The 72,089-nt window shown below is 35.9% G+C and overlaps 1 protein-coding gene across 1 annotated transcript; it reads right to left on the minus strand.

Moving 5' to 3' along the window:
* Positions 1-11,252: 11,252 nt before the first annotated feature.
* Positions 11,253-20,949, minus strand: LOC147393124 (uncharacterized). Its single transcript, XM_086455976.1, has 6 exons — positions 20,612-20,949; positions 16,932-17,076; positions 16,009-16,269; positions 15,061-15,142; positions 14,471-14,667; positions 11,253-11,848 (listed from the first exon to the last, which is right to left on the minus strand). Exons 1-6 carry the CDS (start codon positions 20,827-20,829, stop codon positions 11,555-11,557), a joined length of 1,197 nt encoding a protein of 398 aa, XP_086312102.1. The 5' UTR covers positions 20,830-20,949; the 3' UTR covers positions 11,253-11,554.
* Positions 20,950-72,089: the final 51,140 nt, after the last annotated feature.

Genomic DNA, 72,089 nt, shown 5'->3' on the forward strand with positions numbered 1-72,089 from the left:
AAGTTTGTGCAGAAACTAGAAAATGCAGAACCATTCAAGCCACAATATTCGTTTTTCAGCTAAGAGCTCACATCCGACGAAGACAATGTTGAAGTAAAAAAAAAAATCAGAAGTCATCTTGAACATTGTAAGATCTTCAAAAGTATGTTTACTTGTTCAAGTGTTCGCTAATGGAAGATGTAGAATCATCAATCACTTTGAAGAGAAAGATCTTCTATTCTAATATTTATCCAGATTTTTTTTTTTTTTTTAAAGTTCAGCTTAAACATTTTTCAAAAGAAAATGATCAAATTCCTTATTGCACATATGATAATCTTAAGAGTCTTAAATTTAAGGGAATGTCAGTTCTTCTATCTGTCATATATCAGAGTCCATCCATTCCATCAGTCTTTTAGTCAAGTTCCAGTTAAAGCCAACCTTGAAACTAGGGGCATTTTTGAAAATCATTTAATTCCAATGTTTTGTCCCTAATCACATGATAACAAGGAAAATCTTACTTAAAAGTCCGATGAAGTCCAATGATAATTATGAATCCAGATGCATGATAAGCCAATAAAGGCCCGATCTTTCAAACTTTAAGCTCAATTTTAAATCATAGAATGAATTAATAGGATTGTTTAAGTTCCTATAAACCTAAGTTCGAGTCCGAGAAACGAGACTCCAACTTTTTGAATCATAGAATGAATAGGCTTTTTGAAGTGCCTACAAACCTAAGTTCGAGTCTGAGAAACGAGACTCCAACTTTTTGAATCATAGAATGAATAGGCTTTTTGAAGTGCCTACAAACCTAAGTGCGAGTCCGAGAAACGAGATTTCAACTTTTTGAATTATAGAATGAATAGGCTTTTTGAAGTGCCTATAAACCTAAGTTCGAGTCCGAGAAACGAGACTCCAACTTTTTGAATCATAGAATGAATAGGTTTTTTGAAGTGCCTACAAACTTAAGTTCGAGTCCGAGAAACGAGACTCCAACTTTTTGAATCATAGAATGAATAGGCTTTTTAAAGTGCCTACAAACCTAAGTGTGTGTCTGAGAAGCGAGATTCCAACTTTTTGAATAATAGAATGAGTAGGTTTTTTGAAATGCCTACAAACCTAGGGTCGAGTCCGAGAAGCGAGACTCTAACTTTTTGAATCATAAATGAATAGGTTTTTTTTTAAGTGCCTATAAACCTTAGTTCGAGTCTAATAATCGAGACTCCAACTTTTTTTTTATATCATAGAATGAATTAAAATGATTGTTTAAGTTCCTTAGCCCGAGAAGCATAGCTACAATAGGCTCGAGTACAATAAACAAGACTCGAACTTTTTCGAACTCTAAAAAAGAATTTCAAATATGATTTAACGAAGTTCCTACAATGTTATGACTCCAATTACCACATTGTTAAACTTTGCCATGATTGTTTTCGTTGCATAAGTGCATCTCAATTTTGAATCATTATTGTCAGTGAGAGAAGATCTCTAGGACCTGACACATTTTTACTCAGTAAGCATCACACCATTGCACACACGTGCACTTTTGCATTAGTCAAGGAGAATTTTCTAAAATTCGAGGATTTGACATTGTCAGTGAGAGCTCACGCTCGAGGACCTGACAACATTTTTTCTGGGAGAGTTTTACCCTCAATGATCAGAACACCTCGACGAATTGCTAAATCAGGCTGCAAAATGGACTGTCACTAGCTTTGGCATTCGGATATCGCACTATCTACCAAAATAGATTTGCTATCTAGTTTGCTTCAACCCTCTGCCAAAGAGGGTCATCTGTAGACACTCCATTTTTGCATCCGCCTGATTAATCAACTCAACCCGATCGCAACGATTCCCAATGATGGATGTTATTTCCATTGCTTTATTTTGTTACCAGAAATGTTTCAGAAATCCGGATGAGGTATCTCGAACTACAAAACATTAGAAATCACGCTACGCTAGGAAAATACGATCCCAGAAACATAGAAATCATCATCTTGCAAACAAAAAAAAATTTCACGATAAAAATCACTAAAAATTGACGAAATTACCAAAATACCCCTAACATCAAAACAACCCTAGAGCCTACATTACGTTTAAGAAAACTTTTTCGAACACATAAAATAACAAATTGGAACCAAATAAATTATTTCACCAATTTTCACAAAATTAGATAAAATAACGAAAATGCCCCTCATAAAGTTCACAACCATTTCACACACAAAATTTTATAAATGACACAAACTAATATTTCCATTGAATTCCTTACAAAAAATCGATTCTAAAACATCCTAGAACATTAAAAATCGATTTAAAACGTGAAAAGTCCTCTTCGGGTAAAATGGTAATTTCACAATTTTCATAACTAAAAATTTCGAAATTAATAAATAAAACATTAAATAATTAAATTAAAATATTAATGAAATTAATTTAAAAGTTTGAACTAAAAAAATCGATCAATCGGGCTCTCATGAAAAATTGTTGAGGGTTCGTGAGATATTTCTTTAAGGACCCCTCCATTTGGGGGTCCAAAAAATTAAAGATATAATAGAGGAGAGTTCTCCAAAAAATTAAAGTCAATCAAGCAAGACTAAGGTCAAGGTATTAAAGTCAATCAAATAGGACTAAAGTCAAAATTAAAGTCAATTAAGCAAGACTAAAGTCAAGATATTAAAGTCAATCAATTAAGACTAAAGTCAAAATCTTAAAGTCAATAAAATAAAACCAAAAGTCAAAATCCTAATAGAGTTCCAATTAAATAATAACTCTATTTAATAGATTTCTAACTAAAATATAACTCCACCTAAAAAAATTCTAATTAAAATACAACTCTACCTAAAACAATTCTAACTAAAATACAACTCTAACTAAAAGAATAATAATCAAACACTAATTCTATCTAAATCAGTCCTTTACAAAATCTATAAATAGAGGTCCTCACACCCTATTTTCGTATCAAATCATAAACCCTAAGAGAAATAGGTCAAAAAGTCCCCCTAGCCTCCTATAAACCCTAGTTTTGAAGCCCCTACTCCTTACCTAACACCCATACTTCGATTTTAGCCTAAAAAACATCTAGAAGCCCTTTAAAAATATCCCAAAATCCATAAACAAATCCAAAGAATCCAGATCTAAGGAAGGGATACCTCGCCTCGGAGATCCGGAGTCAGACCGAAGCAAGGAATTCTGTACAAGGAGTTACTTTGTCAGATCTGAGGGAATGAGAACATTGTCTTCGGAAAGGTATAATTTCTTAATTTTTTTATTTATTATCTAGGTTTTTTTAGCAATATAATTTATTTGGAAAATTAGTAGAGACCGGCTTTGGTCGGGCAAGGTTGGCGCCTACACCTTCCAACCCCGTAACGTGATCCCTGGACCTTTTTTTCTTACGTAGATTAGTAATGTTTACCTTTTTTTAGAGTCAGTTTGGTTCCTAGACCATAATAAATAGGTGGCGACTCCCAAACCTCAAAGGTCAAAAGCGGATCCGCGCACCCCGCGGATCGAGGGCGCTTTCACAACCTTAGAGCCTACATTACGCTTAGGAAAACATTTTTGAACATATAAAACAACGAATCCAAAACCAAATAAATCATTTCGCCAATTTTCACAAAATTCGACAAAATTAAGAAAATGCCCCTCATAAAGTTCACGACCATTCCACATAAAAAATTTCATAAATGACAAAAATCAGCATTCCCATTGAATTCCCTACGAAAAATTGATTCTAAAACATCCTAGAACATAAAAAACTGACTTAAAACGCGAAAAGTCCTCTCTGAGGGTAAAATGGTAATTTCACAATTTTCATAATTAAATATTTTGAAATTTATAAATAAAATATTAAATAATTAAAGTGAAACATTAGTAAAATTAATTTAAAATTTTAAAGTAAAAAAATCGATCAATCAGGCTCTCAGGCAAAATTGTTGAGGGTTGCCAAGATATTTATTCAAGGACCCCTCCATTTGGGGGTCTAAAGAATTAAAGATATAATAGAGGGGGGTTCTCCAAAAAATTAAAGTCAATCAAGTAAGACTAAAGTCAAAATTAAAGTCAATTAAGTAAGACTAAAGTCAAGATATTAAAGTCAATCAATTAAGACTAAAGTCAAAATCTTAAAGTCAATCAAATAAGACCAAAAGTCAAAACCCTAATAGAGTTCTAATTAAATAATAACTCTATTTAATAGAATTATAACTAAAATATTACTTTACCTAAAATAATTCTAATTAAAATACAACTCTACCTAAAATAATTCAAACTAAAATATAACTCTAACTAAAAGAATTCTAATTAAACATTAATTCTATCTAAATCAACCCTTAAAAAAATATATAAATAGGGGTCTTCACACCCTATTTTCGTATCAAATAAAAAATCATAAGAGAAGTAGGCCAAAAAGCCTCCTTAGCTTCCCACAAACCCTAATTTTAAAGTCCCAACTCCTTACCTAACACCCATACTTCGATTTTAGCTTGAAAAACACCTAGAAGCCCTTCAAAAACACCATGAAATCCATAAAAAAAAATTCGAAGAATCCAGATCTAAGAAAGAGATACTTTGCCTCGGGGATCAGAAATCAGATCTGGAGACAGAACGAAGCAAGGAGTATGGTACAAAAAGTAGTTTTATCAGATTTGAGGGAATAGAATCGTTGCATTTGAAGGTAAAAGTTCTTTTATTTAATTTTTTTTTTCTAACTAGGTTTTTTGTTAGCAATGTAGTCTTTTTTGGGATAAGTAGAAATCGGTATTGTCCGGGCGGGGTTGATGCCTAATACCTTCCAACCCCGTAATGTGATCCTCGGATTCAGTTTTTCTTTCGTAGATTAGTTTATTTACCTTTTAGAGTTAAAGTTCGGTTCATAGACCGTAATAACTAGGTGGCGACTCCCAAACCTCAAGGGTCAAAAGCGGATCCGCACACCCCGCGGATTGAGGGCGCTTTCAGTGGCGACTCCACTAGGGACTATTGAGGATCAAACTTGAAAAGTCCCAAGTATGAGAGCATTGCCAGTAGGACCTAGTTGTTTATTTTATTTTATTTTTAGTTATTTATTTATTTATTATTTATTATTTTTATTATTCTTTTGGTTCTATTGTTGATCATTGATTGGGATGTTGAATATTTTTGTTTGACACATCTTTGTTATGGTTCAATTTGGGGTCATTCAGAATGACCCTAAATAATACAAGATATTAAAGGTTAATGACATGGGGAATGACCCATTTTTTTTATTTGAATTATTTTTGGGTCTGTATTATCCTTTCTTAAAATCTTAGGTGATATTTCACTACACACTTGCTTTCGAAAAGGTCCTACCTAAGTAAGAAAAACGTAAAGTAGAACCTGGGAAGAAGAAATAGTGATATAGTGCAAGCAATGCAAAAAGTAGATCAGTAGATCAGAAGTTTGTTGAAATGCTTAAGTAAAGTAAAGTGTACAACGCAAACAGTGCAAAAAGTTTTTTGCTTGCTGAAGTACTAAAGCAAAGTGTACAACGCAAGCAGTGCAAAAAGTATATCAAATTTTTGTTTACTTAACAGTGCAAACAATGTAGAAAGTGGATTAAAGTTTTGTTGAAGTGCTTAGGTAAAGCAAAGTATACAGTACGAAAATGTATAGTATTTGTTATTTAGCTAAGTTAAGAGTAGAGTAGAAGATGGTGTAAAAATAGAGTTTTTTCATTAATACTGAGCGGCATATAAGGGAAATCCAAAAATGGGAGAGTAAAGGAAAAAAGCAGTAAAAGCAGAGTACATTAAAACCAAGAGATAGATCTTCATTTAGCAACAGACGACTAGTTGGCAGGAGATGAGACCTCAATAGGGTTGGGAAGATTGAATGTTTCGTCCTGATCGATGTCAATGATAGGGGCATGAGGTAGATCACTGCTAGGAGTAAACGAGTCGGTCTGTCTAGCTTGATTCAAATCTATGATCCATCCAACCTCCATAAGCTCACTAGGGACACGATACAGAATAGCAACTAGGTTCCCCTCCTCATCCAGTTGGAAGGGAAGGACTCGCCTGTAGTCACCAGACCAACTGAGAATCTCCCTAAGGGGGGGACCAGCAGTACCATCATAGTCCTTATTGTCTTCCTCGTCCTCATCTTCCTCATACTAAAGTCGAGTAGCCTCAAAGCCTTCGTGATAGGTCTTAGTAGAAATTTCCCCAGTTAGTTGAGAGTATTGGGCATGCAGTTAACCCAGCAGTTTCTTGGTCTCTACCTCATCCTCCTTGTCCTGCCCTGCCTTGACTAACTTAAGACCAGCCCTAAAGGAGCCTAGCTCAAGCTCTTACTGCTATACTTTTCTTGGAGATCCGCTAGTTCTACGTCTTTCATTTGCTCTCTCTCCTTGTAGTTGGCCAGTTTCAGTTGAAGAACACCCTAAGAATCTGTCAATTTTTTATTGTTGGCCTCCAAAACTAAGTTTGCCTTGGAATATTGAGCCAAGTTTGCCTCCATCTCCTCTTTGGACTCTTGAGAAAACTGGCTAAAGAATGCCAACTCAACTTAAAGCAAAGTGATTTTTTCCTCATACTCCCTAGTCAGGGTGGCTGCATGGTCCTCAGCTTCATGCCACTTCAAAAAGGCCAGGGTACCATAGGAGTTAGCCTACAAGAAAATAAAGTAGTTTAGTGAATAAAGCACAAAATGTAAAGAGCAAAAAGGAAAGAACTAAAAATTACCTACTATAGGCCATGAATGAACCGACCAAGGCCCAGATCAGCATTGGCCTGGTCCATAACATCCCAATCCTTGGGGGAAATGGAATGGGAGAGTAAGGAGGCAACGATAACAGGGTCCTCACTCAGCAACTCATGTTGAAGACATGATAGAAATAGGGCCGAAAATCGTTGTTTTCATTTCTATCCTAGAGGAATGCCCCACGACTTCTCCAAGAGAATGCTGCTTCCTACAGGGGAGTTATGAGGCCACTAGGGCCCTCTTACTTGGACTCCCCTGGGGTGAAAGGCTTCTCAAGCTCTTCCTTATTAGCCTGCGCCTCTTACATGGTTGGAGCTCAAGAACATGTTTGTGCTCCTTGATGGTGTCCACGCTCTACACTACCTGAGCATGAATCTCCTCTGGAAACTCAGTAGGAGCAACAATAAAAGTAGAAACAAAAGAAAAAGTAGAAGCATAAGCAGTCTACTCTCCAAGCACCAGCTTCTCTAGTATGGGTGGAAGCGCACGGAGCCAGATTCTTCTTCTTCCTACCCTAATTAGAGGGAAAAGTAGCCCTGACGGAAAGGGTGAAGGAAAAAGGATACTCCAAGAAGTCAATATTCATGACGTTGGAGGACCCTAAGGAAAATAGAAGAGAGGGAAGGGCAGGTAGAGAGGCAAAAGGAGAAGAAAAACCTTTCGAGATTTGTTCGGCCTGATCAAAGGGAGCCCGTCATGCAAGTGGCCGAGGTAAAAAAGAAGGGGAAGGATAGGTTTGATCTCCTTTAATCACCTCGTCGATCACCCTGGTTTGGAGACCCACTGCCACTAGGCCCCTATCTTTGGATGCTTTGCACTACTCTTTCCTAGCCTCAAAAGCAGAAAGGGCAGAAGAATCTGCAAAAAGGGAAAAAGTCAATGTTAGATTAAACTTTACAAAGGCTAAAAAATGGAGTGCAGCGAAGTGCCTAAAAAGTTGGATTTACCCTGGAAGGTTTGAGGGAACTTAAATCCCTCACGAGAAATGCCAGGGGCAAACTCCTAGTTCCTGGAGACAATCAAGGGGTCCTTGTACCACCTTTTGTCAACACTAGGGAGAGATGGAACCAATGCAACTGTTGCACTCTTGGAGAATAACGAGTAGTACCCAGGACGCTAAGGGATAGCTTTCAAGTTGTATTTGAAGAGGAATTCATTGGGGGCTATGCCCATTTTCTTTATTATCTCCACCAGGCGGTAAAAGTTACTGGATATTTGGCTTGGGACCCGGTTTATTTTACTCAACACTTCCCTGAGGAAGGGAGAGAGAAGGAAACTTAGGCCAACCTTGATTTGGTCGGCATAAACCATGATTTCCCCCTGACGACGCTTGTTAGGGTTGTTGGGGTCTTTGTAAACCTGAATGGACACAGAGGCAGGGATATAGAGTCTCTTCTAAAGTTAGGTCATATTGGTTGGCAGCTATTAAGAAATTAAGTTTGTAGAAAAAAGAAAATAAGAACAAAAGATTACCGTAGCCTGAGAGAGATAAAAATGACAATGAAGCAAAGAGAAAGAAAGAAAACGTCGTAAACGCAAAAAGACGAGGTCGCAAAGGCTATAACACAATGGGAGGAGAAGCCAGTGCAAGTTTCTTATTTATAGGAGAACATAAATGACTACGTATTCCTAGGAGGATAGCCTCATCCAACCTAACCGTCGTAGCCTGGGGAATAGTATAGACGTTAATAGGACATGTAGATGGCCATAGATAAGGGACAATTCGTCTCAACCATCAAAAAAGATTTGAAATGATACTACATTGAATGCATCGATTCATTAAGAGCAAAGGCAATGATAGAGAATCATGATAGCTAATTAAAATGAGGATACGTCTCTCGAAAAGACGACAAGATTTCGCGTCTCATCGAGAAGGGGTAATTATAAAGGGTAATATTCGCGCAATCATCCAACTCATACACGTGTCCAAGTCGGTTGAGTGGTACCATGCGCAGATCAGTATACAAAACGCTACCCAACAGAAGGGCGAGCTAAGGTAAAGAGCGCCTGGCCTAGCTAGAAGGGTAGCACAACACTGAACAAGACTGTTTGCCAAGCAGGATAGACCTGGTCAAAGAATATCCATAATTTTGGTTTGCGCATGTCAAGCCCCCAGAGATCTCGAAGGAGATCTCCCCAATATAGCATATCCAATCCCAAAGATCCCCGTTCTGTTTAGAATCCTAAGAATAAGGGGATCCTCCGGGATCACTTCCTATGAGAATGGGAAACCCTGATTCAAAGAAAAGATCTATAAATAGCACAATAAACATAAACTTAGGGATCTTTTGGCTGATTAAGAGTCTAACTAGTATATCCATTATTCCTCTACTACTCTAACTTAAGCGTCGAAATTTTTTTGGTAAGTACCACGCCGATGCTAACAAGGAGGTGGAGGGAACAACTTTAGATCTATGAGGCAGAGCCCATCAACACCATTCACCAAAATCTGGCCCCCACAATCTAGTCTCCAAAAGATCCAGAAGGGAGAGTAGCCTACTAAGCCTTGATAACGGTAGTCTCGTCGGCCCTGGTGGTCGACGAGGTCTCTTATGCCTTGATTGGAGCTTCAGGGCACCTGGAAGAGGCATCCAGGGTAGGAGGTGGTGTCTCCTTAGATCGAGGCCTCTTTTTTTGCGTTGACCTAATGTCCCAAGGTGCCGAGCTGGGTTGGGAAAGTGTTGGGAAGGGCGAAGTCTTCAAAATTGATGTTCATGTCTAGTGGGGGAAGGCTAGGATTTTTTGGAAAGGCTAATATTACGCTTGGCTAAAGAATAGGATTGGAAGAGTGGGCAAGTAGTAAAGACTAAATAAGGGTAGGAGAGTAAGCAGACACGGCTGGATCTGAGAAAATGTCAAAAGGTAGAGTAGAATACTCAGAACCTTGGTTGGTCAAACAAAGTGGGGGAATGGTGATCTAGGGGTGAACGGTCTTCTCAACTATCTTTTTCTTCCTAGTCTCCTCGGCTCGTTAGGCTTTCTTTGATTCAACGGTAGCAAGGGCAGATTGTTTTGAAACATTCAAAGAAATCTTAACCAGTCTGTCCAAGAACGAGTTCTCAACAAAGGTAGAGAAGTCATTACCTTGAAAGGTCTCAGGAGCCTTGTACCCTTCTTTCACCTCCCTAGCTCTGAACTCTCATTCCCCAAAGATGATTAGGAGGTCAATGAACTAGCTCTTATCAAAACTAGAGAGGTTTACCAGGGCATTACCCTTAGGTTTCGAAGACAAAGTAATACCCTATGCGACGAGAGATGGATTTGAGGTTGCAATCAGTGAGGAATTTAGTGGGGGAAATGCCCATCCTCTGAACAACCTCCACTAGTCTGTGAAAGTTACCAGACATCTGTCTTGGAGCCTTATTGATTCGGCTCAGGACCTCCCCGAGGTAAGGAGACAATGGAAAATGTAGGCCAGTTATGATCTACCCATGTAGACTACAATCTCCCCTAGGCGACAATCACTAAAATCCCCACAGAGTCAATTTTTGACCTCTTTGGTGATGGAGTACATTTTGCGTAGGGTGGTTATTGTATTAGACATGGTTTAAGAAGAAAATAGATGAAGGAAAGGAAAATATTGTTACCTCAGAGGAAATAGAAGAAGGATGAAGGATCGAAGTGTAAAAACAGAATGCATGAATGCTTCAAATCTCAAAAACAACAAAAAAGAAAAATCAAGATAGAAAAGAACATTCGAAACCTAAAACTTTTTTATTTATATTAAAAGATTTTGAACAGCAAGGCATGACTCATTGGATCATGTGTCAGATCAGAAATGGGTGACGCTTAATCGATTACACTGTCCAAAATATGAAATAATAGTTTATAATTATGATGAAACCTGAAATGAAACAGCACAATGATGAAAAGACAAAGCTTAAGTGACATTTAATGATGTTTGGGTCTCGTTTCTTGAGACGATAATTGAGGATTAATGTCATCTTGAAAGGGGGGTAATTGTAGAGGATTAAATCAATAAGGTATCTGGACCATACACGTGTCCAAGAAGTTATACTAGTGGGAGACTAGAACTAAGTGATTTTCTCCTAAGTGGTACCTAGGATACCCAACTCGTCTGAAGGGCAGAGCTAGAATATCAACTCTGTCCAGTATTTGAACTGAGCAAGGTAGACTTCTGGGTTGCCTCCGAATCAACCCAGATCCCTTGATTTGAGTAAAAATCCCAAGAATCAAGGGAGTGGATAACGGAATCCGAGAGAATACTTCCCTTCTCAATATCCTCTCCAAAAGTTAAATAATCCCTATTGGAGATCCCCGAAGATCAAGGATCTCAAAGAGATTCCTTATTCGAAGAGATTTCTCGGAGAGAACTATAAATAGAGGAGGAGACTTAGAAGGAGGGGTTTGAGAAATCAAAGAGTCCATGACTTTATCACCGGAGGATTTTTCGCAAGTACCACATTAGTATCACCACCGATCGGAGGGTGCAAGGAACGTAAGACGATTAGGAAGAGCTGAGTTGTAAGAGGTAACACGAAATCACCTCTACAACTATCGTTTATAAATTTATAAATAATTAAAAAAGAAAAAGAAAAAGGTACAAGCAATATTTTCTTTCAAAAATTACATTTAAATACAAGAAAACAAATATTAGCCAAACTGGTTTTCATGCTTCCCCAACTAAATGAGCTGCCCTTTTATAGGTTAACATACCTTCTAACATAACTACAAAACTTTACATCTGCTCTGAGTCTTCTGTAAGGCAATTTTTATCGAGACATGCTGCAAACCAACCAGGCTTAGGGAAAAAGAAAACACTGAGAAATCAACGTGTTAGTTGCATATTACAATTATTAATCAGCTAAGGATTCGCCCTCTGAGATCAGTCGCATTGGAAAGACTAGCGGTTGCTCCTACTCGACCCAGCTTGGCCAGTTGCAGCTCCATGCTCTGTGAACTTCTTCAAGATGCAAGCCATGGCGAGCTTGGCACCGAGGGACGAGTGGCCACGAGAAAGGCAAATAACACCTCCAAGGAGTAGTAAACCATTGGCTATCATTTTCTTTGAAGGTCTTCTCCAGAGTTTTTTCCCTTTGACTTCATCAATCTCTCCTCCGCCAATGACACCAATGGAAGGACCACCAACAAGGGCACTGGGAGTCGTGTCTGTCGAGGCATCTAACTCCCTTGGGACCTAAGAAAAAAGATAGAAAGAATGAAAGAAAGAAACCATTAGTCAACATAAAAGAAGCAAGTTGAGGATAGCAGTGCCCTCATTGAAGCATTATCATGATGAAAGCATAGGTCTTCCTGTCTTTTATGTCAGATTTCACAATGATAAAAGAAAAGACAACTTTAGATGGAATTTAATAGGATTCGTTCAGCCAACCCAAATTTTGGGAAATGGTTTTGATGATGACAGTGATGACATTTGCACCAGGATGATCAAACCCAGAACATGACTTGTAAAAACACAAGATATCATATGCCAAATTTGATTTGCGGCCTCAATTATAACAGTATCTAGAAGTTTACATTAAAAATTCGAAATCTACTAAATTTGTCTTCATATTTAAAACTTTGATAAGACAAAGTCAACTTATTTTTCTCACCAATTCTACAGGGAATTGGTGTTTGGACTCTTGAAAGTCAGAAAACACTCCATGGCTAGTGAATGAATTATAAGTTTGGAGAAATTTCAGAAAGTGTAGGAGTTTAAAAAAATAAATTGAAGTGAATATTAGATGAGGGAAAACATAAATCAAATGATGTTTTTACACAATAATTAGGTACAAGGGAGAGATAATTGTAAACTTACAAAAATGAGAAGACCTAAGTACAGCTAAACAGGTTAAAAGTAAAGACCAATCTCGGTGGAAGATAGGAAGGTTATGGAAAGTTAAGAGGGGCCATTTTCAGAAATTATTAAATGCATTGATAATATCAGGCTATCAAACTGACTATCCAGGTGTCAAATTTGGTTTATTTAACATTGCTTCCTATGTAAATCTACTCGATGATGTGAAATAAGGCATAGAAGCTCATACATTTTAAGCGAGGATCATCATGCAAGGTTCTGAAGCGGTAGATGTTTACCAAACTAGACGGATTGATACCTAGCGTCAGTTGCAGAGGAACAAGGACTCATGAATAGATATATTGACAACATTAAGCACATGTGTGAGGGATCAATAAGTCTCAGTAACTCAAGTGAGAACAAATGAAAGAAGAGACTAGTGGGTTCTCAGTTGCAATGGAAGAATACTGCTCATATCCAATTACAAGTCCTTTAGATTATGTTTTGATGATGAGCAGGGTGTTAATTTATGATAGTAGAGACTAGAAAGAAAATGCAACACTAAGGCCCTGTATGAAAGCTTACAAATAAATTCTTTCTGTGAAAAGAAATTTCCAACTTTTGAAAATTCCAGAACAATAAGGATTTCTATGCTTCCAAAGAGGGCTCAAAAGTATGGAACGATACCTTAGCAATTAGGGATTCTAGAGTAAATAATACCAATAAAATGTGTATGCAATGCAACTTTAGTTAGGACACACTAGGGATGAGAGCTACTATGATTGATGGGCAAGAAATTTCCCAAGGCATTCAGAGGCACCAATTCAACTTCTTCAGGGGTTACTTAGGAGGGAATCAGGCACATGGAGCACTCTTCTCACTGATATTGATATGGAGGGGTGACTATGACTTTACTTTTCTTTACTTTGCTTTGCTTAGGGAAAACTCTTCCCTAGTTTTACCTCTCCTTTTCTTTGAATAGATTCTCAACAATTTATCAAAAGAGAAACGGAGGGAGGGGGAGGGGGCGAGGTATGAAAGGGATGTTGTCCATAGAATTAGAACTGGGTAGTTAAAGTGAAGAAGCAGTTCTCTAGAATTATGGAGATGAGCGTGTGTCAATCAAAGAGAGAAAATTTATTCAAGGCAACAATATAAGACTAGTTTTGCTTTGTGGAGTAAAATGTTGCATGATCAAGAAACATGTTCATAGACTAAGTTTAGCAGAGCTGGGGATGTTGAGATTAATGAGGGGAAAGACTAGGAAAATACAAAAAAAATGAGAGCAAGGAAGGTCCCCCGTAAGATATAAAATGAAGCATAATCAACTGAGTTGGTTTAGGCATGTGCAATGAAACCCAATGATAGCACCAATAAAAAGCACTGTGGAATAGATTGAAATATATTTAAACGGGTGAGAGGAAAGTGGAGAGAAGAGAGTTGCTATTGGCACCACAACTTTTACTTATTACACCCCCGATGTCTTAAATTATTTATCAGCCCCCAATTAATGACTAAAACACACTATTCAAATATTATAAGGGTCTGGCTCAAACTACAATCTCAACATTGCGAAACATTATGGCACTCATTCAAACAATTTAGTAGTTGTTTAAAATTATGATTAGGCTCATATAAAATCCTAAACCCAAAAATCTAGCATTAAAAAAGCAGAGATATTTTCTATTGGCACCCCAACTTTTACTTATTCTCAATCATTCACTTATTTTCTTTATTTTCAATTGGGTGTAATAAGTAAAAGTTGGGGTGCCAATAGCAGCTCTCTAACAAAATTGATCTGAATAAAACCAGTAAGAGAAAAAAAAAAATCTAAAGATACATCTTAACAGATGATAGAAATCTAGTAGAATTGAATGGAGTAAAAGGATTCATGTTGACAACCCTACTCAAATGTGAGAGTTTGGACTCCAATACTCAGAGCCCAGCCAAACCTAGTGGTACCATGCCAAGGGAAAAATTAAAAGCTGTAGATGGTTGGAATCTGGAAATAGTTCTTACCTTCTTCATAAGAGAGACTGCATTCACGACTGATCTTGATTGAGAAAGACTAATGGGAGTGTACTTGCGAAGTGCAGCATCCATCTTACACACATAACTCCATATACCTTTGGCAAAGGCTAGTTTTGCCATCTCCACGTTCAACCCAGCGTCTTCTTGGTGCACCATTTTGATTTCACAAGCATCTCTTCCAGGTACTGCAATTTGAAAATTCGGAACCAAAAAAAAACAGATTCAACCATCTGAAGTCAATCATCCATGTAATGGATTTCATGCCTTCAGTATCCCACAATGTGGATCTCGAGCTCCAACAAAAGAATAGCTTTATCAACCTACGGCTTTTTTCTTTAAAAAAAATTAAATTAAATTAAATTCTTATTTGATTTCCATTTCTCTGTTAATACTACCCTGAACAGACCTCAGACAAGTATTCATGGGACCTGTGTTTAGAAGCTTCGATTTTACGTAGAATCAGTTTTAGATTTCTGGCTGACATGGCCAAATTTCAAGTTTCATAACATTGGATAGAAATAGAAACAAGTAACTGTGTCGAATAAAAATATATTAAGAATCATAATTCAGATGCTTGCCTTTCCTGATTCGCCAGCCAGATCTGAAAAATCCTACACGTACATACTTCTTCAGTCGTGGTGCCAAAGCATGCTCACATTCCTAATGGTGGTCATTACAGTACAGGAAACAATATAAGGAATTATTTTGGTAGTCAAGGCTTGCACGACAGAGAAAGTAAAAAAAAATCTGGGAAACGATTAATTACTATAAAATTAAAATATAGTTAATAGCTACAAAGTTTCAGCCATTTTGATTTGTCTTTCTGATCTCACCACCACCACGAACAACAACAATGTCAAGTTAATAGCAATACTAGTTTTAGGTATGTGCCACAGGTATTCAATAAGTTCAAACATATCAAAATGCTCGCCACGTAGGATATCAACAAATTGATTCCATTAAAACCGAAAAAAGCTCTCCAACAGAGGGGGGGGGGGGGGGGGGGCAGTTTCTGAAAAGAGTATTTTCTAGCTAATAAACCAGGCCCACCAAACAACCTATTTAAAAAGATTTATCAAACGAATTTCATTAAAAAGAAAAAAAACCCACAAGTGTTTGCCACATATATTCAAGCATGATTAGTAAGCTTGCAGATACCACTTTTGGAGGACAGTATACTAATTAACACCCAACCATGTAGCACCAATGGTTGGTATGTATCTATCCCTAGTGGGAGGTCTTGGTTTCTATCCAAGAAGGGTAGGCTTCCTCCATGAAGGCAGGCTTGAAATTGCCTTATCGCTTAGGTAAGCCGGGTTGGAAGGATCCAACCCTCCGTCCAGCCCCCACATCCAACCACAAAGCAAAATAGAAGTAGATGAAGGAAACTAATCAAGGTCATGTTAATGCGACATGCTAGTGAGCCCAAACATTCACGCAGCCTCAAAAGCAATCGCTTGCAGGGTCAACATGTTTTTTCTTTACATTCTTTAGATTGGCTCAACATGAATTTTAGTAAGTCATACCTTTATAAAGCAGTAGAAGGTCTTCTCTTTCCCTTCCCATACTCGCCAGGCCAATATGTACTCTCTCGGTGTCAAAAGTGGGAATTTTTTGATTGTGCGTCCAATTTCTGTTCCATTAATTTCATCAACCATCAACTGCTCATGCTCGACCAAGGTTTTGTCCCATTGTTTTCTATACTCATTGTCCATGTAAAAGTCTCTTAATAGCTCAGTAGAGCAATTCTCGAATGTTGTCACACTTATGTATTTCAGAGGAGCATCCTGAAAAGCAAAGAATAGAAGCACCATTTCAAATAAACTTTCAGAGAAACTTGCTGGTTGAAATCAACTGTCTTGAATATATTTGATCAGGCTACAAGTGATAATCAGAACTCAAGTACCAAACAAAAATCAATCACAGTGAATTATTTTTTAACTTCTCCGTGACACACTAGAACAAAGAAAAATGCAACAAACTGTGTCCACAGACTTATAACAAGAAGAATTTTCCATGTAGGTATGTGACACTGGCCGACAAACTTTACCAAAAAAACTTAATTCAAATAATTTGTTTTTAGCCATTACTAGTATATTGGTTATACGAACTGAAATATAATATATATCATCTTACTTAATACATACATTCCATCTTTTAAATTAACATGAACTAAAGTATTTCAAAAGCATAAATCTTCCCACATATGGAATAAGACATTACAAACACGTCACTGTATCAGGTTAGAGGGATCAATGTATTGACACTTCATATCAAGGTCAGATGCCGACAAGCGTCTATGACTTTGTTAGATAACCATAAGCACTTTCTGATGAATACAATACCAAATCCTTTCTTGGAGTTCTGAAGATTCCTAAATGCATAAGTAGCCTAAAAGAAAGTACTAAAGCATTGATATCCATGTTACTATGCAGAATAGAAAACTAACCTTTGGCTTGCAACATTTCGCATTGTACGATAAACAGCCATTTCTTTTGTCTATGACATTGTTCCATTTCTCATCATCATCCAACTTACCATCCAACTTGTTCATAAGAAATTTTAAGTCCACATCAGATATGATTTCTGAGATCCTGTAAAAAAGGAAATACTCTTACACTGGTTACAAAAATGTGAAACCTATATAAGACTTCATGTCCTTAATGTCAAAGATAGTTCACATAAAACTAGCATAGATCTTACACACAGGCAAGTCTAAAATATGGGGGATTAATTCAACTATTTTTTTTATAACATATTGAGTTCTAAACCAACTCAGAAAATCTACTTCTAATCAACTGTCAAGTTGCACATTACAACCTAGGGAACATATATCTCAATGATTTTGATATTTACAAAGTCATGGAGGACAATCAATTAAGTTAACAAAAGTAAATATTATCAAATTACACATAATTTCTAGTCCATTTAGGAACAGTTCTGTTGAATATTGTAATTTTCATGTAGATGACTACGTCTAAGGAGTCCCTGGATGATCAGGGTTCTAATGTTTTTTTGAAGATGTGATGCCTAAGGAGCAACCCACATCACTGCCATAAGATTGAGTGATCATCAAATTGAGCTAGTTCCTAGAACCAAGCTTCCTACAACGAGGCCATAACGAATGAGACCTCCAAAATTTTTTGAATTACATAAACTTGATGCACTCTTGGAGTCCATGCTCATTTGGCCATCCAAGGTCCCTAATGGGGCATTTATCTTGTTCTAGTGCAAGGATGATGGGTTCCTACTTTATGTGTGGACAACACAAGGTCACCCATCAAGAACAAGTATCCTATCCCACTCATTGCTAACTTGTTTGACCAGCTTGGTTCCATCAAATACTTCTTGAAGTTGGATCTAAAAGAGGGTTATTATTAAGTGTGAATCGTAGATGGGGATGAACCAAAGACAAGATGCTCCACTAGATATTGGCCCTACAAATTCCTAGTTATTCCATTTAGCTTGATCAACACTCTAGATACATTCTACACTCTAATGAATGAGCTCTCTAGAAAGTATCTCAACAAGTTTATCGTGGGGTAGCTCGAAGTCTTTGTGTTGTACATCTCAACAAAAGAAGAAACATGCAAATCTAGGGCTGCAGCTTGGGCGAGTAGGTCCTAGCTCAACTTGATTGATGGGCAAGCCTAGGTGAAGGCTATGTAGAACTTGAGTTGAGCCTGGATTAGAATAACTCAGCCTAACCTTAATTCGGGTTGAGCTCAAGTTGAGGGCTTGAGCAATCCAACTTAACCCAAACCCATCAAAAGAATTTTTTCTTATTTGGATTTTCGGTTCCATCTTATTATTGTGGAAAGTTGGATATTATTAATTTGGACTTTGGTTTGGCCAAGTTTGTTTGAATATTGCTTCAATGATGGATTTGGAAGTTTTAAGCAATTTTATTTACTATCGATTATGTTTATGATGTTGATTGGGTTATTTGCTAGCAAATACTTGGTGGAGGCCACGACGACTTCACTTGTGTATGGATAATGCTGGTTTTTGGTTTGGTTTGGTTTGGCATTTAGGTCCTTTTTCATTAGTTTGTGGGAAGACTTAACTCAAGCCGCAATGTCATCAGTTTAAAAACATATATAGGAATCTCAAATATTAACCAAGATGCCTACATGCCTTTGTGAACTCAATCTTCTCTAATAGATACAAAATGAAAATACCCTTGCCTTCAACCTAAGATAAAAAATCATTTAATTTCTATTCCCAAAACCAGTCATCTTCGACATCATGGGTAAATTTTTTTACCTTAATTAATCTACTCTAACCTTCAAACCTAAAGAACAAGATCGGATTTTTGAAGTAGAAGATGAGATTTTTTTTAATGATAATTCTAGGGTTTTCTATAAAGGGATTAAGGCGATGTTTTTTTTATATAAGTTGAAGGGTATGAAGATGACTGGTCTTAGGAAAAAAAATGAAGGGTTCTTAGTTAAGGTTGAAGATGAGCGTAACTAGGTTGTCTTTATTAGTGTAGAAAAGAAAAACAAGGACAATGTGACATGTCTTCAGAAAACATGAGGATATCTCAAATATTCACCCAAATTAGAAAACAAGGTCAATGTGGAGGGGTGTCCAAATCAGCCAAAATATTGTGGGGGGAGGCATGTGATTAGTTTGAAAACATAGATTATCTCAAATATCTACTAAAAAATGAGGGGACATGTCATCGATTTGAAAGAAAAGGTGTGCCTCAAATATTCATCAAAAAATTGAGGAACAAGTGAATAACAAAGTTATCGTTGAAAACATAGTGGTATTTCAAATATTAACAAAATAAAGGGGTTTATAAGAAACCCACGAAATTGAGGAGGGGAGCAAACAAGGGGTGGGTGGGCGTGGGGGGTGCGTGCGGAGGTGGGGGAGGGGGCAAGTTTAATATATATTATAATTATGGGGTAGGCTTTTGTAATTTATAAAAATCTTGTGGGGAGCAAGTGCCCCCATTGTAAATCCGTCCCATAGAGCTCAGGCTCAATGACCAGGTTGAGTTTAGCTCAGGTTGAAGGCTTTGGCACTTGAGTTGAGCCTAGGTTTACCCTCCAGATGCCCAAGTTGCAGCTCTGTATGCAACACCTTTGCCTTGTACTTCACGTACTGTGGGACAACCATTTCATGTGAAGAAAGAGAAATGCTCTTCTACTCAAAAGTAAAGCATGTTTTTTAGCACATGACTAAAGGAGGGAAAATTCATATGGACATGGAGAAAGTGCGTGCCATTGGCAAATGGAAGACCCCCATGACCATCTCAAAGTTGAGATCAATCTTTTTCCTTGTGAACGTTTATTCAAGGCTACTCTAAGCATGTCAAACCTCTCATTGAATAACAAAAGAAGGAATATGCATGATTCACTAACTGAATTTGAAGAACTTGCCCAAAGCTGAAGAAAGCTGGGCGAGTACAAAGACCTTATTATCATTGACGAAAAAGATCGAAGAGTCTCTCTAGGTGTGCATGTGCGTGCTTTTATTGGCCTTTGTATCATTCTCGGCTCATTTATAGGTCCAATATGATTGGCTCATAAAAGCAATATTCCTTTCTAAAAGGAGGTGAAATGATAAGGATTCTCTTTGAGGGAATTGGTAAAGACCGTTGCCTTCCAAAGTGAGATCGTGTACAACGTGATAAAAGTTTACTTTAGGGCATTTGCCCATCACCACTGTCTCCCATGTTTGCTTGTGCCTTGCCTTTTTGGGTTTTCTAGGCTTACTTGCAAGTCACAACCTACAATTGTTGTACAGTTAACATTTGAAATGAACATTACCATAACACTTATGTACTCCAACTATCCATAAACGAAACCAATATATCAACTTCATTTGAGCACAAATTTCTACAATATTTCACCAATCTAGTAATATAAATCAATTTTTCATTCAATAATAGTTAACAACATGAATTGATAACCAGGGAAACAATTGACACACACATACACAATTCTTATTGAAGGATTGATTACTTGAGATATTCTAAAGTATAGAGATTCTTCTACTGTGGAATCCAACAAAAAAAACATAAAGTAACCAGACCTCAAGCAAGTAAATTCATGAGATGGCGAAGTAATTAAACTACACAAATCGAAAGAATTGAACCAAAAATCAAATTGTTACCTGGTTCGGGAATTCCTATCAAGAGATTCCGTAGTTTTCGAATCTCCTGAAATGGATCTGCGACGCCTCGCAGAAAAAGCCCGTACAGATTGGCAAACTAAGATAAAAATCAGGATGACAAGCGTCGCCCATCCACCATGAACGTTTTTGCGCCAGAATTCTTCAGACCCAACAAATATTCCCGCCAAATTCCTGGAACCAACCCAATTTTTTTCCATTTTCAGTAAAAGATCTCTTGGAATTTCTTCGATTTGAAATTGTGGCAAAAGTCTTGTGTTCTCAGATCATTGTTATTATTACAGTGTCACTTTGGAGATTACGAATCGAATGTGTAAAGGAGGTGTCGTGGACTTTTAGGTTTATATCGAGTCTCTCCTCGAGATATACGCTGTCACATATCTCAAGGAAATGAATCCAAATGTTTATTTTCTTAATTTCCTCATTTTCCAAAATAAAATTATAATCAATTTTTCTTATTTCTCTATAATTTTTCTTATAAAATTATAAGGTGCCTAACACTTTTCTTATCCCTCAATCGAACTTCCTTACTTTAGATCTCTAGTAAATCAAAATTCCTTCATCTTTTAAATATGGGAATTACTATAATTCAAAGAAAAATAGATTTAATTTTTTTTTTAATAATGTCCATTCGCATTTTAATTGAATGACGACAACTCCTTAACCTGTGTAGATGAATTCAAACCCCTAAAAATTTCAAAACCACTTATCTACACTATTAATTTCTTTTTCTTTTGGATCGTTTTTCTCTGGTCCTTTTTCATTTTTTCCCTTATCCATTAAGTCTAGAAATCCTAAAAAAAACTCTAAAATTAGGATTTTCAATCAAATCAAAACCAATAAATTCCAATATAGTGTTTCCTTATTATTACATTATTGATGGAAAATTTTGATTAACGAGGACAAGTTAGTAGTTTGCATAAAATTTTTGTAAATCTAGTCAAATATTTCATTCAATTACTGGATAATACTGAATGAACGAAGGAGTAGGAAAAGGATTTGTGTAGTTGATTCCTAATCTTTGAGAGAATGATTATGATCTAGTGAGTAAAAGTGTGCTAAAAAAATCAGCAGTCAAATCTTTTTTCTACAAAACAAAAATAAATTCTTGAAGAAATAACTCTGCCAAAATTGATTTCATTAGAAAATATCGCTAGTTTTTCATGGCACATGGAGAAAATAGCAACAAATTTTAGAAAAGAAGTTAGGATTTTTCTCATCCTGTCTTGTGAGAAAACCATTTTCACAACCGAATATTTTCAATTCTTGATTGAAAAAAAATAAAAGAATTTTTTTTAGATAAAAAAAATTGTTTTTCTTTCTAAATTCCAAATCAAGCATTGGATAAGAACTTCAAGGTAAGAATAGTACGTGTGGGGGTGTGAACGTGTGCTGTGGAAATCCTTGTGGGTCACTGTTTCCAAGTTCCAGCCACTACTTTTTTTATTTATAATTATATTTTGCAAGACAAACACATGACTCATTTCTCTGAGTTCAATTTGGATAAGGTTGGTTGGTTGATAAATTCCAAAAAACCCACTAGTGGTTGTGGTTTTAGATGACTCAAGGTGTGAGTAGACTCAAGCCAAAACACATTCAGATCATTATATATGGGTGGCGTTCGGCTAACAATCTTAAGATGATAAAATGCTGCTAAAACGTTTGTTCTATGTAGGTTAGAAATTTCTTAAACTAGCTTTAATAGGCTTAGAAGTTTTAAATTCGATTGATTTTTGGTGATAATGAACTCCTCACCATAGAGATCATCCTCACAAAAAATCAGCACAATCACAAATTTCTAACTCACATAGGACAAACATTTTGACAGCGTTTTGTCATCTTAAGATTGTCGGCCGAACACCACCCTATATATGTTACCTTTACACTATATTGCCTATCCTAAATCAAAACAAGGAGAGTTGGTGATTAGAGTAAAATATTATCATCTCCTATCATGAATCTTGATCCAACATCTCATTTCATTCGTGGTATGACATTCTCTGAAAACGAGGTATTACAAAAGAGTTAGTTTGCAGTTAGAAGTAGGACGTAAGACGTGGATATGGAGGAATAAGATTTTCTTTGCTGACACCAAATTTTTGGGATAAGACTTTGATGATGATAAGAAGGGAAAATATGCCAAAAAAGGAAGAAGGTTTTTGTGGATGGTAATCACGAAAGCCAGCCCCTTGACTTTGATAAATGCAAATCTAAGTTCATCAATTCTGTTTGTCCAAATGACAAGTTGCAAGTTTAAAAATTGGCACATTTGCTTTCTTAGGAGATTCAATTTGACATGCTTCTATTAGCTTTTTATTCTTGCAATTTTAGCATTTGGATGGTATTTAATTATGGATTTTCCCAGCCTCAAATAATGTCAAATGCAAGATTAAGATGGGAGGAAAAATAAAGGTTTACCAAGGATTAGTAATAGCTTCCTAGGAATCAGTTTCATTAAGGTATACATGGGAACATCTTCACATCTCATTGGTATTTGATGCAGTGTAAAACATCATTTGGGTTATTATTTTCCTTTAATTATTAATCCATAAAATTATACCCACGTTTGAGGTAGCGAACTAAACATAGGGTTGAGATAAGAAGATAATCCTACGAATTAGTGTGGATACAAATTCGGGCTTAAAATGGGTCGGATTTTATTTGAAATCCGATTGATCTGAATTTGAATTTAGTGGATCTGTTTCCTTCAAGTATACCCAGATTAAAAAATGGTTCAGATATGAGTTGATGTTCCTTAACCCAAGTCGGATCCAGATCAGATACGAATCCATCCTTATATCCACATAGATCCGAATGATATATTATTTTGTAAGTTATATTTTTTAAAATACATTTTTTTAACCAACAAGTGTTGGGTGCAATGGTCGAGGCCTCCCTCCAAAAAGGAAGAAGTATTGAGTTCAAGTTACCTTACGTTTAGATATTTTTAATGTTTATTAAAATAGCCTTAAACGATTCGAAATTAATTCGGTCAGGTTGGATCCATATACAGGTTTAGTGAAAGTAAAAAAATAATTCGAATATGATTTTAGCTAGTAAGTTCCGAGTTGGATAAAAAATTTGGATATGAATATGAATATACTGATATTCGACCCAAACCTAACCTGATTTAAGCCTTAATACAAATGCCTAGGAAATCTATAATGATCCCCAAGAAACCTGTGTTTTTTTATTCCCATATATATCGTTTGTTCACAAGGGTGAAACTATATACAGAGGGATGTGGGAGCTGGAGACGAGGAGCAAGGTGTTTCCCCCATTTTTAGTCGCTCTCTATAGTTGGGAATTGTTTCTGAGATCTGATTTGGGGGAATAATGATGAATTCTTGGTTGATCTCGTATCCACCGCAAGGAAGAGGATCCATGATCCAACCCTATAATACGGCAATGTGATCGGTTCTAATCAATTAAACATTTTGGATCTGATTTGAGATGTTCTTTATGGATTACAAATTGAAGAAAATAAATTAAATAAAAGAAGATTGCAAGAAAGAACAAGAGAAGAAGAACAATAAATTGGATGAGAAATGTAATAAAAATATGAATTTCATTCATAAAATCTAAGACAAAAGTAAGAATTTACAAATTTCGAATTCCATTAATAGATGTTCTCTTCATCAACTTCTCCATTCTTCTCTCTTAGATCTACTTTTTCTCTCCTCTTTCTCATTCTCTCCAATCTCTCTTTCTCTGAGACTAAATTGTGTCTACAAATAAATTATGATTTCTTTTTAAGATTTCTCCTCTATTTATAAAATGAGAATCTTGAAATTATTACTATCTTCCTCATTTACAACTTTACCATTATTACAGAGTACTCCCTCGGTACTTACAGTTACAATTATTACAAATTAACCCTTTACTTACAAATCAACTCTAATTACACTACCCCTTTCATTCATAATTACAATTACTCTAAAAAATACCCCAAAATACAAGAAAATTACAAAATCTAACTTCATTTACAATTATCCCAACAAATCAATTTACAAAAATGTAAAACCAAACCAATTACATACCAATTTTACCGTATAACAATAAAGCCTTCTAGGTGTTTGCCCACCAAAGTGAAGCTCAAGGGCTGACATCGAAGTAATCATTATCACAGAATCATCCTCTTCTTAAAATCTAGTTGTAGCATCCCTAGGTTAGATCAATCTTCTATGTGTCTTCTCAGACAGACTGACAAGTGCCCCTCTTTCTCATTCTCTCTTACTAATTTTTTTCTCAAATAAATTATGAGTTCTTTCTAAAATCTCTCGTTTATTTATACAGTGAGAATCTTGAAATTACTACTATCTCCCTCACTTGTAACTTCACAATTATTATAAAGCACTTCTTTTGTACTTACAGTTATAATTATTACAAATTAACCATTCACTTACAAATCAATTTTGATTACACTACCCCCTTTCATTCATTATTCACAAAAATACCCCAAAATACAAGAAAAATTACAAAATCCCCCATTCTTTTACAACTATCCCCAACAAATCAAATTACAAAAATGTAAAATTAACCCAATTACAAACCAAAAATGCATGCCAATTTTACCTTATAGCACAGGCCCCCACAAAAATTTAAAACAAGTTTTTTATATACCAATTTTACATGTGGATGGTCGATGGCCCCCACAAAATATTTATATATATATATATATAATATATATATATATATAATATTGGAAAAATTAAACCCTTTGAACCGTTATTTCTCTCAATCTGAGTACCTCACTAACTCTTTTTTTTTCTCTTTTTCATTTAATCTATATCTCAGAGTCTTCATTCAAGTAACCGAACTTCAAAGATTCTCTCTTTATCTATCTTTCGAATCAGATAGATCTCACAGCTCTAAAACCCTAGTCCTCTCGAATCAAAGGCACAAATAGGTTTTCACTAAGATTTGAATTGCCAAGCTTTAAGATTTCAAGTATCTCTCTTTCTCTCACTATCTCATTTGATGGATATGTTCTTTATGTATTAATGGAACTTAGAAATTGATCTTATTCATGGATGAAGAAAAATGATTTAGGTTAGGATTTTGAACCTTTTTGTTACATATCTCTAGATAACGTAAATTGAAATGGAACCCTAGATTTAGAAGAGTTTTTTAAATGTTAGTTTGAACTAAAATTTATGAGAAGTTTAGAAGCATTTTGCTATTGTGAATGTGTGACAATGAAATGTCATAAAAATGTATTCCATTTTCCTACAAGTTTTTGAGAATTGCTAGTATAGTGCTTGACCCCATGACTCAAGCATTTTCCTTTGTCGATCAATAGGTGTACTGCGTGATTTGATAGAGTCGCCATTGTTCATGTTTGAGGGGTGTGAATAGTCGCTCATCGATTGAGATGACTATCAATTTGGTTTGCATGATCCAAAATTTTAGGTAAATTATTCTATTGAAAAAGGGAAAGGTGTTAAAAACCTCAATCCCTCATCTAGAAGGATGACTGCTTTTTTGTTGCTTTGAAGAATATCTTATGCTTTGTTTCGCGATTTGACATTCTAAGTGATGAATGACTGAGATTCGATTTGAATCATGGTTTATTTAGGAGAAAATGAGAGACCAAAGTGACTTCAATTGAGTGGCTTTTAACTAGGGAATCAAATAAAGTGACTTCTTGTCATTTTATTTGGTTTTTTAGAGTCCATAATGCATAAGGAGGATCTCTAAATTAATCCATCATAATAAGAACCAATGTAATACCCCAAATTCTAATTAGTATCTCGAGAAAATAAAATAGTGAAATTTAGAGTAATTCTAACAAAGGGACTTAAGGTAAAATACTCAGGTTTTGTTATGTCCATCTTTAACGAAATTTGACTTTACCATTGGATTCAAAATGATCGAAAGACATATTTTACCTACAGACACCCCATTTTTGCATCCGCCTGATTAATCAAGTCGTCAACCCGATTGCAAAGGTTCCCAATGATGGATGTCTATTCCAATGCTTTATTTTGTTACCAGATATGTTTCAGAAATCCGGATGAGGTATCTCAAACTGACAAAACTTAGAAACCACGCTACACTAGGAAAATACGACCCCAGAAATATAGAAATCATCATCTTGCAAACCAAAAAGAAGCTTCACGATAAAAATCACTAAAAATGACTAAATTATCAAAATACCCCTAACATCAAAACAACCCTAGAGCCTGCATTACGCTTAGGAAAACCCACTCAAACACATAAAATAACAAATCGAAACAAAGTAAACCACTTCGTCAATTTTTACAAAATTTGATAAAATTACGAAAATACCCCTCATAAAGTTCACGACCATTTCATACAAAAAACTTCATAAATGACAAAAACCAATATTCCCATTGAATTCCTTACGAAAAACTGATTCCAAAACATCCTGAAATATGGAAAAATGACTTAAAACATAAAAAATCCTCTCCGAGGGCAAAATGATAATTTCACAATTTTAATAATTAAAATTTTTGAAATTAATAAATAAATCATTAAATAATGTAAAGTGAAACATTAATAAAATTAATTTTAAAATGTGAACAAAAAAATCGATCAATCAGGCTTTCAGGCAAAATTGTTGATGGTTCGCAAGATATTTCTTTAAGGACACCTCCATTTGGGGGTCTAAAGAATTAAAGATATAATAGAGAGGGGTTCTCAAAAAATTTAAAGTCAATTAAGCATGACTAAAGTCAAGATATTAAAGTCAAAATTAAAGTCAATTAACTAAGACTAAAGTCAAGTATTAAAGTCAATCTCATAAGACTAAAGTCAAAACCCTAAATCAAAACCCTAATCTAAATTAATCAAGTCAATCTCATAAGACTAAAGTCGAAACCCTAAATCAAAATCCTAATCTAAACTAATCAAGTCAATCTCATAAGACTAAAGTCAAAACCTTAAGTCAAAGCCGTAAAGACTAAGTCCATCTCATGAGACCAAAGTCAAAACCCTAATTAAAACTCTAAAAGAAATCCTAATCAAACCCTAATGCTTCTAAAAACTTTATAAATAGGAGCCTCCACACCCTATTTTCGTATCAAAAAAAAAAACCTAGGAAAAGTAGGTGAAGAAGCCTCTACAACCTCTCCAAAACCCTAATTTTGGAACTTCAACTCCTTACCTAACACCCATGCTTCGATTTTAGCCTAAAAAACACCCAAAAACCTCTCAAAAACATCCTAAAAATCCACAACAAATTCTAAGCACCCAGATCCAAGAAGGAGATACATTACTTCGGAGATCAGAAATCAGATTCGGAGATAGAACGAAGTAAGGAATACTGTACAAGGAGCCGTTTTCACCAGATCTGAGGGAATAGCACTTTTGCAGATCGAAGGTAAGAATTTCATTATTTTTTAATCTAGGTTTGTCATTAGCGATGTAGATTTATTTGGGATAAGTAGAGACCGGCAATGACCGGGCGAGGTTGGTGCCTAACACCTTCCAACCCCGTAACATGATCCCCGGATTCAGATTTTCTATAGTAGATTAGTTCATTATCCGTTTTAGAGTCTGTTTGGTTCCTAAACCATAATAACTAGGTGGAGACTCCTAAACCTCAAGGGTCAAAAGCGAATCCGCGTACCCCGCAGATCGAGGGCGCTTTCATTACCCTATAAGCACGCTCGAATTCAAGTTTGAACGGAAAAGTTATAACATCTTCGAATTTCACTTTAGATATTTACCAAATAGGTAAACAACACTTTAGAGATATAATTTGAGGAATCCGATCATACCATTTAACCCGAAATAGAATATAAGATTATCTAAATCAGCATTCAGAAAAAATAACTCCTGAAATGACGCTTACGTCCCACTTTAGTTACAAATATCTGAATTCTATTAGAAAAATCTGATTTCTTCTTATTCTTCTCTCCAAACAAAACTCATCCCTTTTCCCTCAAAATTTGTAATTCATATCTACACTGAATTAGAACAATTCAAGCTTTGTCGCAAGAAGGAAAGTTATGCACGTTATCAAGGACTACACGAATGACTACACATGGACGCAAAGAAATTCAATTTTCGTTGGAGGAAAAATTGGAGATTGGCCAAAGGCGATTTTAAACTTCGTTCAAGAGTCGAATATAGCTCAAAGTAGGTTGCCTTCCCTTCTACCTTCTAGTTATGCAATAATTTCATAAAAAATTCATGCAATCTTCGATAGATCGATTATTTCATCACATTTATACATATTTGAACGTATTGGATCATGTTTGCATGGTTATTTTTATTTATTTTAGTTCATTTGATTTATTTGATGTATTTTATGCATTTTATGAGTAGTATAAGGTTTGTATCAATTTTTGTCAAGTTTCGATGAAAAAATCAGTAATTCAAAAAAATATATATATAAATAAATAAATCCAAATGTTGAGTTCAGTTCCAATTTTTTTTTATGTTGCTTCCATATAGTATGTGTACCAATTTCCTACTTTTATTTCATTAAAAATATTTAAGTAATTTCCAATTACTTTAAGTTCTTTAATAAAGTTAAGGTTTTACCCCCATTTTGAAATGTTGGGAATGGTTTTAAGATCTAATCTCATCATATCAAAATGTGATTTTTGGTTTCAAGAACAAAATGTAAAATTCAACGTTTTCACTCGATTTTCAAAATGCGATATCTTAAGTGTTCCTTTGAATTAAGTAATAAAATTTTTAAGGTGTTTCTCATGTTGTCGAGGGCTTTTCAATTTCGACAATTTTGAAAAGTTATTTTTTAACACTTAACCAAATTTTCATAGATTTCCAACTTTTACGTCTTACGATTTTAATATGTTTTTCGAGCTTTTTTACTCAACCAAAACCATCGAATGGAATTGGTTGATGCTCTCTGAATTTCAAATAACTTTAAAGACGAAGATATTTTGATAGATATGTAGGAATTTAGACGATTAATTGATGGATGGGTAGAGAAAACATATATTCTCTACTGATTGTTAGGACAGTACCTCCAGTTCTACGTAGTAGTCATACCACGTAAAACATGATAGATAGATAGATGGATGCGATGATTGATAGATGAAAATGACATATGGTTGTCATTGGAAACTCCTACCAGACCTTGTTTATATTTTTGATACAAAGAAATTAGTATATTATATACAAAAAAAACTATTTTGTTTACCAGAAAATGTTCGTAGAAAACCCATAAAGAGTGACACATTGCTGTGTATCTGGAAGCAGTGAGTCAATCTAGGATAACGTTATATGTCATATGCTCTTCGGTAATATGGGATACCTTACAGCATATTACAGTTTATGAGATCTAGAAATTTCTCTTACTTATTTCTTGGGAAATATTGCGTGTAAAGACAGTCTCTGTATAGTATAAAGGTAGGCGGGGTTCACATGTATTGCCTCTAGATAGGCTTCGACGTGAAGGATCTCTTGGGCTAATTAGTGATCACTGTTAGTCTGTAATCATCAAACAGTCGACCTCACCGTTAGTTGAACTCAATATTGGGTTCTTGGTCAACAACCAGTCTGAGCCGGATAAATGGTCATCCAATTGTGGTATGCTAGACAGGTTACAAAATCAGATTATAATGATGGGATTCCACGTCGGATTAGAAGTTTGGAATAACGAATTACCATAGTCGAAGTGATTATATCAGCGTGTTCCTCTGCTCTCTTATCGACTACACCGCTGTGTTCTTATTATGTATTTTTCCTTATTTTTTGATGTTTAATAGATGTTTTTATTTAAAAGATGCATAAGTTATTTTAAATGATAGAAATGATAGGTTGAAATTATTTAACTGTTTATTGAGTATACTTAGACATTTATCGTATGTTACATTATGAAAAACTTACATTATTTAACTGTTCAAATGATTACTCGTACATGTATGACTCGTTGTTAAAACGATGTCCATCCTGCTGAGTAACATTCTCCCATTACTCACCCTATCCTTCCTCTTTCAGATTATTCAACTATTGAGGAGCCGTTCTTTGAGGAATCTTTTGAAGAAGTCCTTGAGGAGGGTCAGATTAATCTTTTGCCACTACCGTGTTTTTGAGGATTAGTAGAGGATCCTAGCGGTTTTTACTTGTAGATAAGAAACATGTTAGTTTAAAAAATTTTGTAACCTGATATACTATGAAATTAAGGATTTTGACTTATATCAGTGTTTGTCGATTTCTTCCGCTTACTCTAGACTCTCGTATAGATGTTAGTCAAATGTTTATTCCGTTGTGTATATTTTCCTTTCCATAAATATTATTATTTGTGAATGTTCTAAGAGGTTGTGTGATTGGTTACCTCACACTTCAAGATTCTGACTATTGAATCATAGAGATTCGAGTTGGGATTTCGGGGTGTGACAGCGTCGTATCAGAGCTCGATATTAGTTCTAAATAGGTCGAGAGCTCTTCTGTGTCTAAAGGTCTGTTAAAGTCTAGATTTGGAGATAGGATAAGAAATAATAGAAAATTCCTTAAGGGTATTAAGTACGAGAAAATAATTATTTGAGGAATTAATGGACTGAGTAGTATTAAATGAAATATGTTTGAATGCATATATGTTTGATGTGTAATTAGTACTCTGCCTGGAATTTGATGAAATGTCTTTTTGATTTGGAGAAATTATAAAGATTGTTTAATTACAGATTTGATTAGATGGCAGGTAGAGGTAGGCCAGGCAAGAAGCCCCAACCCACAAACGAAGAGAGATCTAAGGCTAGACAGCCGATAGAGATGGAATTGATGATGCAAGCCATAATGGCGATGTCCCAGAACCAGGAAAGAGTGCAAGAAAGATAGATGAAGATGATAGAGGATCAGGCGGTCTTGATGAGGCAATTGACCGGGATGATAGGGGGCTAAAACCAGTCAGGTGCACATATACCCGAGGCTTCTCCAAAGCACACTCCTGATTTTACACCTGATCAGGGTATACCCCCATCCCCACCAGCACAGATACCAAGACATGTGCAGTTGGTATGCCCACCATATCAGGGTTATGCTGGTGATCTTCTGAGAGAGTACAGGAATATGAGGCCACCTAATTTTGATAAGGCTGCAGATCCCACCATAACGGAGGAATGGTTGGAGGAGTCCGACAAATACTTATGCACCATGGAGTGTTCAGACACCCAGAAGGTCTTATGTGCTTCTTTTATGCTTTAGAGGGGTGTAGTACATTGGTAAACTTCGGTGAAAGACAACCAACCGAAGATTCAGAACAATTGGATGATTTTTCAAAGAACATTCCTAGATAAGTATGTTCCCGCTAGCTCCAAGGATAGAAAAAGGATGAAGTTTGATCGATTGGCACAGGGTAACATGACTATGGACCAGTACAAGTCCCATTTTACTCAATTGGCTCGTTATGCTCCCGAGTTGATTTCTACCAACCAGAGGAAAGTTGAGAAGTTCGTTAGAGGGTTGAAAATCATTTTTAGAAGTAAGATGGCAGCCTTCGAAGTTACTAACTATTCCGAGGTGGTTACAAGAGCCAAAAGGCTAGAGAAAATAGATGAACTCATCCATGAGTAGAATGTTGGGATGAGGATGGTACCCCCACCAGCCAAGAGACAGATGATTTATAGGCCCAGTAGTTCAGGGCAGTAGTGGACCAACCAACTACAGGGTCAGGGCAGTTTTCGACCCCCATTATTTACAGGCCAGTTTCCAAAGAGGACAACAGCACTAGTGCAGGGCAGGGGTCAAGCTACTAGTTCGTAGAGTCAGATGACTAGAGGCTAGAGGCAGACTTCGAGGCCTCAGGTTCAAACTGTTAGACCTCTACTACCGTAGTAGAGGGGACCTACGGGTCAGGCCAGTAGATAGTCGATTAAATGTTATGAGTATGGAGAGTTGGGACATCTAAGGAGCCAGTGCCCCAAGATCCGCCAGCAGACCCATGATTCAATAACCTAGACTAGGATTTATGCTATGACACAAGCCAACGCTACAACTTTAGAGGATGTCGTGGAAGGTATAATTATGTTATACAACTATTTAGCACATGTATTGATGGATTCGGGTTCCACACATTCATTTGTATCGTCTAACATGGTAGAAAAGTTAGAACTTTCTACAACAGACACCAATAGGACACTTTCATTGATGACTCCCCTGGAAAAAAAAATAATGCCACATCGGGTGTGTAACTCGTGCATTCTCAAGGTAGGAGATAGTTCATTTCAACTGAACTTGGTAACTTTGAGATTTCGACATCATCCTAGGCATGGATTGGTTAGCTGCATACCAAACAGTTATAAGTTGTTATGCAAAGACAGTTAAGTTTGGTATGCCAGGACAGCCAGAGTTCAAGTTCAAGTTTAAAGGAATTCAGAATTGTGTAATCTGAGTGATAGAACCATCTAGGAATGGGACTGATTGGGATAGATTGTATATCATGAATGCTATCAATAGTGAGGTGAACAAAGAGTCACTAAAGGTGGAGGTAATCTGAATAGTATGTGACTATCCCGATGTCTTTCTTGCAGAGTTACCCCCAATCAAGAAGATTGACTTTTCAATCGAATTGATTCCAGGAACTAGACCTATATCGATTCCACCTTATCGAATGGCCCTAGCGGAAATGAATAAGCTAAAAAGTCAATTGGAAAAGTTGACAGGTTTGGGTTTCATTCATCCGAGCAACTCGTCTTGAGGTGCTCTAGTTTTGTTTGTGAAGAAGAAGGATGGGTCAATGAGATTATGCATCGACTACAGAAAACTGAACCAAGTGACTATAAAGAACAAGTATCCACTGCCTAGGATTAATGATCTATTTGATCAACTAAGAGGTGCAAAATACTTCTCAAAAATTGATCCAAGATCGGGATACCACTAGTTGATGATCAAAGAGGAGGATGTTTCGAAGACAGCATTCTGAACACGATTAGGGCACTTTGAATACCTAGTAATGCCGTTCGGTCTGACTAATGTACCTACAGTGTTCATGGATCTCATGTAACGAGTATTTTGGGATTTCCTGAATGTCTTCATTATCGTCTTCATTAACGATATTCTGATCTATTCAAAGACAGAATTTGAACACGAAGATCATTTGAATGTCATACTTCACAGGTTGCGCCAGGAGAAGCTTTATGCAAAATTCTCCAAATACAAATTCTAGTTAGATGAAGTGAAGTTTTTGGGTCATGTGGTTTCTAAGAATGGGATATCTGTGGACCCGTCGAAGATTGAAGCGATTATGAATTGGCATTGACCAACTACAGTTACTGAGATCAGAGGTTTTCTCAGGCTTGCAGGACACTACTGTACGTTTGTATAAGGCTTCTTTAAGATAGTTTCATCATTAACGAAGTTAACTCAGAAAGGGGTCAAGTTTGAATGGACCAATAACTGTGAAACAACATTCCAGGAGTTGAAGACTTGACTAACCACAACACCCGTTTTGATAATCCCTAAGCCAGGAGAGAAATATGTCATTTATGACGACGCTTCTCATACATGACTTAGATGTGTACTAATGCAGGATGGTCAGGTAATTGCTTACGCATCGAGATAGTTGAAGATCCATAAGAAAAACTATCCGAATCATGATTTAGAGTTGGCGGCTATAGTACACGTGCTCAAGGTTTGGAGACATTACTTGTATGGGGAGACATCCGAAGTGTATTCAGATCACAAGAGCCTCAAGTATTTATTCTCACAGAAGGATTTGAACATGAGGCAAAGGCGATGGATGAAATACCTGAAAGACTAAGACTTTACATTGCATTACCATCCTGGTAAGGTCAATACAGTCGCAGACACTTTAAGTCGTAAGAAAAATGGGGTGTTTGCTTACATAAGGATTAAGGAATGGAAAATTCTAGAAATTGCAACTGACTATGCATTTAACATTCCCTCAGAAACAGATGAGCAAAAATCCTATGTAACTCACATGAGAGTACAACCCCACATCATTGAGAGGGTTATTGAAGCTCAGAAGACGGATACAAAACTAGAAGGATATCAGGAGAAAATCGAGAACCTTGGTGATTAGAGTTGGAGAATTCATAATGATGGTAGCCTGTGGTTCAAGAGTGGACTTTGGGTTCCTCGTAACGTTTTATTGAGAAAGGACATAATGGATGAAACCCATAAGTCACATTTTTCTATTCATCCAGAGAGTACCAAGATGTATCAGGACATGAAGAGGAATTTTTGATGGCTATGGATGAAAAAGCACATTGCCCAGTATGTGAGTCGTTGTATGACATGTCAACAAGTAAAGGCTGAACATAGAAGACCTGTAAGGTTGTTGCAACCACTTCCTATTCTGGAATGAAAATGGGAGCACGTGATTATGGATTTTGTTAATGGGTTGCTGAAGGCCAATGATGGGATTGATGCTGTATGGGTGGTTGTAGATAGACTTACTAAGTCTACTCATTTTCTACCTATCAAGATGACCTATACTATGGATAAACTGAGCAGGATTTATGTTTCAAAGATTGTGAAGTTACATAAGTCTCAGTTTCTATTGTATCTGATAGGGATCCACGTTTTACATATCAATTCTGGCAAACTTTTCAAGTTGCATTTTGTACGAAGCTGAAGATGAGTACAACATTCCACCCACAGACTGATGGGCAGTCAGAACGTGTTATTCAGATATTGGAAGACATGTTGAGGGCTTGTGTACTTGTTTTGGAGGTAACTGGAAGAATCACTTAGCAATAGCTGAATTTACCTATAACAATAGTTACCAATCTAGTATAGGCATGGCACCATTTGAAGTGTTATATGGTAGACCGTGTAGATCGCTGAATTGTTGGGCAGAAGTCGGGGATAGTATTCTGTTGGGACCCGACATCGTCTTGAAGATTACTGAGAAGATTAAGACAGTTCGAGAAAGGTTGCGGGTAGCACAGAGCAGTCAGAAAAGTTATGTAGATCATCGTCAACAACTGTTAGAGTTCGTGATCGGCAATTTTGTATTCTTGAAGGTTTCTCCTAGAAGAGGAATCAGTAGATTTGGGATTAAGGGTAAACTAAAGTCGAGGTATGTAGGACCGTTTCAAATCATAGACAGAGTTGGCATGGTTGCATACAAGTTGGCTTTACCTGCTCAATTAGAAAGGGTTCATAATGTATTTCATATATCGATGTTGAAAAAGTGTGAACTGTCCCATGTTATTGACTTGTAGTTTTTGAATCTAGAGGAAGATATATCATATGAAGAGAGAACAGTACAGATTCTTTACCGTAAAGAGAAAATATTGAGGTCACGAGCTATTTCGTTGGTTAAGGTGCTTTGGAGACATCGCAATGTCGAGGAAGCGACTTCGGAAGAAGAAACAAAGATGCATGTTCAATTTTTAAAATTATTCTTCGATTGAGGTATATTTAATTTCGAGGACGAAATTCTATTTAAGGGAGAGAGGATGTAATATCCCGAATTCTAATTAGTATCTCGAGAAAATAAAATAGTAAAATTTGGAGAAATTCTAACAAAGGGACTTAAGGTAAAATACTCAGGTTTTGTTCTGTCCATCTTTAACGAAATTTGATTTTATCATTGGATTCAAAATGATCGGAAAACATACTTTACCCGGTAAGCACGCTCTAATTCGAGTTCGAACGAAAAAGTTACAAAATCCTCGAGTTTCACTTTGGATATTTATAGAATAGGTAAACGACACTTTAGAGATATAATTTGAGGAATCTGATCATACCATTAGATTCATATCGAAAAATAACCCGAAATAGAATATAACATTATCTAAATCAGCATTCGGGAAAAATAACTCCCGAAATGACGTTTACGTCCCACTTAAGTTACAAATATCTGAATTCTATTAGAAAAATCTAATTTCTTCTTATTCTCCTCTCCAAACAAAACTCATCCCTTTTCTCTCAAGATTTGCAACTCAAATCTACACCAAACTAGAATGATTCAAGCTTTCTCGTAAGAAGGAAAGTCGTGCATGTCGTCAAGGACTACGTGTGGACGTAAAAAAATTTGATTTTCGTTGGAGGAAAAATTTGGAGATTGGTCAGAAGTGATTTTAAACTCCGTTCAACCGTCGAATATAGCTCAAAATAGGTTGTCTTCTCTTCTACCTTCTAGTTATGTAATAATTTCATAGAAAATTCATGCGATCTTCGATAGATCGATTATTTCATCACATTTATACATATTTGAACGTATTGGATCATGTTTGCATGGTTATTTTTATTTATTTTAGTTCATTTAATTTATTTGATGTATTTTATGTATTTTATGAGTAGTATAAGGTTTGTTTCGATTTTTGTCAAGTTTCGATGAAAAAATCAGCAATTCAGAAAATAAATAAATCCAAATGTTGAGTTTAGTTCCAATTTTTATTTGTGTTGCTTTCGTATGATATGTATACTCATTTCCTACTTTTAATTCATTAGAAACATTTAAGTAATTATTAATTACTTTAAGTTCTTTAATAAAGTTAAGGTTTTAGCCCCCATTTTGAAACGTTGGGAATGGTTTTAAGATCTAAATCTCATCATATCAAAATCTGATTTTTGATTTCAAGAACAAAACGTAAAATTCAATGTTTTCGCTCGATTTTTAAAACGAGATATCTTAAACGTTTCTTTGAATTAAGTAATAAAAATTTTATGGTGTTTCTCATGTTATCGAAAGCTTTTCAATTTAGACAACTTTGAAAAGTCATTTTTTTAACACTTAGCCATATTTTCACAAATTTTCAGCGTTTACGTCTTACAATTTCAATATGTTTTTCGAGCTTTTTTACTCACATTGAATGGAATTGGTTGATACTCTATGGATTTCAAACAACTTTAAATGTGAAGATACTTTGATAGATATGTAGAAAGTTAGACGATTGATTGATCGATTGATGGATGGATGGGTAAAAAGAATGTATGTTCTCAACTGATTGTTGGGACAGTGCCTCCAGTTCTACGTAGTGGTCATGCCACATAAAATGTGATAGATAGATAGATAGATGGATGGGATGATTAATATATGGAAATGACATATGGTTGTCACTAGAAACCACTACCACACTTTGTTTGTATTTTCGATACAAAAAATTTAATATATTATATACAAAATAAACTATTTTGTTTATCAAAAAAGGTTCGTAGAAAACCCATAAAGAGTGACGCGTTATTGTGTATCCGGAAGCGACGAATCAATCAAGGATAACACTAGATGTCATATTTTATTCAGTAGTATGGGATACCTTACAACATATTACAGCTTATGAGATCTGAAACTTTCTCCTACTTATTTCTTGGGGAACGTTGCATGTAAAGGCTATCTCTGTATAGTGTAGAGGTAGGCGGAGTTCACATGTATTTTCTCTTGATAGGTTTCGACGCGAAGGGCCTCTTGGGCTAGTTAGTGATCATTATTAGTCTGTAGTCGCCAAACGGTCTACCTCACCGTTAGTTGAACTCAGTATTGGGTTCTTGGTCAACGGCCAGGCTGAGCCGGATAAATTGTCATCCAACTGTGGTATGCTAAACCGGCCACAAATCAGATTATAATGATGGGATTCCACGTCGGATTGGAAATCTGGAATAACGAATTACCATAGTCGAGACGGTTATATTAGTGTGTTCCTCTACTATCTTATCAATTACAACGCCGTATTTTTATTATGTATTTTTTTTTGTATTTTGTGATGTTTGTTAGATTTTTTTATTTGAAAGATGCATAAGTTACTTTAAATGATAGAAATGATAGATTGAAATTATTTAACTGTTTATTGAGTATGCTTAGACATTTATCGTATGTTACATTATGAAAAACTTGCATTATTTAACTGTTCAAATGATTACTCGTACGTGTATGACTCGTTGTTAGAATGACGTTCATCCTGCTGAGTAATATTTTCCCGTTACTCATCTTATCCTTCCCTTTTCATATTATTCAACTATTGAGGAGCCATTCTTTGAGGAGCCTTTTGAGGAAGTCCTTGAGGAGGGTCAAATTGATGTCTTGCCACCACCGTATTTTTGAGGATTAATAGAGGATCCTAGCGATTTTTTGCTTATAGATAAGAAACGTGTTAGTTAAAAAAATTTTGTAACCTGATGTATTATGAGATTGAGGATTTTGACTTATATCAGTGTTTGTCGATTTCTTCCGCTTACACTGGATTCTCGTATAGATGTTAGTCAAATGTTTATTCCCCTGTGTATATTTTTTTTCCATAAATATTATTACATGTGAATGTTTTAATAGGTTGTGTGATTGGTTACCTCACACCTCGAGATTCTGACTGATGAATCATAGGGATTCGTGTTAGGATTTTGGAGCGTAACAACCAAAATTGGAGACTAACCAGGGAACTAAATCTCACAAAGTAAATATTTCTTTTATTTACATTTTATACATATAAGCTCAGTGAATGATTGGGCAAGGCTTCGATTCTCTGAGTTATGTTGCGGGTAAATATTTCATTATGTCGAGAGAAGTAGGGGCAATGTTTGGTGTAAATTGGGCATGGGTTCAATAATATAGGGAAAAATGGAAAATGGTTCAGGTAATTCAGTCAGAGGTTTGATATTATCAAGGAAAAATGAGAAATAGTTCGGGTAGTTTGGGTAGAGGTTCGATTATGTGGGTGATGAGGGATTGAAATGAAAGGAGTAGTACCCTTTCAAAGTACACAACACAGATTGACCTTGAACATCTGTCTGTGACTTGTCTTGTCACACGTATGTTTGATTGCATTTGGGGTGGTTGGTTGGTCAATCAGGATCGACCAAACCAATCTTGTATGTTGGTGATGATATTCCCCAGACAAATATAATTGATTTAACTTTAGGAGTGCTTAGAAGGTTTACCTTTGAGCTTGGGCTGGTTTATTGGGCCTGTTGATGGACTTGGGGGGTAGGTATAGAGGGTTCAAGACTTTGCAAAAATCCTGTTTTTCGGGAAAGTTGGGGGATTGGTACATGGTTTTACAAGAAGGGTGTTCAAGGTTCGAGAAGGTCATTGGAAGACTTAGAAAGGGTATTGTAGCACCCCCCAAATCTTAATACGAATCCCCATGATCCAGTGCTAGAACCCGAGATATTAAATAGTTATTCCCATAGATAGTAACACTATAGATAGACAACACATGATTAAAATGGTCATATAGCAGCGGAAAAATGGCAAGACTGAAGTATAAGTGTGACAATATATTCACAAAAGATCTAAATGCATGAATACTCAATTAGTAAACTCGAAATATAATAATAATAAGAACTGGCATAACATGGCCAATATAAGATAGTCCTCTGATTAACAGCAAATCTTACCCTCCCACTAAAAAATAACGCAAAAGACCCTAACACCCAAACTTTAATTGAACTAATAGAAGTAGTTCCAACGCTTGCCTGGAAGTAAACTTTGATCGTCCGCATGTTATATAAGTTAGAACTCTTTTGAAGGCTCCACTCAATGCACCTTGAATTAAGGAGGTGTTAAGTTCCTAAAAGTGTGTATTTTCCCATTGTTTTATAGAATACTTAACCATATTGTCGAACATAGAGCTATGATTTCTTCATAAAATCATGTATAATAGTTAATTCATCATAAGTTATATTTACTTACTAAATTGTATGTCTTTTCACAGATTTTGAAGGTTTAATTAGATATCCATTTCTTGCATACAAAACAAATAGGAATTGAAAAATCAAAAAGTGGGAAAATTACCAAAGTCAAAGTACAGTCTAAGAGATTCGATGATTTCGGATTGGCAAAATCAAGTCCGACTTTGAAGCAGCCAACCCGCTCCAAATTTTAAAGGAATCCTCTTCATTACAAGACATGTGGCATTTTGAATTTATTTCACGCCCGTACATTTCCACCAAAATTTGAAACACCTCTTTGGAAATACCACGTGTAATTCAATGGAGAAGGTTTCTTCAAAATTTTGAAGAGGGTTGTCTGCTTCAAAGTTTTTTCCAACAGAATCAATTTCTAAATCTACCACTTCATACCATTTTAACCGTAACTTTTGATTCACTTATCAAAATAAGGTGAGATTTTAGGGTTAAAAAATTTATTCAAAGGAGAACAAATTATTAATTCATGTAGCAAAGTTAATTTGGACTTCGAATTGGTTAAAAATACATAACAAGTTAGAAACTCCAAGTTTGTCACATTTTACCATTTTAGACATAACTTTTGACTCGATTATAAAAATAGGGAAAGACTAGTGGGGTTAGAACTCTGATTGTAAAATGAATATAATTATATTTCACATAGATCAAATTCAAATGAAGAAAGACAAAAATGTGTTGTCAAAACCTACTTTTTGTTTATAAAAAAAACATTTACCCTAAGTTTTCGGATTCTTTCCCTAGCTTATTCTTCTATCTTTCTCCCTTCTCTTAAACTTTTCTTATTCTCTTTCAGATTTAGGTTATAGTTATTATTTTCTTGTAAATCAGAAGACAAGTATTTGTTCAAGATTTATTTTAGAGATCAATAAAAGATTAGTTTTTTTCCATCTATTTATTTGTTAATTTTCTAGAATGAGTTTTGAATAATTTTCCAATCTAGGAAGATTGATGAAGCAAAGATGTTTAATTAATTTTAATTTTAATTTTTAAAATTCTTAATAGATTTCTCTTCAACAAATCTTATTTGTAAAATTTTGTTATTTATTTCTCATTATCCCTCATCTCAAGCATGATCTGTTATTATTGGAGATAACCCATTATATTAGATGCTCGCTATGATGTATGATCATTGGACGATAAAACTTTTGAAAGAAATGAAATCTTATTATATTTATAAAAAAAGAGTTTTTGACGTTAAACTTTTGAATCAATAACTTTTGTCAGCTTTTTTATTTGAGTTATCCAAAAATAAATTCAAAATAAATTGATTTAAATTAATTATTCTTGGTGAATTCAGTTTCTTCGCAACTCCGACTCTCAGGGGTAGAGGGATTTGATAGTAGGGGTTGAGTTCCGACCCCACCTCGATGTCAAGGTTCTTGATTGGGTCCATCCTCAACTATCATACTTGCAACAGGCCCCACTATCCCCTTGCCCGACTTGGAATTATTTGATCGATGGAGGGAATGGGGGGATGCTTGACTAGCTCGTCAGGCTTTCGTCCCCGATCACTGATTATTTTGACCTCACATTCCCACCTTATAGAGAAGGTGCATGAATAAAGGGAAATTCATCCATCCGCAACCCGAGGCTACAATACGTAAGGACATACGACCATACTAGGCCCTTTCTTTCTTTGTTGTGGCTCTATACGCCAATCTTTCTTATGAGACTGATAGATAGATATGATTGATGAGTCATTCCGTGATCTGCTTCTATATATAGATATAGATATTCTTAGGTTTTCCCTTCCCTGGCTTGTGTAGCCTGTGCGGAGCAAGCCTCCACTGGCACCCTGAATATGGAATTCAAGGGTTAGTTGTATTACAACCCATCAATACATTGACCCTTTCACATCGATCGACAAACAAAACTCCTGATAGAAGCCCAGTTTCTTTAGTAGGAAATCAACGCGTTGAAAGATCTTTGATCTCACCTGGGAACAAGTCCAACAAAGCACTTTTCCCTACCAAATTCTATCTATCCCTGCCTGCTTCTTCCATTCGCTGAGCTCTGAGCTCCTCTGGCAAATCATGATGTGCGCATGTTGGCTACTCTACTTTCATCTTCCAGCTCAAACTCAAACTCATAAACCAAGACTCCTATTCCAAGTAGTGTTGTTTATAGTCCTTTGCTCTTTACAAACCCCTGACTCGTTCATTCACTTACTTGGATTCAATCTCATTCAGTTGTTGATTAGTTCATCAATAGTTGGTTAGATAGTCATGGTTGGGTTATTTACTTGGAGTTGCTTGGTAACTTCCTGACATTATTCAACTTTTTCGGGTGTTGGGTAGTTGATCGGGTGGTGTATTGTATTGTGGCTGGTTGCATCAGTTGATTTACTCGTTCCTCAGCATTCATCGATTGGTGGTATGGTGTGTTCGAATCCCATTTCCTCCAACACGGAAGTGAACGGGTGGGCGAAATTACATGAGAGAAAGAACCTCTTAGTGGAGTCCCCCGGATAACAGAATAGCACTACTTAGTGACTATGAGTGGAGTGCCTCTTTCTATAACGAGATAAGCGGAACCAAACAAAGGTGGATCTCGAAGTCCTTCCTTTTGGAGAATGATTCGGGCATACCATGCTTTGGTTTTTCCCTGAGCGGCCTCACTCTATCATGAGGAGATCTCTTCCTAAATGGGTTTTGGGAGTTAGATCTTACTCCTAGGTTTATACCTTGCCTAGATTGTCAGCATCTGCTGAATTTAGGGGGAGAAAGGAATGCTTGTGGGAAGAAACCGGCCTTCCTTCGGAGTTCAGGGAAAAAAGAAATAGAGACTTGCGCCAATGAGTTTTTTGTTTGAGAGAAAAAATAAGTTACAATGGGTCAAATGATATGACCAAATCGAAAATAATTGGAGGCTCAAAATGAATGGTCAAAAGAATTGATGATTCGTGTTTAGTCTCTGATCTTTGCCTAGTCTTAGAACCTACACTCGTCATTCCCCAATTCTTCTTAACAACTATTTTATCCTCCCCCCTATCAATCGGGCCGACCCTGTCCATCTCTCGAATGTCTAGCTAGTGGTACACTAGTCATCTATCCCAGTCCGGTGCATTTCTATGTAAGATGCAACTCATGATAGGTAGGTCTTTATCGGCGGGGCAGGTTGTTCTCTCCGTTCCCCGCCAAAAAAGGCAATCGATTCAATGAAATTAAATTATAAAAAGAACAATCCTTTGGATTGTTCTCGTCTTTTTTAGAGACATCTTTACACGATGAACAAATTGGTACCCCTATCAAGGATTAGCGTAATTAATTATCCGAATCAAGAAAAATCAGGTAAGTTTTTAATTTTTCAAGTTTTTTTATTAAAAAAATTCTATTTTATTTTAGGTTTCAAAATTTACTTTCTTTTGTAGGAGACGGATCTTGTAAGCAAGGTGAAGAAGAAGATCAAATTTTCTTCAAGATCAATTTAGAAATAGATTAGGATTAATTTAATTTTAAATTTTTGAAAAATAAATTATTTTTACTAATTATTTATTTTAATTATTTGAGGAGGCCTAGATTGTAATAGAATTAAGGATGAGGTTACAATAGGATGTAACTATTTCAACCCCTCGGGTTCGCACACCAAAACTCGTATCGATGTCCCGTATTGACTCAACTATGTTATCATTCGTCTATAATGGGAGGTAAGTTCTTCTAAGACCCATAAATCTATTACAAATGGGTTTCTGATTGCCTTTGTTTATTTTAGTTTTCACTACCGATTCACCATTTTAATAAAAAGACACCATTGTGGGGAGGACACTCGATAAGATAAGGATCATATTTCATTACTAATTCCTTGCTCTTTAGGATTAAACTAATCACTCAAATCAATCCAATTAATAATTAAAATTTAGTAGACTTGGACCTTAGGACCCTTGAACTCAATAGGAGAGAACCATTCCGTATTGCCCTAATTGTTCTTTTTTACCCTAATTGAAAGCGTCGTCAATCCACGGATGCAGTTCTAATTTTTTTTTTTTTTTAATTTTCTACCTATTTTTATGGTCTAGAAACCCAAAGATAACTTTAAACAGATAAGAAACACAAAACTACGAAGAGATTATGGGTATAGGGATAAGGTTATAGGATTGGAAGATGTTAGGACTCAATCCCGCCTAGTGAAAGTCGGTCGGTCTCTACTCTTTTCAAAGACTTACATTATAAAAATGACTTAAATCTAGAATAAAGATAAGAAAAATTACCTTTTGTTTTTACCTGAGTGATTGCGACAATCAATTCCCTTAGAAACTGGTGGTAAGTGATCTGAGTATAAGGTCTGAGAATAACTGAGCATAATAGAACATAATCTGAGCATAAGGTCCGAGTATAACTGAACATAATCTAAGCATAACTGATCATAATCTGTGCATAAGGTCTGAGCATAAATTGAATGTTTTATTCTACATACTTTGGGTCAAAAAGTAATAAACTCGATTCTTGGAGTCCTACTCTACTTACTCAAGGTGAATGAGTAATGAACTAGATTCTAGGAGTTCTACTCTATCTACTCTTGATGAAAGAGTAATGAACTAGATTCTGGGAGTTCTACTCTGGGTGAAAGAGTAATGAACTATTCTCTAAGCAAAACCAATGTGAGATTAGAAATGCTTTCATTTTTTTTCAAAAACAAATAGTTGAATTTTATGAATTTTAGGACAACATTTTAATTTCCTTTGAACTTCAAAGGTTTTCAAAAATTACTATCAAGAGAGTAACCTGTAATTCAAGGTTACCATTATCTTTTATGGTTGAAATTGATCAAGCTTAAGAACAAAACATTGTACTGGGGATAATTGAACACAGTTTGAAAAAGAATGTCCCTAATAAATAGGGAAAAATTACACAATTTAGACAAGGAAAATGCCCATTGCTATGAAATTTTGAAATATTTGATTACTCCAAATGCAATAAATGTTCAACTTTTAATTTTCATTTTTTATATTGAAGATTTTGAGTCGGGCTCAAGGGAACAAAATATTTTCTTTTGAGATTCAACATAGAATTCATCTTTTTTTCTTTTTCGATTTACTTAGGGAAGTGAAAATTTTCAGATTAATCATAAACAAAATGTTGTGACTTTTTAGTCTTTTCTTGGTTTAAATTGGGTATTGATTGCACGATGATTAAGAGTTTGTCCTAAAGTCGATGAAGCTTGGTCATTCAGACTTTTGATGTTTTGTCTCAAATCGCCTTTTTAGATTTTCAACTTGATTGAGATTTTCTTTTGGTTGCTCTAACTTTTGCCTAGATTGTCTTTTTAGGTTTTCAATATAGCGAGTATGCTCTAGCTTTTTCCTAGATATCATTTTCAAGTTTTTGATCTAGCGAGGTTACAATTTTTATTATTTTTTTATATTATTATTAAGGTTGTCTTTTCGAATTTTCAACCTTGCAAGGTGACCTTAATTTTTGTCTAACTCACTCAAAACTCGAATGGCTTTTGTGTGACATTTTTTTTAATTTTTTTCTTTTTCTTTGCATTTTCTTCTTCATTTTGACAATATCTTTTTTTTTTCTTTAGAATTTATTTATTTATGAGGAATATAATTTTCTTTATTTTGAAATGGTCGAGCCTGAAATAACTTCTTAGGTTTCCTACTGTAGACACCCCATTTTTGCACTCGCCTGATTAATCAATTCGTCAATCCGATTGCAACGGTTCCCAATGATGGATGTTTATTCCAATGCTTTATTTTGTTACCAGATATGTTTCAAAAATCCAGATGAGGTATCTCAAACTGACAAAACCTTAGAAACCACGCTACGCTAGGAAAATACGACTCTAGAAATGTAGAAATCATCATCTTGCAGATTCAAAAAGAAGTTTCACGATAAAAATCACTAAAAATTGATCAAATTACCAAAATACCCCTAACATCAAAATAACCCTAGAGCCTACGTTACAATTAGGAAAACTCATTGAAACACATAAAATAATAAATCAAAACCAAATAAATCATTTCATCAATTTTAACAGAATTTGACAAAATTACGAAAATGCCCCTCATAAAGTTCACAACCATTTCACATAAAAAATTTCATAAATGACACAAACTAATATTTTCATTGGATTCCTTACGAAAAATCGATTCTAAAACATCCTAGAACATTAAAAACCGACTTAAAACGTGAAAAGTCCTCTCCGGGGGTAAAATGATAATTTCACAATTTTCATAATTAAAATTTTCGAAATTAATAAATAAAACATCAAATAATTAAAGTGAAACATTAATGAAATTAATTTAAAATTTTGAACTAAAAAAATCGATCAATCGGGTTCTCATAAAAAATTGTTGAGGGTTCGTGAGATATTTCTTTAAAGACCCCTCCATTTGGGAGTCCAAAGAATTAACGATATAATAGATGAGGGTTCTCCAAAAAATTTAATGTCAATCAAGCAAGACTAAATTTAAGGTATTAAAGTCAATCAAGTAAGACTAAATTCAAAATTAAAGTCAATTAAGCAAGACTAAAATCAAGATATTAAAAGTCAATCAATTAAGACTAAAGTCAAAATATTAAAAGTCAATCAAATAAGACCAAAATTCAAAACCCTAAAAGAGTTCTAATTAAATAATAACACTATTTAATAGAATTCTAACTCAAATATAACTCTACCTAAAACAATTCTAATTAAAATGCAACTCTACCTAAAATAATTTTAACTAAAATACAATTCTAACTAAAAGAACTCTAATTAAATACTAACTCTATCTAAATCAACCCATCAAAAAAATCTATAAATAGAGGTCTCCACACCCTATCTTCGTATCAAATCATAAATCCTAAGAGAAGTAGGTCTAAAAGCCCCCCTAACCTCCCATAAACCCTAGTTTTGGAGCCCCAACTCCTTACCTAACATCCCTTCTTCGATTTAGCCTAAAAAACACCTAAAAGTCCTTCAAGAACACCTCAAAATCCATTAACAAACTCGAAGAATTCAGATCTAAGAAAGAAGAGATACCTTGCCTCGGAGATCGAAAATCAAATTCGGAGACAGAACGAAGCAAGAAGTACAGTACAAGAAGCAATTTTTATCGGATTTGAGGGAACAAAGTCTTTACTATCGGAAAGGTATAACTTCTTATTTTTTATTTTATTATTATCTAGGTTTTTTTAGCAATGTAACTTATTTGGGAAATTAGTAGAGACCGGCTTTGGCCGGGCAGGGTTGGTGCCTAACACCTTCCAACCCCGTAACATGATCCCCGAATTCAGTTTTTTCTGTTCTAAATTAGTCCTTTATCTGTTTAGAGTCATTGATCGGTTCCTAGACCGTAATAACTAGGTGGCGACTCCCAAACCTCAAGGGACAAAAGCGGATCCGCGCACCCAGCGGATCGAGGGCGCTTTCAGTGGCGACTCCACTGGGGACCATTGAGGATCAAACTTGAAAAACCCCAAGTATGGGAGCATTGCTAAAACGACCTGGACTATTTTTATTTCTAGTTATTAGTTTGCCTATTTATTTTGTTTTGTTTTTATCCTTTTTTTTCATTCAATTATTGATCATGTTTTTGGATTATGGATATTCTGCTTTTGCATATTATCATTTTTTTATGGTTCAATCGAAAGTCATTTGGAATGACCCTAAATAATGCGAGATTTCAAAGGAATAGTCTTATTGAGGATGAGATAATGGTTTTTAGACCATGATTTTTTTTACGCACGTGAATGTATTTCGATTAAAAATTTAGGTGTGTGCTTGACTTGGTATTTGACCATTTTATAAAATAATTGCTGTTAGGAACAGCAAAGTTTTTTTATTTGATGGCCGATGTGCGATGTACACTTCGACAACATTTTTATTTATTTTTTTAATGAAAAAAAATCAATTAAAAAAATTTCTTAACGTGCTGTCCATTGGCAGCAAGGAGAAAACCCAATAAAAAATTGGATTTAAGTTTTTGCGAAGCATTGGTGCGCTTTTAGCAAAAAAATCAACTTTAATCATCAACCTTAAGGTGTTTAATATAATGGGTGGTGTGGCTGTAATAAAAAGGGCATTTATTCTTTAAAACCCCCTTTTGTTTCAATGTTTTCATCGTCTTCTTCCCAACCTCATCCTTTTCAACGATTGGTTTGGTCTCTCCATTCGATTAGCGTTGATCTCTCTATTGGATTGATCTTTGCCTCGAGGAAATTACCGGTTTCTTTCCATACGGAAGTACGGTGCTTCAAATCGATGGCCCCTCCAGAGATTCACCTGATCTCATCGTCTTCAATAGGGACTGACTGGTTTAAATCAGAAACTGATTTAATCTCTTAGTCCAATCGCTCCAAATGTCAGTCCGATCAGTTTAAAACTCCTAACGATGTCGTTGATTCCTCTTAGTGTAAAGTTTCAAAGCTCGAAAATCATCGGTTCCTCTTGCAGCCACTGCAATATTGAACGTTTTTTTTTCTCTCGACCTTTCTCTTGTTCGTCGAAGAAAGGGTTCAAGGGTGTTGGCTTTGATCGATTGTAGGCTTGTGATCCAGAGTAGAAGGGGAGGATTTCAATCGAAGGAATTTTCTTAGAATGATGATAATAACAGGTGTCGGTTTTTTTTTCTCTGCTTCCCTCTTTTTCATAAATAAAAAAAAAACAATTTATTTCTTTGACCGAAGGTTTGTGCTTTAAACTCAAAGATTAAAAAGAATGGTTTGATCCCAATTTCTTCTGGGTTGAGTATGGAGAGATCAGTTTAAAAATAAGGGATCGAATCCAACCTTAGAGTTCTCGTGATCAAGAAGTCCTTCTTCATTTATTCGATATCTAGCAATTGATCTGTACTGGGCTTCTGGTTTTCTGTGTTTCGGTTTCATGTATCAGATCAGTGGAGCATTCAAGTATGAACCAATCACCAAGAGTAGAAGTGTTAAAATTTTTGGATTTATGTGTGGTTGTTCGAAACAGGTTAGGAACTGAAAGCGCCCTCAATCCGCGGGGTGCGCGGATCCGCTTTTGACCCTTGAGGTTTGGGAGTCGCCACCTAGTTATTGTGGTCTAAGAACCAAACTGACTCTAACATAGATAAAAGGAACTAATCTACCATAAAAAATCTGAATTCGGGGATCAAGTTACGGGGTTGGAAGGTGTTAGGCACCAACCCCGCCCGGCCAAAGCCGGTCTCTACTAACTTCCCAAGTAAATTACATTGCTAAAACCTAGATAAAGAAAATAAATAAAAATTTACCTTTCCGATGGCAAGGACTTGGTTCCCTCAGATCTGACAAAAAGAGCTCCTTGTACCGTGCTCCCTTGCTTCGTTCTGTTTTCGGATTTGACTTCGGATCTCCGAGGCAAGGTATCTCCTTGTTTTTTGAATCTGAACTATTCAAGTTCGTTGCGGATTTGGGGGTGTTTTTAAAAGGCTTTTGGGTGTCTTCTAGACTAAAATTGAAGGAGGGATGTTAGTTAAGGAGTTGGGGCTCCAAAACTAGGGTTTATGGGGGGCTAGGGGAGCTTCTAGACCTACTTCTCTTAAGGTTTATGATTTGATACGAAAATAGGGTGTGAGCACCTCTATATTTATAGATGTTTTTTAGGATTGATTTGGATAGAGTTATTGTTTAATTAGAGATCTTTTAATTAGAGTTGTGTTTTAGTTTAACTTGTTTTAGGTAGAATTGTGTTTTAATTAGAATTGTTTTAGGTAGAATTGTGTTTTAATTCAAATTGTTTTAGGTAGAATTGTTTTTAAGTTAGAACTCTATTAGATAGAGTTATTAATCAATTATAATTCTATTATGACTTTTGGTCTTATTTGATTGACTTTTAATGTTTTGACTTTGGTCTTAATTGATTGACTTTTAATATCTTGACTTTAGTCTTGCTTAATTGACTTTAATTTTGACTTTAGTCTTGCTTGATTGACTTTAATACCTTGACCTTAGTCTTGCTTGATTTACTTTAATTTTTGGAGAAGGCCCCTCCATTATTTCTTTAATTCTTTGGACCCCCAAATGGAGGGGTCCTTAAAGAAATATCCCACGAACCCTCAACAATTTTACCTGAGAGTCCGATTAATCGATTTTTTAGGTTCAAAATTTTAAATTAATTTCATTAATGTTTAAATTTAATTATTTAATATTTTATTTATTAATTTCAAATTTTTTAATTATGAAAATTGTGAAATTACCGTTTTGCCCCCGGAGAGGACTTTTTAAGTCAGTTTTTAATGTTTTAGGATGTTTTAGAATCGTTTTTTCGTAAGGAATTCAATGAGAATGTTGGTTTGTGTCATTTATGAAAATTTTTATGTGAAATGATTGTGAACTTTATGAGGGGTATTTTCGTAATTTTGTCAAATTCTGTTAAAATTGGTGAAATGATTTATTTGGTTCCGATTTGTCATTTTATATGTTCGAATGGGTTTTCCTAAGCGTAACGTAGGCTCTAGGGTTGTTTTGAGGTTAGGGGTATTTTGATAATTTAATCATTTTTAGTGATTTTTATCGTGAAGCTTCTTTTTGGTCTACAAGATGATGATTTCTATGTTTCTGGGGTCGTATTTTCCTAGCGTAGCGTGGTTTCTAAGGTTTTGTCAATTCGAGATACCTCATTCGGATTTCTGAAACACATCTGGTAACAAAATCAAGCAATGGAATACACATCCATCATTGGGAATCCTTGCGATCGGGTTGACGAGTTGATTAATCAGGCGGATGCAAAAATGGGGTGTCTACAGATGCCCCTCTTTGGCAGAGGGTTGAAGCAAACTAGATAGCAAATCTATTTTGGTAGATAGTGCGATATCTGAATGCCAAAGCTAATGACAGTTCATTTTGCAGCCTGATTTAGCAATTTGTCAAGGTGTTCGGATCCTTGAGGGTAAAGCTCTCCCCGAATCAAAAGGTTGTCAGGTCCTTGAGCACAAACTCTCACTGACAGTGTCAAATCCTTGAATTTTAAAGAATTCTCCCTGACTAAAAGAACAAGTGTGCAAGTGTGTGCACTGTGTGAAACTGAGTAAAATCTGAGCATAAACTAAGCATAACTGAGCATAAATTGAGCATAAAAAAATTGAATGTCTTACTTTACCTACCATGGGTGAAAGAGTAATAAACAATTTTTTTTGAAAGTTTTACTCTACCTACTCGGGGTGAAAGAGTATGAACTATTTTCGGGAGTTCTACTCTACCTACTCGGGGTGAAAGAGTAATGAACTATTTTTTCTGGGAGTTCTACTCTACCTACTCGGGTGTGAAGAGTAATGAACTACTTTTTCTGGGAGTCCTACTCTACCTACTCGGGTGTGAAAGAGTAATGGACTAATTTCCTAGAGTTCTACTCTACATACTGAGGTGAAAGAGTAATGAACTATCTAAGTATAATCTGAGAAACCCCTCGGCGATATCTGACTAAGCCATAATCCGAGAAAGCCCTCGGTGGCAACTGGCTGAGCATAGTTCGAGCAACCCCTCGGCGGCATCTGAACATAATTCCAAGAAAAAAACCCTTGGCGGCATCTGAGCATAGTTCCGAGAAAACCCTCGGCGGCATCTGAGCATAATTCCAAGAAAACCCTTGGCGGTATCTGAGCATAATTCGAGAGAAAAACCCTTGGCGGTATCTGAGCATAGTTCCGAGAAAACCCTCGGCGGCATCTGAGCATAATTCCGAGAAAACCCTCGGCGGCATCTGAGCATAATTCCAAGAAAACCTTGGCGGCATCTGAGCATAGTTCCGAGAGAAAACCCTCGGCGGTATCTGAGCATAATTCCAGAAAACCCTTGGCGGTATCTGAGCATAATTCCAAGAAAACCCTTGGCGGTATCTGAGCATAGTTCCGAGAAAACCCTCGGCGGCATCTGAGCATAGTTCTGAGAAAAACTTCGGCGGCATCTGAGCATAATTCCAAGAAAACCCTTGGCGGTATCGAGCATATTCCTGAGAGAAAACCCTCGGCGGTATCTAAGCATAATTCCAACAAAACCCTTGGCGGCATCTGAGCATAGTTCCGAGAAAACCCTCGGCGGCATCTGAGCATAATTCCAAGAAAACCCTTGGCGGCATCTGAGCATAGTTCCGAGAAAACCCTCGGCGGCATCTGAGCATAATTCCAAGAAAACCCTTGGCGGTATCTGAGCATAATTCCGAGAAAACCCTCGGCGGTATCTGAGCATAATTCTAAGAAAACCCTTGGCGGTATCTGAGCATAATTCCGAGAAAACCCTCGGCGGTATATCTGAGCATAATTCTAAGAAAACCCTTGGCGGCATCTGAGCATAGTTGAGAAAAACCCTCGGCGGCATCTGAGCATAATTCCAAGAAAACCCTGGCGGCATCTGAGCATAGTTCCGAGAAAACCCTCGGCGGCATCTGAGCATAATTCCAACAAAACCCTTGGCGGCATCTGAGCATAATTCCAAGAAAACCCTTGGCGGCATCTGAGCATAGTTCCGAGAAAACCCTCGGCGGCATCTGAGCATAATTCCAAGAAAATCCTTGGCGGAAACTGAGCAAAGTTCCGAGAAAACCCTCGGCGGCATCTGAGCATAATTCCAAGAAAACCCTTGGCGGTATCTGAGCATAATTCCAAGAAAACCCTTGGCGGCATCTGAGCATAATTCCAAGATAACCCTTGGCGGAAACTGAGCAAAACCCAAGATAACCCTTGGCGGCATCTGAGCAAAATTCAAGATAACCCTTGGCGGTATCTGAGCATAATTCCAAGAAAACCCTTGGCGGTATCTGAGCATAATTCCAAGATAACCCTTGGCGGAAACTGAGCAAAATCCAAGATAACCCTTGGCGGCATCTGAGCAAAATCCAAGATAACCCTTGGCGGAGACTGAGCAAAGTCCAAGATAACCCTTGGCGGCAACTGAGCAAAATCCAAGTTAACCCTTGGCGGCAACCGAGCAAAATTCAAGATAACCCTTGGTGGAGACTGAGCAAAATCCAAGATAACCCTTGGCGGCAACTGAGCAAAATCCAAGTTAACCTTGGCGGCAACCGAGCAAAATTGGCACAGGAATGAAGAACTTTTGAGAAAGAATGAATGAATTTGGAGAAGACTGATCAGAGTGAATTAAATAAATTTGGAAGATACTGAATTTGGAAGAGAAATGATCGAATCCAGGAATGATTGGATCTGGGAATACCATATTAGTTGATCTCTGGACATAGTCAAATGTGAGATCCGAAGTGCTTTTGTTTGAACCTCAAGGATTTATCCAAAAGTTTTATGAATTTAAAACCTGAGTTTTTCTTTCTTTTGAACCTCAAGAATTTTTTGAAGAACTGTTATCAAGAAGGTAACATTAAGTTTGAGGTTTTTAGGATTAACATTGCTCCAAGAACAAAATATCCCTAGTTTGACAATAAACATGGCATTGAAAATAATTGAACACATCATTAAAAAATGCCCCTAGTATAAGGGGGAAATTACATATCTAAAGGAAAAAAAGAAAAAATGCCCCTTGTATGAAGGTTTGAAATATTTGATTACCACAAGCGCAATAAAGATCCAACTTTTGATTTTGATTAATTTTATTAAAGATTTTGAGTCAGGCTCAAGAGAACAAAATGTTTCCTTTTGAAACTCATCATAGAATTCATCATTCTCTCCATTGGTTCACTTGGGGAAGTAAGAATTTTCAGATCGATCGTAGACAAGATACTTGTGGCTTCTGAATCTATGCCAGGTTTAAGCTGAGTATTGAACTTGATTATTCGAATTTCTGATGTTTCAGCTCGAACTGCTCTCAACTTGGGATTTTCTTCTGTTGTTCTTTGTTGCTCTAATTTTTGCCTAGATCGCCTTTTCAGGTTTTCAATCTAGCGAGCTTGCTCTAGCTTTTGCCTAGATCGCCTTTTCAGGTTTTCGATCTAGCAAGCTTTTTTTTTTTTTTTTTTTTGGCTCTGATTGTTGCCAAAGTTGTCCTTTCAGATTTTCAACCTTGCGAGCTTGCCTTAATTTTTGCCTAAGTCGCCCTTTTCGGGTTTTCAACTTAGCAGGCTTCATCATTTTTTATCTTTTTATTTTTTTTTTCTCTGAACTTCTGGAGTTGCTGCCTGATCATGCTTTGATATCTTCCTTGACTTTTCGCACGGTACTTAAGAGGACTTTTATAGGTAGGCTTAGGACTGGGTATAAAAAAGAAAGGGATTTTGAGGCTCAAAAACCCAAATGCCCCTTGTGTGGTATTTCATTTAAACTTTTTTCTTGAATTTTCTTCCCCATTTTGGATGATATTTCTTTCTCTTTTGAATTTTTTTTTTGATTTTTTGTGTGGGGAAATAGATTTTTTTTTATTTTGATGTGGTCGGGCCTGAAGTAACTTCTCAGGTTGCCTACGTACCCCAGAATTTTAGGATCAGACCAAGACGTAGTTCGAATTTTTCCCTCCCCTAGGTTAGGTGATCAGGCTAAGAAATAAAAGGCACAATTTTTCTCTTTTTGAATAGGATACAAAGGGGTTGAGAAAGGAGATAAAGAATTAGGTAATAGGAAAATTGATTCGTCCAAAGATGGCCTCCTTAAATGTAGTACCGTTTGATCTGGTCAAGGTTGGTTGGTTCTGGTAGTTCACCTCCATCATGATCTTGAAGTCTGACGACTTTTCCAGACAGTATTTCCTTAGTGAATGAATTTTTCCAATTTAGACTTTCTCCTATAATCGAGGAGGAGTGTTCAATTTTCTTTGAAGTCTGATAGCTAAATCTTTGACTTGTAAATGATGAGTTTTGACCTTCTTGTCAAATACACAGGTGACTCTTCTTAGATAAGCTTGCACGTGATACAGGGCTTTAACTCGTTTTCTTCAATCAAGTTTAATTCTTCATATTGCTAATGAACCCAATCTGTTTCTGACAACTGACTTTAATTTCCATTTCAACTGGCAAGACTGCTTCCATGCCATACACTAAGGAGTAGGGAGTAGCTCCAATAGATGATCGAATTAGAGTTCGACATGTCCACAGCGTGAATGATAATTTTTCTGACCAATCTCGATGTTATTGACTCATTTTCCTGATGATAGTCTTGATACTCTTACTAACTGCTTCAACCGTTTCATTGATCTGAGGATGGTAGGAGGATGATTTGTGATTCCGGATCTTCAACTTTGAACACAGAGTAATTATTTATGCTTTGAAGTACGACCCATTATCAGAGATCAGTTCAAAAGGTATCCCCATATCGATTGATAATATGTGATTTGCAACTCAAGATGTAGTGAGGATAGCACTGATATCTTCTTTGATTCCATTGATATAGACGAGTATCTATTTCATGTTGAACAACACCCAAGCTTGTACCTAACATACCCTCATATGATCACACGAACAAGTCTTTTGAAATTTCTGAGTAAATTCATTATCCCCTCGTGTTCCTCTAGGGATAAGATGGTTTCTATTTGAATCTTTTTAGGAATTATTTTTTGTTTCGAGGTCAATGACCTTTGCTTTCTTGAGCACGACTCTTATCTTTCTTGTTCAGGAGAAAAATATATTCTTGAAGATAGATTATTAGTTAATTCTTTAATGCGCTTGAGGTATTCAAAATTTTTCTTTATTCAATCAAATTCAGAATGGACGACAGACACCTCTATAGACTCGACGAACTAACTTGACTCAATAGGAAAGAGTAGACTCAATCTAAGGAAGACATGACCTTGATAGAAAAAAGGACTCGAGTTAACCCAAATGACTCATGAAAACTCAAGACTACCCAAAACGGGCTTGATGAGAACTGAGACATTGCTTACAACCGGTAGGATTGAAGCACTATGATTTTCAAAGAACAACTGGATGATATTGAGAAATTTTGAGGTCATTTCTGACTGTTGACTTGATATTGACGTTTACTCTAATTGACCGGATTTACAACCCTAGCTAGACGATGGACGATTGAGCTTAGATACAATGATAACCCTTAAACCTCTTTGAAGATGAATTTAACCAATTTCAGTGTCACCCCCTTAATAACATTTTAAATGATCCCTGAGATTTTATTGAATTTTGTGCACCAATCCATTAAAAAGTTCATCCATTTAATGATTATTCAGAAGAAAAATAATTTTACTGCACTCTTGAAAAATATTGACAAATAATGTTTTCATTGAATAACAACTTCAAACATATTTCAATAATTTTTCATGCAAATATATATCTTTTGTAAATCATTTTTCCTTCATTTTCTTTTCTTTTGGAAAATATTTTCTTCTGGAAAACATTTTTTCTTTGAAAAATAGTTTTTATTTGGAAAACTTTTCTCTTGGAAAATCTTGTCCTTATGGAAAACATTTTTCTAGAAAATATTTTTTCCTTATAAAACATTTTTCTAGAGAATAACACTTTTTCTGGAAAACACTTCTTTTGGAAAACATTTTGTCTGGATAACACTTTTTCGTAAACCATTTTTCTTCTTTGAAAATTTGACTTCTATTTAAATGGCCCAGCCCACCATGATTGTTGGATCGGGATGGACTGGGTCATTATTGTAAAAAAAATGGATTCTTTATTGGGTCGGTGCACCCATTTTGATTTTCAAAAATAATATTTTTAATCCTTGAGGACAATCATACACTCTGATCTCACCATTCACATCACTCACATACATTCATCAATCACATGCATTCATTCAATAAACAACCCGGGAACACCCACGATAAGTTCGAGTCATGACCTACTAGGAAGGTTTCTAGACTCTAAGCTTACTACGTGCAATGCATTTTTATCTGGCCACCCTTGCCCAAGCACACCTATATACCTTTCGATACGTGATGACTTGGTTTGATATACCGTATAGGTGTTAATCTAAAACCTCAATTCACTTCTCTGAAGCCAAAAACAGCCAGTTTGATCTCCAGTTGAGAGGTGGCGCACAATGCTGAGCAAGGGCCCACTTAAATACCTCTGGTCTAGAATAGACGTAGTCTATCCCCCTCGTACAGTAGGGTACAGCGGGGCAAGATCTTTCTTAGGCACCGATTTTGACCAAGAAGTGCAATTGATATACTTAGATTACCTTTTATACCTACAGGTACGAGTCAAGAGTTTTAGCTTTCATAAATGGTTTGGCATCCCACGAGGGGACCGACCACGTACTAGTACTACGTTGGCAATCGGGACATGTGACTGTGTGGCTCACAATAGGACAAAGGCTCAGGTCGCTCCAGCCTGGGTGCATCAACATACTTCTCAGAATCACCTGATCAGACGGTATTGATGCCCCAGTTTGATATACCCTAAGGTACGTGACTGGAGTTGTGGGTTTCATGAATGACGTCGCATCTCCGAAGAGACCGGGCCACGCACTAGTGCCACGTTGGCTAAATGGGACGTGTAAGTGCTCAAAACAGTAAAAGTGCATGTGGTGTGTGCAAAACAGGGTGGGGTGTGCCCGGGGCCTTTTTTCAAACACGTGGGCCCATGGGTCAGATCAAATCATAAAATATGGATATTAGAAAAAATATGATCATAAAGCATAACTATCCAAAACAATCAAGATCAAGATTAAAGCATGCATATCAAAAATATATATCAATCAAGATCATGGCATGTTAGTTAGGCAATCAATCAGGAATAATCAATCGAATCCTAGCACAATTATTTTGATGGTCCAATCAAAAAAATTATTTTGGATGACCTTAAACAAGTCGAGATTTCTATGAACATTGAATTGATGGTAGAACGATCATCATAAGGATCGATGTACCCCTTTTTTTTTTAAACAAATTGATTTTTTTTTCCACGTGGAGAGGTCCATAACAAATTACCTAAGAAACTTTGGGGTAAGAAATCGGCTAGCTTGACTAATTCAATAAGATTTCAAAATTTTGCTAAGGGTCATCAAATTAACGTGGTTCATCATGTCAGTAATCCAATATCACAACCTTGTAGATTTTGATGGAAAAGTTTGGATCCGAAAATAGAAATCACAATACTCTTTTTTTTTTTTTTTAGCTTTGATCCAAGGTTTTGGAAATGAACGGCTATGAAATCAAATTTAAAGTCAACATTTAAAATGAAAATTAATTTTTAAGAATTCCTTTGAAAAAATATATATAGATATTTATTTTAAAATTCTCAGAATTTCATTCACCACAAGCATGTGGTAATGGATCACTTTTTCGAATGCCACGTGGCAAGGTCAATGACCCTTAGTAAGGAATGAACCTTGCTAAGCTAGTAAAACTAGCCCCCCAAACAAATTATAAAACAAAACATTTTTTTTTTTTTTATGTTGCTGCCAGCAACATTCACAATCCAACTCACATGTTTTTGTTTTATTGTTGCCACAGCCACAATGCTCATAACTCACAACTCACAATGTATGACTCTTGAGTCATGACTCATATTTCTATGCTTGCCACCGTGAGACACAATTACTTATTTTTAGTATTGTTGGCAGCAACCACTCACACTTTAGTTATCTTTTTACCTTTACTTTTAATCAACCAAAACAGCAACAAATTTGTTTTCAAAGTGCTAAAGGGGCAACAAAGGAGAAGCCTCTCTCTTCTTCGTCTCTCTCTCTCTCTCCTTATCAAATAATTTATTAGATTTCTCTATAATTTCATCCATAGAAGAAGAAATCTGATGAATCTCAAACTCTGTACATGCTTCTGTAAAGCCACCAGCACGTGTGGGCTTGAGCTTTTGAAATGTACGTGCGCTACCAGCATCACAAGTGTGGCTGACCAACCAAATCACTTGTAGAGTTCAGGCTTCAATACCCCAACATAAGGCAAGTTCGGGGAAGAAAGATTCGTAAAAACCTTTCCAATCAAAATATCAAACCCAAAAACGATTCTGCGATTTGATCGAGCAAACCAAATACAAACGAACACAGCAACAATGTTCGACCAAAATGGATCAATCTGGAACGTCTCTGTATTCGTTTTAAGCATCAATGGATTTTTAACAAAAACAAAGATGTGTTCGATTCAAGCCCAACCGATTTAATAAAACACGAAGATGTCTATTTTTTTTTTCGATTTGAAACAACTCACCATCTTCTTCGACAGAAAATAAAAAACGGCTAAACTTGAATGGATCTTCAATCGACTGTCAATTGGAAACTTCGTAGTGCCTTATGGAAGAAAAATCGATTTTTTATGCTAATTATATGTTGATTTCCATCGGCTGAACAGAGAGACCGAATCGGTCTCTAATGAAAAAACGATGAAACCAGGCGCAGACCCTTTTAAGAAGGTGATGTGGGAAAAGGAAAACATTAATTTTACTTAAAACACACCACTTATACCAGCGTTGTTGTTGCTGTTAAGGGGGTGTGAAAACTGAAAATAACGTCATTATTTATTGCACACCGACCCAAACAGTACTTGCTATTGACAGAACCTAAAAAAAAAAAAAAAACTAATATATATTTTTTTTCAATTTTCCTTTTTGCTGTCAATGGACAGCATGCTAAACTTTTTCTTTTAATAAAAAACAATACATGTTTCCAATCTCACATAAAAACAAAACAAATAAATAAATAAATAAACAAAACAAAATTCATTGTCCAATCATTATTATTTTCCGATCTCACATTATTTAGAGTCATTCCGAATAGCCCTTGATTAAACCATAAAGATTAACATGTTTGATCGAAGTGCTCCGAGTAGAATCAGATAATTAATGATGTACTAACAAAAATAAAAACAATGCACGAATAATAAAAAGAAACTAACAAAGAATTAAATAAAATAAACTAAAACAAAAAACTAGGTCGTTAGCAATACTCCCATACTTGGGGTTTTTCAAGTCTGATCCTCAATGTCCGCAGTGGAGTCGCCACTGAAAGCGCCCTCGATCCACGGGGTGCGCGGATCCGCTTTTGACCCTTGAGGTTTGGGAGTCGTCACCTAGTTATTGTGGTCTAGGAACCAAACTGACTCTAACATAGATAAAAAGAACTAATCTACCATAAAAAATCTGAATTCGGGGATCAAGTTACGGGGTTGGAAGGTGTTAGGCACCAACCCCGCCCGGCCAAAGCCGGTCTCTACTAACTTCCCAAGTAAATTACATTGCTAAAACCTAGATAAAGAAAATAAATAAAAATTTACCTTTCCGATGGCAAGGACTTGGTTCCCTCAGATCTGACAAAAAGAGCTCCTTGTACCGTGCTCCCTTGCTTCGTTCTGTTTCCGGATTTGACTTCGGATCTCCGAGGCAAGGTATCTCCTTGTTTTTTGAATCTGAACTCTTCAAGTTCGTTGCGGATTTGGGGGTGTTTTTAGAAGGCTTTTGGGTGTCTTCTAGACTAAAATTGAAGGAGGGATGTTAGTTAAGGAGTTGGGGCTCCAAAACTAGGGTTTATGGGGGGCTAGGGGAGCTTCTAGACCTACTTCTCTTAAGGTTTATGATTTGATACGAAAATAGGGTGTGAGCACCTCTATTTATAGATGTTTTTTAGGATTGATTTGGATAGAGTTATTGTTTAATTAGAGATCTTTTAATTAGAGTTGTGTTTTAGTTTAACTTGTTTTAGGTAGAATTGTGTTTTAATTAGAATTGTTTTAGGTAGAATTGTGTTTTAATTCAAATTGTTTTAGGTAGAATTGTTTTTAAGTTAGAACTCTATTAGATAGAGTTATTAATCAATTATAATTCTATTATGACTTTTGGTCTTATTTGATTGACTTTTAATGTTTTGACTTTGGTCTTAATTGATTGACTTTTAATATCTTGACTTTAGTCTTGCTTAATTGACTTTAATTTTGACTTTAGTCTTGCTTGATTGACTTTAATACCTTGACCTTAGTCTTGCTTGATTTACTTTAATTTTTGGAGAAGGCCTCTCCATTATTTCTTTAATTCTTTGGACCCCCAAATGGAGGGGTCCTTAAAGAAATATCCCACGAACCCTCAACAATTTTACCTGAGAGTCCGATTAATCGATTTTTTAGGTTCAAAATTTTAAATTAATTTCATTAATGTTTAAATTTAATTATTTAATATTTTATTTATTAATTTCGAATGTTTTAATTATGAAAATTGTGAAATTACCGTTTTGGTTTCCCCCGGAGAGGACTTTAAGTCAGTTTTTAATGTTTTAGGATGTTTTAGAATCGTTTTTTTCGTAAGGAATTCAATGAGAATGTTGGTTTGTGTCATTTATGAAAATTTTTATGTGAAATGATTGTGAACTTTATGAGGGGTATTTTTTCGTAATTTTGTCAAATTCTGTTTAAATTGGTGAAATGATTTATTTGGTTCCGATTTGTCCTTTTATATGTTCGATCTGGGTTTTCCTAGCGTAACGTAGGCTCTAGGGTTGTTTTGAGGTTAGGGGTATTTTGATAATTTATCATTTTTAGTGATTTTTATCGTGAAGCTTCTTTTTTTTGGTCTCAAGATGATGATTTTCTCTGTTCTGGGTCGTATTTTCCTAGCGTAATGGTTTTCTAAGGTTTTGTCCATTCGAGATCCCCTCATCTCGGATTTCTGAATTTTATCTGGTAACAAAATCAAGCAATGGAATACACTCCATCATTGGGAATCCTTGCGATCGGGTTGACGAGTTGATTAATCAGGCGGATGCAAAAATGGGGTGGTCTACAGGAACTCATGATCAAAAATTTAATAGTTTTGAAACAGATTGTTCCTGTTTGATCTGAATATTTGAATTCTTGTCCCTTGTTTAGAAGTTTGAAAAGAAATCGATCCTTTTTCTTGTGCGATTAATTTGTTTTGAGCTGATAAATTCATTAAACTCTCCTATCCTACAAAAGAAGACTTTCAAGAAATTCGGCATGTGTGCTGCCAGAAGAAAACATTCCATAAAATTTTAACGAATCGTGATTGGGCACACCTCGTTTTTTTAAAGTTAATTAAAGTCCTTTTGGTATACTTGCTGGATTTCCATCACGCTTAAAGGGTTACTCAAGTAATCCCACATAATAATGAATAAAAAATAAAAACCCATTTTTTTTTTTCCTATCTTGAAAAAAAAAATCTCTAGAATGGGGCTAGCCTTACTAACTTAGTAAGTTTTCTTTTGTTATTAAAAGCTGCTGAACTCATCACATACCATTTGAAATCATGATTCGAGGTTATAGGTTTACGGAGGTTGAAATTCGGTTTTTTTCCATCAATCCTTCTCTCAATAATTACTTTTTTTTTTTTTACCATCAATCCAATATGTGTTGAAATCCCGATGTATTGAAGACCACCAAAAATAACCTTTGATTGGACCATAAAAAAGAAATCCATTTGATTTGGATTTTAAAAAAAATTAATTTTGTGTTTGTTTTAATATCGGATCGGATCAACTATTCCATGTGTTATTCATTGATTGATTTACCATTGATATATGCTTGAGATGTGCATACTTTAATTTTGAATTGAACCATATGGATATATTTTAAATTTTTCCTGATCAATGTATACCTTTTCTTGTATGGTTCAATTTGGTCCATAGGCCTATGTGTTTGAAGAAAGGCCCCGGGCACACACCACCCTGTTTTGCACACACCACATGCACGTTTACTGTTTTACACACTTACACGTCCCATATAGCCAACGTGGTACTAGTGCGTGGCCCGATCTCTTCGGAGATGCGACGTCATTCATGAAAATCACAACTCCAGTCACGTATCTTAGGATATATCAAACTAGGGCATCAATACCATCTGATCAGGTGATTCTGAGAGGTATATTGATGCACCCAGGCTGGAGTGACCTGAGCCTTTGACCTATTGTGAGCCACACAGTCACATGTCCCGATTGCTAACGTAGTACTAGTACGTGGTCGGTCCCCTCGTGGGATGCCAAACCATTTATGAAAGCTACAACTCTTGACCCGTACCCATAGGTATGTAAAAGATAATCTAAGTATATCAATTGCACTTCTTAGTCAAAATTGGTGCCTAAGCAAGATCTTGCCCCACTGTACCCTAGTGTACGAGGGGGATAGACTACGTCTATTCTAAACGAGAGGTATTTAAGTGGGCCCTTGCTCAGCATTGTGCGCCACCTCTCAACTGGAGATCAAACTGACTATTTTTGACCTCAGAGAAGTGAATTGAGATTTTAGATTATCACCTATACGGTATATCAAACCAAGTCACCACGTATCGAGAGGTATATAGGTGTATTTGGGCATGGGTGGCCAGATAAAATGCATTGCACGTAGTAAGCCTAGAGTCTAGAAGCCTTCTTATAGGTCACGACCCGAACTGACTATGGGTGTTCCCGGGTTGCTTTATTCAATCCAACCAACAAGTAAGTGGGCGGACCGATCCAGAATAATCAAACAAGACCCGTAATATCAGTCCGACCCAATCGGTGAAATGTACCGATTAATTTGAACCACTTAAACCAGATGGCCCAATTGGCAAATGGATCAAATTGATCAATACCAAATCAGTTGGACTAATTGGTTTCACTTTTAAAGATCCAGACCACTTTGTATAGAAATATTCGATCTTAGGATCAAATTAATTTGTCTGATCAAAGGTTCAAACCCAATCAAGGGTAGACCCGCGTCTAACCTTTCTCACTTTCTTGGTCACCATAGACTTATAGTACATTTTGATTCGATATTTTCCACCAAACTTGGGCTATTATATATCAAAATTTTAATCATGTTGTTAAGAGTCAAATCTTTAGAGTCAATGGTTAACATTGGTTTACTTCCAATCAGGTGATAATTGGTCCCAAACGTTCTAAACCTCCATCTGTACCACTTTGGGTCCGTGAAAAAAGTCGTCTTTGTAGAGTACCATTGTCAAGTAGTCAATCTTTGCCACAAGAAGAAACGAGTACCATGGATGAAACTGCGCTCTGTCAGATTTTAGAATCTTTTCAAGCACAGATTATTACATCTGTCCAAATACAAATCGAATCCCTGAAAATTGAAAAGGGAAAAGATAAAGCTATAGAACCTCAGGATGTGTTTGACCTCGTTGAAAACCAAGAAAATGATCAGTTACACGTTAACCCTGTCCTAGCTCATCGAATAACTCAGGTTGAAACTGCTTTGAAGAATATTAAAGACCCCGATGACTTTACTCTTGGATTAGGGGCAATGACCTTGTTTCCCACGGTCCGTCTGCCAGAGAAGTTCACAATGTCAGATATAGAGAAGTTTGACGGTATTGGATGCCCTAGGACTCACTTAAAAGTCTATGTCGGCATAATACAATCCCAAGGTCTGAATGAAGAACATATGGCTCAACTTTTTCAAAGAACCCTTACAAGTCTTGCCCTACGCTAGTTAATGTCATTGGACTCGTCTCGGGTAAGAACATGGAATGAATTGATGAAAGAGTTTATTGGTCGATATTCATTCAACACGGATATTGAACTCACAAGAAGAGATCTAGAAACTACTAAACAAAAACCCGGGAAAACTTTCACTGAGTTCATTACTCGATGGAGAGCTAAAGCAGCTCAATTGTGGGACCGACCTCAAGAGAAGAAACAAGTCAAGATTATCCTCAGGAATCTCACTCCAAATTATGCCAAGTACTTGATGCCTCAGTACCTTCCTACTTTTCAATCCCTCCTTGAGGCTGGAAATCAAGTTGAGGATGCCTACTCTTCGGGACTTTTTGGTAACTCGTCTTAGTCAAAATCCAAACATTTCAAACCTAATGTCAATTCCTTACAAGTGGCCAACACCTCCTTCGCACTATCTCCTCAAGCTACTCAGTCTTCATAAGCTAAGCCTGAGAGACAGTTTGTCAATCTTGGAATGTCCCTTAGTGTCGTTTATCAAAAATTGATGAAAAGGGGATTACTGACGCCTTTACAACCTAAACCTTTGCCTAATCCTCTTCCTCCAAACATGGATAATGGGCAATTCTGTGAATTCCATCAGATGTTTGGTCATGTTCTTGACAGGTGTATTACTCTCCCTCATGCTATCCAAGACTTAATAGAACAAGGAAAGGTTACCATACCCACTCCTACTGCACCCAATGTGAAGACTAACCCTTTGCCTACCTTTCAAAATCAACCCCCTCCTACTTTGAACCTAATATCCATATCAATTGACCCAGTTTTCTTCATTCACCCAATTGGTCTTAACAGTGCATTCGCTCCATGCCAGTATGAGCTCAACTACCCTAAGACAATGACAGAACTGAAGAACAAAGAAATCATTGAAGCAACGGGTTGTCCCGTATGTGACAGGCTTGAATCAGAATATGAAGAGATAGTAAAAGCAGGCAAGTTCAAGTCATCCATCGAAGATAACTGAAATGGCATAGACTCTAGAATTGTGTCCGTCCATTCAGAATGATGTCGTCTTTTAAGTCTTCTTGGTTTTTTTTAGCTTCAGTTGCGTCAGTCTTTGAATTCAGTTAGTCATCTTTATTTTCAAGTTTTAGTTGAGTTTGTCAGTCTATGTTTTTCAATTCCAATAAAATATAGAAGCTTTTGATTATCATGCGTGTAATAATGATTTGAGCATAATATCTAACATGGGAATTGACTTAAAGCTCACTAACAAGCTCGATAAATATTTGAATTAAAGAGTACACTCAAGAAGTGAAATTGGTGATACATTATCCTCAGGAGAACATGAGAGATAGTAAACTTACTTGAGAATTCAACAATGTTTCTTGCATGGTCTCATAAGGATATATGGACGGATCGCATAAAAATATAGATCAAGACATAAAGTCAAGAGTGATTTCAAAGTCAAAGGTTATTGTTCAAAAATGATATAGCTGAAAGCATCGACAAAGATGCTAAGACTTACAAGTGGATCTACTATGTTTCTCACTCAAAAGAAGAGAGTTCTCTTTCACAAAAGAATAAAAGATTTTCTTGAAGTTCTAGAAGAGTTGAATAATCAGAAAACTCGATCATACTCGATTTCACAAAAGAAGACTAAAGAATATTCATTCTTCAAAAGGAAACCTTACTCGACAGAGCAATCCAAATATCGAATTCCTGAAACTTTGACCAAGTAAAGCAGCATTCACCAAAAGAGGCCTTCTTTGTTCGAACAATTATCCTATCTTACCAAAAAAGAAAAAAAAATCTTCTTTAGCCCCTCGCAGCCTTTTAAAAGAAAAATAAAAGCAATAACATCTTCTTTTTAAACCATACCGACCAACCTTGGGAGGGAATCTTAGTATGAACTACGTTTTGACCTGATTCCAAAAGAAAAAATGAATATATTTGGGGTACGTATGCAACCTAAGAAGTTACTTCAGTCCTGGTCATGAAAAAAAAATATATTCTCTTAAGGAAAGTATCATCCAAAAAAAAATCCCCTATTAAAAGGTAGAAAAGAAGATAATGCCAAACTAGGGGCATTAGCCAAAAAAAAAACCTAACTAGGGGCATTAAAAAAAAGAGTCAAAAGAATTTACAGAAAATAATGACAAAAAAAAAGAATATTAGACTAGGGGCATTTTGGGAAGTCGAGCCTTTTACCCTTTCTTTCTAAACCATGTCCTAAGCCCACCTATTAAGTCCTCCTGAATGTTAATTGATTCGGTTAAGGTGCAAGGAACTAAGAAGTTGTCGAGTTGGTTATTCAAGATCATCAAGAAAAAAGAGAAGCCCGCTAAGTCGAAAACCCGAAAAGGCGACTTAGGCAAAATTTAGGGCATAACCATAAAAAAAGAAAGCCTGCTAGGTTGAAAACCTGAAAAAACGACCTAGGCAAAAATCAAGACGTCATCAAAAAACAAAAATAAAGCCCGCTAGATTGAAAACCTAAAGAGGCGATCTAGGCAAAAATTAGGGCATCATCAAATGGGAGGAAAGGTCCCGTCAAGAAAAAAAATTCAGAAGGAAGCTTGTGTAGAAACTAGAAAATGTAGAACCATTCAAGCCACAATATTCATTTTTCAGTCAAGAGCTCACATCCGACGAAGACAATATTGAAGTCGAAAAAATCAGAAGTCATCTTAAACATTGTAGGATCTTTAAGAGTATGTTTACTTGTTCAAGTGTTCGTTAATGGAAGATGTAGAACCATCAACCACTTTGAAGAGAAAGATCTTCTATTCTAATATTTATCAAGATTTTTTTTAAGTCCAGCTCAAGCATTTTTCAAAAGAAATTCGAATGAAAATGATCAATCCCTTATTGCACATATGATAATCTTAAGAGTCTTAAATTTAAAAGAATGTCAGTTCTTCTATCTGTCATACATCATAGTCCATATTTTTCAAGCTTAATCCATTCCATCAGTCTCGTAGTCAAGTTCTAGTTAAAGCCAACCTTGAAACTAGGGGCATTTTTGAAAGTCATTTAATTCTAAAATTTTATTCTTAATCACATGATAAAAAGAAAAATCTTATTTAGAAGTCCGATGAAGTCCAATGATAATTATGAATCCAGATGCATGATAAGCCAATAAAGACCTGATCTTTCAAACTTTGAGTTCGATTTTGAATCATAGAATAAATTAATAGGATTGTTGAAGTTCCTATAAATCTAAGCCCGAGAAACGTGGCTTAGTGAGTTCAAGTCCGAGAAACGAGACTCCAACTTTTTTTTTCATAGAATGAATTAATAGGATTGTTGAAGTTCCTATAAACCTAAGTCCAATAAACGTGGCTTAGTAAGTTCGAGTCCGAGAAATGAGACTCCAACTTTTTAAATCATAGAATGAGTAGGCTTTTTGAAGTGCCTACAAACCTAAGTTCTAGTCCGAGAAACGAGACCTCAACTTTTTGAATCATAGAATGAGTAGGCTTTTATAAGTTCCTACAAACCTAAGTTCGAGTTCGAGAAACGAGACTCCAACGTTTTGAATCATAATGAGTAGGAGTCCGAGAAACGAAGCTCCAACTTTTTGAATCATAGAATGAGTAGGCTTTTTGAAATGCCTATAAACCTAAGTTCGAGTCTAAAAAACGAGACTCTAACTTTTTGAATCATAGAATGAGTGGGCTTTTTGAAGTGCCTACAAACCTAAGTTCGAGTCCGAGAAATGAGACTCCAACTTTTTGAATCATAGAATGAATAGGCTTTTTGAAGTACCTATAAACCTAAGTTCGAGTCCGAGAAACGAGATTCCAACTTTTTGAATCATGGAATGAATAAGCTTTTTCAAGTGCCTACAAACCTAAGTTCGAGTCCGAGAAACGAGACTCCAACTTTTTGAATCATAGAATGAATAGGCTTTTTGAAGTGCCTACAAACCTTAGCTCGACTCCGAGAAACGAGACTCCTTGTTTTATAGGATTTTTTAAGTTCCTCTAAACCTTAGTCAGAGTCTGAGAAACGAGACTCCAGCTTTGTTTGAATCATATTGAATTAACAAGATTGTTTAAGTTCTTTAGTCCGAGAAGCGTGGCTACGATAGGTTCGAGTTCGATAAATGAAACTCATACTTTTTCGAACTCTACAAAAGAATTCAAATAGGATTTAACGAAGTTCCTACAATGTTATGACTCCAATTACCTCATTTTTCGACCTTGTCATGATTGCTTTTGTTGCATAAGCACATTTCAATTTTGAATCATTATTGTCAGTGAGAGAAGATCTCTAGGACCTGACACATTTTTACTCAGTAAGCATCACACCTTTGCACACATGTGCACTTTTTCATTAGTCAGGAGAATTTTATAAAATTCAAGGATCTGACACTGTCAGTGAGAGCTCACGCTCGAGGACCTGACATCATTTTTATTCAGGGAGAGTTTTACACTCAAGGATCTGAACGCCTGACGAATTGCTAAATCAGGCTGCAAAATGAACTGTCACTAGCTTTGGCATTCGGATAACGCACTATCTACCGAAATAGATTTGCTATCTAGTTTGCTTCAACCCTCTGCCAAAGAGAGGCATCTGTAGACACCCCATTTTTGCACTCGCCTGATTAATCAACTCGTCAATCCAATTGCAACGGTTCCCAATGATGGATGTTTATTCCAATGTTTTATTTTGTTACCAGATATGTTTCAGAAATCCGGATGAGGTATCTCAAACTGAAAAAATCTTAGAAACCACGCTACGCTAGGAAAATACGACTCTAGAAATATAGAAATCATCATCTTGCAGACCCAAAAAGAAGTTTTCCGATAAAAATCACTAAAAATTGATCAAATTACCAAAATACCCCTAACATCAAAACAACCCTAGAGCCTACGTTACAATTAGGAAAACTCATTCAAACACATAAAACAACAAATCGAAACCAAATAAATCATTTCGCCAATTTTAACAGAATTTGACAAAATTACGAAAATGCCCCTCATAAAGTTCACAACCATTTCACATAAAAATTTTCATAAATGACACAAACTAATATTTCCATTGGATTCCTTACGAAAAATCGATTCTAAAACATCCTAGAACATTAAAAACAGACTTAAAACGTGAAAAGTCCTCTCTGGGGGCAAAATGGTAATTTCATAATTTTCATAATTAAAATTTTCGAAATTAATAAATAAAACATCAAATAATTAAAGTGAAATATTAATAAAATTAATTTAAAATTTTGAACTAAAAAAATTAATCAATCGGGTTCTCATAAAAAATTGTTGAGGGTTCGTGAGATATTTCTTTAAGGACCCCTCCATTTGGGGGTCCAAAGAATTAAAGATATAATAGAGGAGGGTTCTCCAAAAAATTTAAAGTCAATCAAGCAAGACTAAATTTAAGGTATTAAAGTCAATCAAGTAAGACTAAATTCAAAATTAAAGTCAATTAAGCAAGACTAAAATCAAGATATTAAAAGTCAATCAATTAAGACTAAAGTCAAAATATTAAAAGTACGGTACAAGAAGCAATTTTTGTCGGATCTAAGGGAACAAAGTCTTTGCTATCGGAAAGGTATAACTTCTTATTTTTTATTTTATTATTATCTAGGTTTTTTTAGCAATGTAACTTATTTGGGAAATTAGTAGAGATCGACTTTGGCCGGGCGGGGTTAGTGCCTAACACCTTCCAACCCCGTAACATGATCCCCGAATTCAGTTTTTTCTGTTCTAGATTGTCCTTTATCTGTTTAGAGTCATTGATCGGTTCCTAGATCGTAATAACTAGGTGGCGACTCCCAAACCTCAAGTGTCAAAAGCGGATCCGCGCACCCCGCGGATCGAGGGCGCTTTCACCTATGTACCCCAGAATTTGGGATCAGACCAAAACGTAATTCGAATAGTACATTCCCTCCCTTAGGTTGGGTAATATCTTGAGTTTTTAACTCGTATCTTGAGAAATTCAAATAGTGAAATTTTGAGAAAAAATTGAAATAATGACTTAGGGTAAAATACTTAGATTTGGTTATGTTCATTTTTTACGAAAATTAACTCCGCCATTGCATTCAAAATAGTTGAAAAATAAATTTATCTTGTAAGCATGGCCAAATTTGAGTTCGAACGAAAAAAGTTATAAAAATCTAGAATTTCGTGTTGGGTGAGACTTAAAAAGGTGAATTTTCTTTAGAAAGAGAATCAGTAAAATCCAATCACACCATTAGGTCCGCTGTGAAAAATTATAAAAATATAGTATTTATTCATCAATTTTCAAGTCAGGAAAGTCGAATTACCATAAAAAATAAAAATAAGAAAAAAAATAGCAAAATACCCCTCTATCCCTTTTTATAAAAGAAGAAAGCCATTCTTTTATTTCATTATCTTCTTCTCCAAAAAACCTAATTCAACTGAATAAACCACTAAGGGTTTCAACCCTCTTCTCGTTTAGAATCGTCGCGATCAAGTCATCATTGAGCCTCGACGAAAAAAGGAAAGTTGTTAGGGTTGACAAACTCTACAACCTCATTATTCGTTTTCCTTTTTTCTCTCCATTTCTCATTAAAAACAGTGAATAAGTTTCGATACCACTCACTCGGAGCTTCATGTAGTTCAAAGAAGGCTCTTCTTCCATCGTAAAAGAAAATGAGAATGCCATCATCGAGTACTTCTCAAATCTTCGTTCATTTTGCACCCAAGTCAATCTTACCTCGAGTTTTGTACGATCAATCATCAACTTTTGTGCTAGTTCATCACCTCCGAGAATCACGATCTTTAGTAGGAAACGCATATGAGAGTGGAGTCACAATGGGAATCCAGGTTCATTCATCTCTATCTTACTAGTGAACTTGTAATGTAAATGTGGTCATACACAAATGGGATAGTATAAGGGGAATCACATGTACGCCTGATAGGCATAGACGAAGATGATTGGTCAGTGATCACTAACAATCTAGAGTAGTCGAACGTTCTAACACATCGAAAAGATATCCATTGATTACGGTCACGTCAAACAGCCAGCCTAAGCTAGATAAATGATCAACCAAATGTGGTACGTTCTAGCTACCAGCCACAAAATTGGGAACTAAAAGCTAGTAAAGTATTGTAACATCATGTACCAACTAGGAGTGATCCAATCATGAATCCCAACTCTCTAATTTCATTACTCCACTATTGTGTATTATGTATCTGTTACCTTATTTTGATATATGAAAAGATATGCATGTTTTAATGTTTCAATTCTGTCAGTAAGATTTGTATAAGAAATAAAATATTATAGTGAGTACTGCTAATTGATATAGTGTGAGTTTTAAAATGTTTAGTTGTTCATCATTGGTTATATGTACTAGTTAATCGTAGTTTATCCTATAAAAGTTTGTATATGTTAAAATGATTCAATATGCTTATTCGTTTATGTTAGGAAAGTTTATTATTAGGAATTGTTAGTGGACCTATTGGGTAATCATTATTACTTACCCTTTCTTTCCATTTTGTTTAGTTTTAAAGCCTATAGTTGTGTAGAACCGGCAAGTAAAGAGCATCTGGTTGGTCAGATTAATAACTAGAGTTCATTACCTAGTTAGCATTGGGACCATACCCACTAGGAGTTAGTTTGTCCAAGAGGTATATATAGTTTTTGGATTGAGTGATAAGTCTATGTTAAAGAGAAGATGATTTTTGTAATGCTGTATATTGTTACCTTACCACACTCTGATTTATTTACGTTGTTCAATGTATTTTGGTTTCCACTACTATACTTTTCATTTATATATATATATATATAGGCTATTATGTTT

The sequence above is a fragment of the Akebia trifoliata genome, chromosome 10 (genome assembly GCF_017979445.1).
Source record: "Akebia trifoliata isolate Shusen 1 chromosome 10, ASM1797944v1, whole genome shotgun sequence".
Classification (NCBI taxonomy): domain Eukaryota; kingdom Viridiplantae; phylum Streptophyta; class Magnoliopsida; order Ranunculales; family Lardizabalaceae; genus Akebia; species Akebia trifoliata.

Excerpts from the sequence above, each read along its gene's own strand:
- LOC147393124 (XM_086455976.1), bottom strand. The coding sequence starts at position 20,829 with ATGGAAAAAAATTGGGTTGGTTCCAGGAATTTGGCGGGAATATTTGTT. Across the intron at positions 16,270-16,931 it reads CGAAATGTTGCAAGCCAAAG|GATGCTCCTCTGAAATACAT; the intron begins GTTAGTTTTCTA and ends TTTGCTTTTCAG. Across the intron at positions 11,849-14,470 it reads CAGTCTCTCTTATGAAGAAG|GTCCCAAGGGAGTTAGATGC; the intron begins GTAAGAACTATT and ends CTTTTTTCTTAG.